General features: G+C 36.2%; 1 protein-coding gene and 2 long non-coding RNA genes across 3 annotated transcripts in view; all 3 read right to left on the reverse strand.

Moving 5' to 3' along the window:
• LOC129527252 (uncharacterized) overlaps positions 1-8,120 on the reverse strand; it is an 11,981-nt gene extending 3,861 nt beyond the window's left edge. The window contains exon 1 of the long non-coding RNA XR_008672220.2: positions 7,990-8,120. This is a non-coding gene — a long non-coding RNA (uncharacterized lncRNA). The remainder of the gene's footprint in view (positions 1-7,989) is intronic.
• Positions 8,121-46,242: 38,122 nt separating this feature from the next.
• LOC101141607 (uncharacterized) lies at positions 46,243-52,080 on the reverse strand. Its single transcript, XR_008672224.2, has 5 exons — positions 51,967-52,080; positions 50,614-50,759; positions 49,445-49,543; positions 46,840-46,948; positions 46,243-46,430 (listed from the first exon to the last, which is right to left on the reverse strand). It is a non-coding gene; the product is annotated as an uncharacterized lncRNA (long non-coding RNA).
• Positions 52,081-59,827: 7,747 nt separating this feature from the next.
• The window catches only part of LOC115930170 (neurofibromin-like), a 10,536-nt gene continuing 7,197 nt past the window's right edge, over positions 59,828-63,166 (reverse strand). The window contains exons 4-8 of the mRNA XM_063699098.1: positions 62,838-63,166; positions 62,341-62,480; positions 61,957-62,079; positions 61,410-61,493; positions 59,828-60,252 (exon numbers count right to left, since the gene is read on the reverse strand). The exon at positions 62,838-63,166 is cut by the window's right edge and continues 111 nt beyond it. Coding sequence (XP_063555168.1) covers positions 60,132-60,252; positions 61,410-61,493; positions 61,957-62,079; positions 62,341-62,480; positions 62,838-63,166 — 797 coding nt within the window. The 3' untranslated portion in view covers positions 59,828-60,131. The remainder of the gene's footprint in view (positions 60,253-61,409; positions 61,494-61,956; positions 62,080-62,340; positions 62,481-62,837) is intronic.

Raw genomic sequence — 63,166 nt, forward strand, 5'->3', positions numbered from 1 at the left:
TATAAGGTTACAAATAATTTAGTATTAATATAATAGAATTCTTTGACAAAATTACCAATGGTGCTTACATAAGCAATAGCCTACAAAATTCAAAGCAAACCTTAGTACATAATTTTCACTGAAAATTTTAAGAAAGATGGTGGAAATTAATCTAAATAAATAGCTGAGTTAATAAAGGAGGGGAACCAAAACAAACATTTGAGTTTAAAAAGTAAAGATTGAGTATTCATATTTAAAGGAGTATCAGTGAAAATAATATAGTACTTTAAAAATATTTTATTTGTAAAGGAATAAAACTAAAATAAGAGATCAATAGTTAATTTAAAACTTCAGCCAGCTCCTTCACTAAATATAATTTCACATAGCTTATCTTATACATTCTATTTTTATTCAGTAGTAATGATTTCAAGAACATGATCTGATAACATTCTACTCACACTTAAAACTCTAAAATAAAATACAGTCAGATCCTGTTAATAGATAAACGTACTATGTGACCAGACTGTAGCTCATAAAAATTATTCATCATGTCCTTATAAAGAACATTAACCTGTATTATAAAATCAGGCTGACCATTATAAACATATCCACTTCATGAATTCATAATATAGAAACAAGTTTGGAACTTGGACCATGATATTAAAAGGTATACTAAAAGCATCACAAGGCCTTCCACATTACTTAAAAAAAAATGGGGGGGCCTGCTGTTTCCACATACCAATTAATGCTGTGGGGTGGCAGATTTTCATTCTAAAATTATTCTTTAGAAAATATTTTACTGTGTCTTTTTATTGATCTCCTCAAAATCCTACTATTCTGGATTATAAATAGTGTATAAATGTACAAATGAATATTCTTTTCAACAGCTTGTTACCTTTACCTCTTAGAAGTACTTATTCCTCCTTCCTTGTATTATTGTTAGTAAAAAAAAAATCTCTTTCGTAATATAAGAAAGAATATTATCTTATTCATCTTTTATCTTCCTGATCCCTACCCTAATTTCTCAGGGAACAATTAACTGAATTAATGTCAAATTCAAAAATAAAGTAAGAATAGAATAGGTAGGAAAAAACACAGCCTGGGAAGAGAAGAAAGAAGACTCTAACTCTGCTTTTAAATGTATTTCGTTTGATTAACAGTTTCAAAATATTTTTATATTTTGGTATTTGTTTTCATTTTCTCAAGTAAAACTACTTTAAAAACAGATCTATACTTGGATAATTTATAGTTACAAATCTGTAACCTTTAGATGGAACAATTTAAATCTCATAGAAAATGTAAGCCCTGGAATTTGATCTATATATTAATTTTATGTGGTGACAGAATACATAATTTTTAAGAAGTACTATAATGTGACATGGCTAACCATATTTGGAAATAATACCTGAGAAGTTATAAAAATAGTTGCATTATAGCATCCACTCCAGAATTAACTAAACCAAATAGGAGCACTGGCGGTTACAAAGAGAAACTTCTGTTCAATAAAGAGAGATTGTTCCAACATTTAGATTAGCCTATAATGGAATAGGTTATCAGAAATGTTCATTTTTATTGTAGAAAGCATTATACATACACACACATATACCCATAACATGTATGATTATATATTCAATAAATTGTGTAAAACGATTTTAATTGTAGAGGTACACCATAGTCTATTATCCATTCTGCTCCTCCCAGGACTCCAAGGTTGTGCTCCAAATAGCCTAATCCAACCAGATTAATCATTTGTTGTTGTTTTGGTGGAGTGATGGGGAGGGTGGCAGGCAATGATTAGTTCAGAGACTCAGTATCAAAGTGTTGCATAGCAACAATTGATTCAAAAGAAGGCCAGCCAAGCTCTAAGCTAACCAATCAAATTGGAGAGAAGAATCTTGCGCAGTAATTGACAGAAAGGAGCTTGCTTTCTTCACCTGGATGTGAAGGTCTATAGCACTAATTCTCTCTGGCAGCCTTGTGACCTCAAACAGTATCAGCTTTAGCATAAAATCAACACTGTAGCTGGTACAGCAGAGATATAGATAAAACCTGGGTCTCTGATGACATTATTGAGACTCAGATAACCCAGCCCTGAAACACAATTTATGTTTGCTGCCTTTCCAACCTCCCTGTCCTGTTTTAATGCTTGGGACGCTCCCTTGCCTACTGGTTTCCAGTTGAGTTTGACTAATTGAAGACATTAGCAAGAAATTAAGGGACAGAAAGAAAATGAAGTTGGGTATACATTTTCCAGATTTTACCCCTTCAGTACACTTACACTATACTCCTTTCTCGAAGACCACAGTCCCATCAGGTACCCTTCTTCTACAGCTACAATAACTTTGTCTTTGGGTTATGCTAAACACTTATTCCCCTCATCTCTTCAAATCTTCCCAAGCTCCCTGCTTTCAACTTTTTAAATACCCTTGCATTAAACTCTTCTCAAAAACCTAGGTTGAGTACGCCCTCTGTTTCCTGCCAAGAATATAACTGATATGCCATCTAACACTAGACTTTGTTACATTAGTTAGTATATTTCCTTAATGTTTAAGATACTTTGAATCAAATTTTCTACTAACCACAATCAAAAATATCCTATTGAATATACTGGATAACCTCTAAGTTTTCCACAAGATCATATTTTGGCAGAACAAAACAAAAACACCTTAAAATTTTTTCATGGAACAGTAAAATTGTTATTAATAAAAGGCCTCGCATATACTATCTTCCTAAGATATCTTCTATGACAAGGAGATATAAAAGCTAAGTGGCAGTTAACCAGTAACCTGTTATTAAGTTAAGAAATTAAAAAATCAAACTTCTATTACCAATACTATTAATACTAACCTGGCCACTGATTATTCAAAAATAACACAATATGAGCATTCCTCTGAGAAAGGTAAAAAAGTTACTGTTTCTTAGGTAATCAGACAAGCATGCAAGGACTTTTCATATACTCAATTCAACAACTATTTACTGAGCCCAGCACTGTTCTAGGTGCTGAAGATACAACAATAAGGGGAGACAAAAAAGAATAAAAAAATATATAGATACATATATATACATACACATACATATATATATGTATATATTGCCCCTTCTTTCATGAAGCCTACATTCTAGCAGGAGGAGGCAGAAAATTGGTAAAAAATATAAAACACGCCAGAATGGTGCTGTAAAATTAGCAGAGTAGGTAAACACTGATGGTTATGGAAGGGATACTAATTTATTTAGAATGATCGGAGAATATTTCTGTGATAAGGCATCATACAAGCAAAATCCTGAATGAAGCATAGAATCAAATTCTGTGAGTATCTGAAGAAAAAGTGATGGAAACAATGGGGGAAGTAAATGCAAAAGTCCTTGGGTAAATTCTTATCATTTTAGTTCTTAAGGGAAAGGCAAAAAGACCTTTGCCTAAAACAGAGAAAGCAAGAGAGTGGGGAGAGATGATGTGAGGTATAAGGCTTATGACTTCATTATGAGAAGGATGAAGACTTGAATAAGATTTGGCACATTTTAGGACAACTAGTCTAACTGCAAGTGAAAAACGGACTGTAGGTAACCAATGGTGAAGGATGATCATGGTTTGAACTAAAACGGTATCAACGGACATAGTAAGGAGTTGAGAAATAAAGAGGAAGTAGTAATTGATTCTGGATATGTTTTGAGAGTAAAACAACATAATTTCCTGAGAGTCTGGATCTAGAGTGCAACAAAAGTAGAGTCAAAAACAATTAACTTTTTGGTTTCAACCACTTGTTGAATGGTAATGCCACTAAATAAGACAAACAACTCTGAAGGATGAAAAATTTGAGAGAAAAATCAGTTTGGATAATTTAGTCAAGAAGATTACTAGAAATCCAAGTGGAACTAAAAATAGAAACAATTGAGGGTTATTAGTATTTACAGGATCACGGGAGCTGTAGAAGTGGATAATCTCAATCAGAGTAAGGTACTGTGTAGATGGAAAAGTGAAACGCTTTCCAGGATTAATCACTGGGAAAGAACAGTCATCAGAATTTAGAAAGATGAAGCAGAACTAATGAGAGAGAATAAGTAAGAGAAAAAGCAAACCATGGCAAAACACAATGCAAGAAAGCATTTCAAGAAGGAAAGACTGTTCAACCGAAATATTCACAGGTCGAATAAGATAAGGACTGAGAAATAATCCCGGGACAGACTATGAAGGCCACTGGTGACAAAGACATGAGCCATCTTAAAGGACATGGAAGAACGAAAGACAGGTTGGAATAGGAGTAGATTTAGGAGTAAGCGAGTGCCCAGGAATATAAGGAACGTTTAAAATCTGAAAAATAATCAATGTAATTCACTAAGAAAAATGAGAAACATCATACTCATCTCAAATACTGCAGGAAAGATGTTTGATAAAATCCTGTTTATAATAAAGAAAACTCTTAGAAAAATAGAAATAGATAATTCCTTAATTTAACTAAAAAATCTACAAAAACTAATTATTAAAAATATCATACTTAGTGGCTAATTATTAACAGCATCCATGAGATCAGGAATAAGACAGGGATGGCCACTATCACAACTTTTATTCAACACTGTACTGGCAGTCTTTAGGTGGCATAACAAAGCAAGGAAAAAAATAAAAAAATAAATATTAGAAAGGAAAAAAAACTATCATTCTCTGATGTTATTATTGTCTACAAAATTTTTTTTGAAAAAATCTACAAATGACTAGATTTAATAGAGGAATAGAAAGATTGGTATATAAAAGTTCAACATAAATATCAATTATAATTCTATGTACCAGTAACAAATTAAAAATCAAAACTTTTAATTGCTTCTTGGCCTTTTGGGTAAAATCAAGTGCAAAGAATTAAAATTTTAAGGGCATCAAATAATATCAAATATCTGGAAATAAATCCATCAAAAAGACAGAAACTGTTCTATACAGAAAACTACAAGAGAAAATCTAAATTAATAAAAGAATATACCAAGTATATGACTTGAAAGATTCATTATGGGAAAGATGTCAATATAATACAATAAAAATCCTCATGTTTTTTGGTGGAAGTTGATAAGCTGACATATATGTAAATGCAAAGACCCAGAAATGGGCAAGGCAATCGTCAAGAACAACAGTAAAGCTAGATGACATACTCTTCAATATCAGGCCGCACTAAAAAGCTATACAAATTAAAATACTGTTGGAATATTACTTAGCAATAAAAAGGAATGAAAAAAATATGCTATAACATGGATGCACACTGAAAACATTCTGCTAAGCAAAATGGACCAAATACAAAAAGACAAATATTGTATGATCCCACTTACATGAAATATTTAGAATAAGCAATTCATAAAGCCAAAAAGTGAATTATGGATTGACTAGGGGTGGGAATCATGAAGAGATATAGGGAAAATTGGTAAAGGAAATGAATAACAAAGAAGCTAAAATATTCATTTTCCATAATTATATATGAAAATCTTATTCAAAATCTAGGAAAAGTGCAAATTAAAACCACAGTGAAATAATATTTTGCATCCAGTAAATTGACATTATAATATGAAATATTAACATACATTTTTATTTGAAGGCTTTTACAAATATTTCTAATTATAAGCTAAGTTTTAAGTAAAAGAATGTTTAATTTAGGATTTTCTGATACATTCTCAGTAAACAAATGAAAACACATTTAAAGGGGTAAGTCCTCACAGAAATCCTGTCACACACAGTAATCTTACAAAGGCATTTCATATGTTATCAAATTCATGTTAAATGTAGCTTATCGTACATCTTCTGAACAATTCTTAATACTCTAGATACAGAAAGAGTATTCCCTTATTTTAAAAAATAAACCAAAGAGCCTTAAGTTCTTAATAATCTTATGGAAAAAATCATCTCAATAAAGAAATGCTACCAATGATCAATCTTAACAATCTACCACTCTTCAATGCTTAATCCTTAAGGAAAGGTCAGCACTAGTTTCAAAGACATATTTTATATATATATATATATATATATATATATATATATATATATATATATATATATAAAACATATATATGTATAAAGACACGTAATATATAAAATATGGCATATTTTAGAACTTGACTCTTTTTGTGACTAAATAATATTCAATTGCATGTATATACTACATTTTGTTTGTCCATTAATCAACTGATAACATTTCAAATGTAAAACAATTGGAGGTAAAATTAAAACTGCTTCAAAGTATCTTCTCTTTTTCCAAAGGAAATATAAGTTTATCCCTTAGTTGAGATCTCACTTCTAATACTTTTCAAATAGTTTCATTTTCAGAGCAGCTGAATATTATAGAGTTAACTAACTGATAAGAGGGTTGAGAGTGCTAATAAAGGGCACAGATATTTGTTATTAAAAAAAAAAAACATGCTGGCTGGACGCAGTGGCTCACGCTTGTAATCCCAGCACTTTGGGAGGCTGAGGCGGGCGGATCACAAGGTCCGGAGATCGAGACCATCCTGGCTAACACGGTGAAATCCTGTGTCTACTAAAAACACAAAAAAATTAGCTGGGCGTGGTGGCAGGCGCCTGTAGTCCCAGCTACTTGGGAGGCTGAGGCAGGAGAATGGCGTGAACCCGGAAGGCGGAGGTTGCAGCGAGCCGAGATGGCGCCACTGCACTCCAGCCCAGGCGACAGCGAGAGTGTCTCAAAAAAATTAAAAAAAAAAAAAACAAACAAAAAAAACGCTTATTCATGAAATCTCACTAATTTTTAAAGGAAATCACATGATACAACTAAACTCTTGTGAGATCATAATCAGAAATTCAGCACTCATAAAAGCACAGATGTGACTGAAGCAAAAGAGGTCATAAAACAACATAAATGACACAAAATATTAAAATGTAAACCCATCTAATTTTTATTGTTTATACTATGTATAGATGAGAAAAACTAAATAGTCATATATATTAAGAGTAGGGAAAAAGAGCACAAAATAATGTTTCTATTACTACAAAATAAAAATTTTGACCGCATAATTAAAAAATAACAAAACCTAACAGGTAAATCCATGTATACTAAAGATTTTTATCTTAATAAAAAAGACTTTCAAGAAACAGTCTAAGGCCAGGCGCAGTGGTTCATGCTTGTAATCCCAGCATTTTGGGAGGCCGAGGTGGGCAGATCACTTGAGATCAGGAGTTCAAGACCAGCCTGGCCAACGTGGGGAAAAACCCTGTTTCTACTAAAAATACAAAACTTTAGCTAGGCATGGTGGTACGCACCTGTGATCCCAGATACTAGGGAGACTTAGGCAGGAGAATTGCTTGGTTGAACTCGGGAGGTGGGGGTTGCAGTGAGCCAAGATCGCACCACTGCACTCTAGTGTGGGAGACAGAGTGAGACACTGTCTCAAAAAAAAAATAAATAAAATAAAAAGTCTAAGTGAAAAGATACCAAAGAAACAACTACAGTACTCCTTATCCGGAGACGATACTTCCAAGACCCCTAGTGGATGATATATACGATTTTCAGTCTGAGAACTGAGATAGCTACTAAATGACTAATAGGAAGACAGTGTATACTGCATGAAAAAGCTGAGCAAAAGGAGGATGCATGTCCAGGACTTGATGAAGAGGGACAGTACGAGATTTCATCACTCTACTCAGAACAGCACACAATTTAAAAGTTATAAATTGTTTATTCCATTTAATATTTTTGAACTGCAGTTGTCCATGGGTAAGTGACACCTTAGAAAGAGAGAGTAGAAATAAGGGGTACTACTATAGAAAAACTTAAGAGAAATGATACTTATTGCTTGAATAGATATAGATGAAATTTTTTTCTTTAGTTTTTTAATTCAAAATTTAATTATGCTTCCAATACCCAGTTAATTCCATGTCTACACTTAAATCTGAGATGTTTGTGAATTAGCAAATAGTATAATCTCTACACAGTCAATGGAAAGTGAAATTATAGAAAAAATATAATTAGTGATTGTCAGCTGTCCAACTGTGAGGCTACACAATAAAACCATCAACACATCACTTACCTTTTCAAGTAATTAGCCAATAACTAAAAAGCCTTTTCCACCCAGCACCTGTTCTTGCATGGCTACTGAACTTTTAAGTAGTTCAACCAGGAATGTCGAAAGAGTAGCACTGCATGTAAAGTACAGATATCATTATGTAATCATCACATGTTTATTCTAAACACAGTGTTCCATTTCAGTATTTTATTATGCCAAAAGATAACCATATTCAAATCTAATCTCTATTTTACTGACAATGACTATTATGCCTTATATTATGAAAGAATATATTTCCTCATAAGCATGAAAAACCAGTGTTGTCCTTTACAAATTAAATATAATAAACCGAATCATAACTGTGTAGTTTTTTTACATTCCAAAGTAAAACATCAAAGTTTATCTCTACATATATTTATAGGTCTGGCTTCAAGTAAACCTAAGAAACATACACATATCATTTTGCATAATAAAGACTGTATCATACTATTCTTTTGAATAACAAGCTATTGTAGAGAATTTTAAATATAGATGCAATACTGCTTTGTAAGAACAAGCCCTATTTTTAAATAAACTTTTCATTTAGAACTATTCTTCAAAAACACTTTGTTAAAAAAAATCCAGAGGAATATGTAACATGTCACTTATGTCCAGGTATGCCCTAAGAAAAGCTCATGAGAGCAAAGAAATGATTTATGTAATATTGAAATGAAAAGTGACAATTACACAGTATATAAACAAATACATAAAGGCAGACAAAGAGGTGTCAAAGATTTAGCACTTGATATGTCTTTGGAATGAATGAATGAACAAAATAAAAAATGATTGCATTGAATTAAGCTTTGATACTGTATTGCTTCATAGACATATGATTTTAACCAGCAACACTGATATATGAATATAGTATTCTGAATGGAAATACATATTCCTTCATTGTATATGCTTAATGTAGCTCATAATAAATTGTTATATACCAGATTTTATCAACAATTAAAATAGTATCAATTTACAATGTTTTATAATATACCCTAAATTATCTATTTATATTCATAAGAAAGGGTAAAACCACAAATTTCTAAACATATTTTAAATGCAGAAGTACTCATTCTTACAAGTAATTCAGACAATTTGGTAATAAGGAAAACTTGAAAATTATTAAAGCCCAAAAGGAATCTGAAGTTATTCTAATTTTTGAATTATTCTAGCTCTTCCAGTTTCAATAGGGATAATATATTTTTCTCATAATGTGGCTACTTTTGTTCAAATCAGAAATGTTCTCATAACAAGAACCAACAGCAAAATTATCAGTCATTATTATAAAAATTGATAGTTTAATGAATTACATACCAGCTAGACAAAATATAGTATCTAGAAATAAAGTACTTCATTATAGGAAATTAAAATTCAATTATATTAACTGACCCTATATCCTTAAACCACAAAAAACGTAAACTATCACATATCAATGATTTTTTTCACTTTGTCCTTAAGCCAAAGAGAGACACTTACAAGAAAACTACAACTACCAATGAGTCTCTTGGGATTTTAAAAAACGTTGCTGTAAAGAAGCACAGCTATTAAGCAATCTAGTCCATTTTAAATGAATTGAATAGTCAAGGCCACTTCACGAATAATTGCTAAGTACTATATTACACATAACACATCTGCCTAGATGTGTAAAAAGAATAAAGAAAACCATGCATAGAGATTACACAATTTCCTAATCTGTTCATAGAATTCTTACATACACCAAAGTTAGTGATTGAGGGAAAATGGATTCCTAAACATGAGCACTGCCAAAAAGAAAGACTAGAAATGCCTCACAGTGGTCCTTATGATCCATGAAAAAAGGCAAAAAAGTATTTTACAGTAAATCACCCTACTATATAGAACCATATACAATTGCAAGGATGACACAGATTTTCTCATTCTTTTATGTCAGAATAACTACTCATTCTCAAATATCTAATGAGTTAACTCAGACCTCTAAACACAGTGGAGCTCTATTACAAAACCTGAAATATTATTATTCCAAAATCTTAACAAGACTCTGCTATCCATGAAGTATTAATTTCACTTCAACATTAACTAGGACACCAATTGAAATGTCAAATGCATTCACTAACAAAGGTAGTTTCAATTTATACCTAAAACCCAATGCAATAGCAATACCACATCTTTGCAAAAAAAAAAAATCTTTACAATAAGGTATAATTGACATGGTGGACGTAATAGTAAATAGATGGCCATCTTCGAAGAGGTACATTTTCAAACATAATTCAACAAACTTACCAGTAACTAAACTGCATCGGATTGTTGCAGGGCTCACAAAAAACTTGCAAAATTCTGTGTACTGCCATTCAAAATTTCTCTCCATTCTTGCCTATTTCCAACTTCCCTAGATACAAAGGCAAATATAAAAGATACTTCAGCCCATTCCTATATCTCCTACATACAACTTCCTGTCTAGAACGCATCAGTTCATCTGCAGAGGATCTAAATATGTACTTTAGGATAAACCAAAAAGCAAGTATCGGTGTCAGCCAAGACTAATACAACATAGAACACTCTCTTGAAAACTATATCAATACCTAGGAACAGATTTTCAGAGGAGTATTTTATAGACCAAAAGTATGCTGATTATTATGTCATGATATATAATTGCTCAACTTTTCAACAGACAGTACTATAACACATGTTCTATAAGTAGCAATTCTACTTCAGGAATGGATGAGAGTTTGTAATCCTGTATCTTTTTAAGGAAAATGATGCTAATAATCTAGTGGGTGTTTTTTCTTAAAAATAATTACCATCTTGTAATTCTTAATAAGCTTAATTTAAGTTAGAAAATAATGTTTATTTCAAGTATCAGATCGTAAAGGGTTAGACCATGGGAAAACAATGAAAGAAATAGTATAATAATACCTCTTATAAATTAGCATATTTATTATTTCTCCAGAGCTTTTTGGCCTTTATTGATAAAGAATGCCACAACAGTCTTGGCCCACAAATACCTGAGAATATTTATTAACTATGTATAAAAACATAACTAACCTGTTTATAATATACATATATTTATATGCCATTAAAATTTAAATATAGATTTTGACTTATTTTACTATAACTTTATCCATTTCAATTTGTATTTAATTTTTTTAAATAACTAATGTAGATAACTCATGTAATGTGATCCATGAAGTTTTATTATCTTTGAGGTACTTTTATTATTTAGAATTCAATATATCATAAAGATACACCTAATTCATAACTAAAATGATTAAGAGTGAATATATAAACCTAAGTTCTGTTCAAAGGTAGCTCTCTGAAGACATAAACTGGCTATTCAATTTGGTTTTTACTGAAAAAGCAAAGTACCACAGCTAGATTGGCTTTTTAAATAAAGATCTTTTTATTAAGAAGACTGGAAATAACTTACGTAAAAAGTAAAGATTCCCCCTAAAATCCAATACCTCCTCCACTTTTAAAAGAATGTTGCAAAGTAATCAAGTAGATTAAGTTTCAAATCGGATTTACGGTATCAGTAAGGGGGAAAAAATCTTTTGACATTTTCAAAAGGTTTCATCTCTTAAGCCTAATTTAGGACTGAATTACAGTGAAATATTTTAAAAGATGATTAAAATTACATAAAATATTTAATATCATAGTTTCTATAGTATTTCTCTCACTACAAAACTCTTCCTAAATAAGAGTGATCATAGCAGAAATTGACTTCACTGTACGTTAATCAATTCAATTCCACACCCAAAACAATTTTGCATCCAAGATAATTTTCAGTGACACAAAAAAACTCACAGTAAGTTCTAAGAGTTAATTTCCTTCACAGTTCAACATTAGAAAGGGCTAAACCATATATGCTACAATAGACCTCATGTGATATTTCCAACATGTGGGTTATCTTAGAGTTGGTCTATGATGATTTTCTCTTCCCTTGAGAATAAGTCACATTTTCCTGACCATTTTTAGAATAAGTACTTTTGGATTATATGCTAAATAGTGTGACTATTACTCTGTACAATACTGTAGGAGAAACTTTCTGGCCAGAAAGTTTCCTATAAAAGCAAAAAATGGCGATATCAGTCCATGCAGACTGACTGTTCCATATTTTGACTACCCTCCAAAGCTCGCCTGCTTTTACTCAATCTCCACAATCCTCAGATAGATGTTATCTATATTATGTGCAGAGTTTACAAATGGTTATTTTTGAGAAGATCAGTTTGTTAGGAGCTCACCCCTCTATACAAGTATCGGAAATCCTCTGAAGTGATTTTTAATTTTGGAGGTTGTGTTATACTTTTTCTCTTATCAGTTAGAACTTTTTTGAGATATAACAAATTATAAAAACTATTATACTATCATATTCATAAATGAAGGAGAGAACTCAAAGCTAAATTTTCAAATATCTGGCCATGAAGACTAACTGCTTGCCACACGGGATTAACAGAACAATGAGAAAATGTCTAGTAATAATTATAAAATATAAAAACTTTGTTAAAATCTGATTTGCAAGCTTATGTCAAAGGGCCACCTCATACACAATCTTGAAGACATTAAATAACCCCAAATAGAGAGCCACTGTAAACTTATCTGGCAGTAAATTTTACTATACTAGACAAATCTACAGTGAGATTTTCTGTTGTTTTAAATATTTTCTGTATTTCTGTATTTTCCAAAATGAATGGTTTATTAGTTAATAAGTGATACCCTAACTTATTTACTGTTTCCAGAAAATAACCAAGTACAGAATATATACTGATAAGCTGCAATGCAAAACCAAATATCAACAGAAAAAAATTTACCTAGCACTACAGTGACCAACAAGTCAAAATCATTTGTGACAGGCTCCATTGAATATATAGTTTGATGGCATTATTTGAAGGTAGAATTAACTTATTTTATTAATTTTGAAGCCTATATGTTGACATGCTATCTACACTAAGCTCAGAATCATAAATATTGTCTGACCATTACAATGAAAAGTTCCATATAACTGAAGGCAATAAATATAAATACTAAGTTATTATACAACACTAAGTAATTTAAACTCCATTTCTGATTTATCCAAATGTCCATTACTTATTATATTCTCTATACCTTAAAAGTTCCGCTGTAGCCCTCTACCCCCCTTCACTCAGAGAGTGACTTTAGCAAGATAATTTTGACTACGTGTGAACTACTCAGCTTTTCTTCTGTCAAAACACAATCTGATCATTTGCATTCCTCCTTCTCTATGTTCTCTGAATTTCTAAAAAAAAAAAGGTTTTTAATATAAAAAATTTTTGCTGATGCCTGTTATGGTGCAATTGTACTTATAGAATTTACAAATTGAGAAAATGCATGTACCTGTGGATTTATCATCAACCCCCACTAACAACAAGGGGTGCAGTAAGCTGAGAACTTTCAAAACTTAAAAAAATACTATCTGATGTAATGCCCAAATTTACAGGTATATCTCCTAAAAGTTCTGACTTTAGGTACTCTACACTGTGGTTAGGATATTAAGGATACACTACGTCACATGAGCTGCGCACATATAATGACCAGGTTACTGCTCATTATCACTGTTGTTAAAAAGAATGACGAGAAAGACGTGTGAAAAGAATACTACAAACTACAGAGATTGCAAAGCTGTTCAGGACAAAGTTTGCTTCTCTGTGAATAGAAGAATTACAAAATTGCTTATATTCAGCCCTTTTCCTTGATGTTGCCAGGAAGCTCCCATCAATTCTGAAATTTCACATTAGCAATCATATTGGATTTGTATTTTCTTGATACTCTACCTTTTTATATTTCATTTGTTTGCTTGTCACTCTGTTTAATGTCATTCTATTAGAGCTTAAAAAGACACTGCAAGCATTTTATGAAACAACTCAAAGAAGTAGAAAAGAAAAGCAGGCAGCATATTAATAAAAAATGTGAATTACAAAAATATTCCTATGCAAGATCAGCAATGGCAGAACCAGGATGCAAACTCAACAAAAAGACCCATGAAAGAAAAAGTAGCTGGACAAGCACAAATTCATTTCTAGAGCTACTAAGACAAAAACAAAAATGATATGGAAAATATATGATAGCAAATATTGTTACCTTGACATAAAAATAATAGCATTATTATCCTTCAATATTATCATGGTTATTAAAGTCACTGAGAAAAAAAGATCTTTTAATATAATCTTTTAAAAAATATAATCTTTTAAAACAATCTTTTAAAAAAGATCTTTTAATTCAAACTTTCCTCTCTCGCTCTATATATATACATCCGTGTGTGTGTGTATGTGTGTGTGTGTGTGTGTGTGCATATATGACAAAAATAAAAACAGAAATACCAATGCAAAAATACAAAGGCCAAAGAGGGAATTTTTTAAATGTTTTTCCTTTCCATTACACAATCTTCACATTAATTAAATTGAGTTCAATAAAAAAACCACACTTCCGTACAAGACAAGTACTCCTTCAGAATTATAAACACTTTGACTATAATGTGTAATTCTTTCAGCTCCAGGTAGTTTGAGACTTCACAATTCCCAGTGTGATTTAAACAGAACCCTTATATGTTCCCCTAGCCAGGTGTACCGCACATTTAAAACTAACTCATATATGTGCATGCTATATCTTACCTAGTCTTTGTTCTTAAAGTTTAAAAAACAGAAAGAATGATAAATTACATTACATAATTAGTTTTGCTAAATTAGTTTACTCACTACTGTACCTACTTCCTCACTGCAATTAAAGCAAAAATATAAACTAAAATTAAATAATTTCAGGCCCATGAAATATATTATCTTAGATTCCTTCTAAATCTTTAACTCTTCTTTCTGAGTTACCAGTAATATTAACAAGTTCTTTATTATGTTCATTATGTAATATATATTTCAAATTTTTGTATTTTAAATACTACATTAAGCAAAACAGTTTTACAAGATTATTTCAGAATTGTTAAAAGGCATGCTATCAATATTAGAAAATATTCTGAAGAATAAAAATGTTTATAGAGAAAAGAGTTGAGAAAAAAGCACCTTTGAACCGAAAAGAAACATATAATAAAAACTGACTACATTCCAAAAAATAGAAATGACTCTTAAACTGTATTAAAGAAAGATTTTCACTAAAAATTATATTACATCAGATTTTACATCTAAAACGCTCCCTAGAATTTATAAAATTACAGTTATTATTACCTTGTATCTAGGTCCTAACTGATGAATTGCAAATATCTGTGCTGGGCTGAGTGCTTCACTGAACGGCAACAGGTTGAGCACAGAATACGCTATTTGCATCAGCAGTTTCTGATGATCCACGAAAGCACTTGTCATAGCTCTATTTTTAAAAGTCATTAAAAATGCATTATTTTTAATGATGAAAAGGTTTGAATCCTTAAATCGGCCTTTATGAATATTTTAAAATATAACAATAATAATAGAAGAAAGCATCAATTAAGACTTTATTATTTAAATAATAAATGCCAGTCAAGTTTTTTGGGAAAAATTACCAATTACATGTTTTACATTTACGTTTAAGCAAACAAAACAATAGCCACCTACTCAATCTTCCTACTTTTCAAATATTATAAAGGCAAAAGAGCTTATAATTATTTATTTACAAACGTTAAAATAATTTAAAACTGTCATGATGTATAATGATCCATATATAGAGACATTGATCTGAATCAAGGGAATGACTATTCCAAAATGTAATCATGAAAACATAGGGTCTAATTTTTTTATTCAACTTTATTTTTGAAATTATGAATCTATTCCTCTATTCCTCCATATTTAGTAAAACACACAAAGAAAATAAATCCCTGCTCGTGTGTGAGTAGGAACTACACAGAATGAAACACACAATAAGACTATAATCTGCTGCTTGAAGCAGATGGTACAGTGCTCTCCACACTGAGGAATTCAGCACTGAAGAAGCCAAAAGCTTAAGATCTTTCCAGCCTCTACATCTTACACCCCACCCACCCAAACCAGGGAAAGCAGTCATGGCTCAGTTCCCTTCCCCTGTCCTCAAAGGCTATTTCACACCTTAGAATGAATAAGCAAGAATTACATATGTAAGAAGTACTTTTGGTCCTTCAATAAAGTAATAAAAAGAATTGTGAATGCATACAAAGGCAAAAAGAACTGTCGTCATTGAATACCGAATCTTTAATTAGAAGTATAGGAACTTAAACTTTAACTGCATAAAGTATGTGTCATTATCTAGAATTCTCCACTTCTTAGGGCACTATTACAAATAACCAAAAAACGAAGTCTTTTTTTTCCAAGATACTGTCTTATCATTGAATGAGTCAAGAAGACCACTGGGATTTCTTCCACTCTATAATAAAAAGACTCTGGAGAGAAGATAAAAAGCAGAATTTCATCTGTGTATTCTAATTCTGAAAACAACATTCTATTAAATATTTATTGGTTGTGGCACAACCATGAGTTTCTACGGCAGGGAAAAGCAACTTTTTCTATAAAGGGACAGACAGAAAATATTTTAAACTTTGCTTGCCACACCTGGTTTCTGTCCCATTCTTCTTTGATTTTGTTTGTGTCTCAAGAAACAAACAAACAAAAAACCTTTAAAAATTAAAAGCCAAGATTCTTAGGCCCCAGCTTACACAAAACCAGAAACAGGGGGAGGCTCAGATTTGGCTCATAGGGTGTAGTCTGCCAGGCCCCGATCTAGGGGACAAACTATGGACCATACACACAGTGCTAGTTAAAAGAATACAAGACACGATAAGCAAATCCCTGCCCTTTGGGAAATTAAAGCCTAGAGAGATGCAAACAAAACTGAGAAATGAATTGTGTTTAAGAGGTAAGTTCTTATAAAACCAGGTATGCTTGAAGGGTTGTATATTATTGAGCTTGGAAGTACTTTCAACATTAAAACAAACCTTTTACTTTGACTCTGACAGGCCAGAATGTAGACAATGGAAAGCCCCAAGTAGAGAAACCGTAAGGACCCTTGAGGTTTTAATTCAAGTTGTTCTCTACCTAGAATCCAACTGTGTCACTTCTTCCACTGCTAACATACTGGTAGAAACTCATATAATCTCTTTGTTTTATTGCAATAAGCCATTTAAGTCATCTTCCTGCTTCTGTAATTTCCCTTCAAAATATTCTCAATACTGCAGGCAGACTGATGTTTTTAAAATATAAGCACACATCACTTGTCTGCTGAAAACCTTCCAAGGATTTTTAAGCTGAGTAAGATGCGAAAGCCCAGGCCTTATGTTTGCTTATGAAGGCCAAAATGATTTCTGCCTAACCTCATCTCTTAAAATTATTCTGCCTCTACCTCCCTCTGCTCCAGACAAACTGCCTTTTCCTTGAACTTTCCTATTCCGCCTCAAAGCCTTTGCACTCACTGTTCCCACCGAATAGAAGAAGTTCCCCACATATCTCGCTTGCTCAACTCTTCCTACTAAAATCATCTCTGGACCATCCGGCTCCTCCCTTCCCTACAACTACACTTTCTGTATCCCCATTTTATTTTCTCCATAGCATTTATCACGATGTAATTAATAATAGTGACTATATGTTATACTTCTGTTTAGGGTCTTCTTTCTGTATCTAAATAAGGGGTAAACCACACTTTTTAGTGCTTGATGCTGGAATAAATAGAATACAGGATTCATGGTTTTTTTAATCTAAAAAACTTAAAACTTTGGCCAAATGTTCCTGTTTTTGTATCACCAATCAGGTCTTTTAACAATTTTCTTATACTAAATTTAACAATGAAAGATTCGTTTAATAAAAAAAACTTCCAAAGTTTTCAGTTTCCACCAAACTATTTTATTATTCAACTCATATTGTAATGATAGATCATACTCTCAAACAAATTAAAACACAGACAGAAAAATACTTACATCATTTGTTGTTAACATGCCAAGCCATACCACCATAAGATACCAGTTGTCCATTAACGTAACACTGAATTTCATTGTTCCTCCATCGATTGTAAATGTGGACAATGCTGATCATGTACCACTTAAATAAAAAAATTAAATGTCAATATGTAATGTTTGGTTATTACAGTCTAAAATGCAATTATAACATTCATAAAACCCTAGAAGAATATGCTGACAGAACCTATTAATGATCATCTAATACCACTTCCTCAAGCTCCCCCTCCCATCCCTCATTTCACAGATGGTACAAGCGGCACATAAAGAATATTCATGGAGAAGACAAGAACTACAGCCCCTTGACCTCCAGAGTGATATTCTTTCCACTATACCAAGATTCAGAATTGTGGAAATACAATTTATTTGTGTTCATTCGTTTAAAATTTACATTGTGCCAGGCACTGCAGATACCCAAGGCTGACTAGTTCTCCTAGAAATTATGAGCTATAAAAGAAATACATATGACACAATTAAACAAGTGTAGAATTATAAATCATGGTGATTACAGTGAGGAGAAAGAAAACAAAAACAGGAGAAGAAACAAGAATACAAACATGAAATAGAAGCAGTAGCAAAAGAAAATGAAGAGGAACAAGAAAATGAGAAGAAAATACACAGCAGAAGAAAGGAAAAAGAACAGGTATGGGAATTAGAAGGCCTATAATACCTTTTATCCCCTTCTTGATTCATAAAATTTGAGTAACTCAAAGAGTATCACAACAAACAAGCAAAAGGATACACAAATAGTCATCCCCTAAATTTTGTTAAGAATGAGACAATGCTGCCACTCACACCTAGCTCAGGCACCAGCAGGAGGGCACCCTCCAGAGATTGCAGGAGAAGAGGGAGGACTCTTCTTTGCCCTAGGTGTACCACCACCACTGCCACCGAAGCCTGTGTTACAGCACCCACAGCTTCCTCCCCACCCCAGAGTGGGATGGGCCCTGCAGTGCTCCTATTCCCCCTTCCCGGCCCCCAGACTTCCTACTGCTACCACCACTAGCGCCAATGCCAATACAACCACTGTCACCCTCAATGTACCAGTCCACCCTACCAGCTCCTACCACCTGGCCCCCGTGGGTGCCCTCCTCCCGCTCCGGTGGATCTGTGGTCTCCATCGTCACCACCAACCGCATGACGCAAGCTGCAGAACCACGTCATCTGCAGGCTCGACCCTACCACAGGCGACTCCTCGCCTTTTCCTCCTTCAGCCTGGCTTGGAGCAGCTGGGCAGGCAAAGCCAGAAAAGCCCAAAACAAGATTCAGACAATGGAACCGTTAGAGCCTCACCTTGTCACGCTGGTGACTGGGTGGCAGAGATGAGTTTCATTGAAGGCACTCACATCCACCTTCCAAAGTCCAGCCTCTCCTTCTGGCAAAAGCTGGCCAGGAACTGGGGTCTGGGGTGGGAGTGAATGCCTTCACTGAAACCAGCCCCTGGCCAACTCCAGCTGACCAGGAATTGCTGGGCCCACCAGGGCTGCCCTCCTCAGGGAGCCCGAGTAGGAGAAACTCAGCACCAGCCAGCCCTCCCCACCCAAGGGCTGGTTCCCATTCCTGACGCCTCCACCCGCAGTGCCCTGTCCCCTACTTCCCCCGTGGGTGCCTACTACTCCCTGCCTGGTAGTCCCAGGTGGTCTCCGCAACACAGAGCATGAAGGCGTGCCAGGAAACCACAGTGGGTGTGGGGGCCCTGCCGTGCAATGTAGCACGAGCAGGAGAAGATTGCTTTCTAGAGTCTGGAGTCCGGGAAGAGAAGAACGATCCCTTACCTGGAGGCCACCAGAAGGAAACAGGTGGCCACTACTGTCGCTGCCGCTGCCGCCACCTCAGCTCGCCAACACCGCTGGCAGTGTAGCCCCGGGATAGCACATCCAACACACCCTAGTTTCAGGCAATGTAATCCCAATACCTCCCCCAAAGCACTCCCCCACACACTGCAGGGAGTGTACCAGCCAACAGCGCCCAAAATCTGACCCAGCCACGGGAGTTGCTGCACTAAACAGCATCCCAAACCCACCTCCTCCCACCCCGCCACGGACAGTTCAGCTCTTGATGGCGCACCACCCCGAGTCAGCACCCAACAAACAACGCCCCAGGCAGTGCAGCACCCAACAACGTCCCTAAACCACCCCCCACTGCCAGCATTGTAGCCCTGGATAACTCCACCCAACCCACCCCCTGCCGCTGGCAGTGCAGCAGAAGATAGCACCCCTAATCCTTCCCCAGCCACCGGCAGTACACGCTGGTGTACACAATCTGCTTTCCCCGACCACCCCTGCCACCGCAGGCAGTATAGCCCCAGATAGCCAGCCAACCTGCCCCACCACCAGCAATGCCACCCCGGAGAGTGCCCCCAACGAGACCACTGCCACAGGCAGGGTAGTCTCTAGCAGTGAGCCCCAATAGAACACCCAACCCTTGCCCCCAGAGGAATGCAGGGCAGCCCCGGGAAACTTACCTACCCCATCACATTTCTACCACTGTGGCCGAGCTGCAGTCTCCAACGTCACCACCAACCACAGCGAGGCGAGCCAACCACAGCGAGGCGAGCCAACCACAGCGAGGCGAGCCAACCACAGCGAGGCCAGCCATGGTGGCACAGGCTCCAGCCTCCAGCATGTGGCAGTGCCTCTTCTTTCTCCTAGTCCTCCAGCCTAGCAGGAGAAGCTCCTGCTGCCGGCCGCTCTCCTACTGCTCTGTCGCCACCACCAACCACAGCGAAACAGTGTCCCACGCTCCAGGGCTCCAGGCTCCAGGCTGCAGGCTCCATCCATCCTCCAACCTCAAGCAGAAGGAAGGTTGCGGCCTCTGCCAGTTCTCTAAGCCGGTCACAAGGTAGCTCCTTCCCTCCACACAGAAGAGCTTGAAATGACGTGATGCGACCTCAGCATGCTTTATATACTGAGGTTATGCAAATGCGTTTCCTGGACTACATGTTCTGATTGGACGAGAGAAAAACCTCTAGGCCTACTCTGATTGGACTTTATTTTCATGCTGTGATTGGCTGTGTTAAGACTTGCTCTCAACCAATCAGAACATGATAATAAAGTCCAATCAGAGTAAGCCTGGAGGTTTTTTCTCATCCAATCAAAACATGCAGTCCAGGAACCTCCGTGGGCATAACCGCAGTATATAAACGATGCTGAAGACAGGTCAGGTTTATTCAGGTTCCGGTATTTTCCTGTCAAGTTGCTAGCTGCCGGTCGTAGAGGACTAAAAAAAATTAATGAAAATTGCTAAATCAGTGTCGTTTTCAGAAGTTCCCTGTTTTTGACATCAGAGTCATATTATAATGCTCTATTTTCTGTTTCCTCACCTAAATAGAATTTTGCTTGAGCTAATTTTTTATCTGAACTTCTGTTTGTAGAAACCAGGGACATTTATTGAATTGTTTCTGGCTGGCTATTTGATCGTAACAAAGCGTTTAAATGGTACTGATCCCCTGGCTTGAGCAACGGAGCATCCCAGACTTTCAGTCAGTTGCACACAGCACACATACAACTCATTTGAGTTACAGCTAAATGCAATTACAGGCCTCAGAGCTAATATATAGATCACTTCTTATTTAAGGCAATTCACCTTTGAATTGGTTAACCTTTAATTGTTTACAAAATACTAAGATGGGAAACAAAGTTGCTACCCAATATGTTAGTTTCCCCAAATAAACACTTATTTAAAGGTTCATTTGTTAATCAAGTATCTGGAAGTTGAAATACATTTTTATGAAAGGAAATAAATTTTAGGTGATGATTAGGTTTTTATCAAGAGCTGAAGTTTTTAATAATGGACAGGGAGAGATACTATGGCAAAACAGTAATTGAATAAAACATAAATTCCATAAAATGATATGAAAAATCAATGTTTGACATTTACTGTGCAGTGCTGGCTGGGTGCAGTGGTATGAGCTATACCACTGTGTACATACATCCTCATCTGTCTACCAAATATGGCCCCCAGGCAGTTTGCTCAAGGTCACATACTGGTGGAACAATGATTAGAAACATTTTATCATCCTCAATTTAATTCTCTTTATATTTCACTCAGGATAAATGTCAAACATTGATTTTTCATATCATTTTATTGAATTTATGTTTTATTCAATTACTGTTTTGCCATAGTATCTCTCCCTGTTCATTATTGGTGTGAGCCATACCACTGCACCCAGCCAGCACTGCACATTTTAAGTGTATGTTCTATGAGTTTTGAGAAAGGTATACATGCATGTAACCACCTTGCTAATCAGGATATAGACTATTTCCATCACCCTCAAGGAGTTCCCTTTTGCATTTTGCAGTCCATCAATCTTCCTCTACCCTTAGCTCAGACAACCACGAATCTACTTTTTGCCATTATAGATTAGATTTTCCTGTTATAAATTTTTATGCAAATAAAATAATATACAAAGTACTTATTTGTGTCTGGCTTCATTAACATAGGATAATGATTTTGAGATTATTGATGTCAATCAGTGTTATCATTCATTATTTATTTCATTGTTGGATGGTATCCCATTAAATTGATATACCACAATTTGCTCATCAATTTACTTTTCTGTTTTTGAGTTGTTTCCAGTTTTTAGCTATGATGAATAAAGCTACTGTGAACATTCATGTACAAGTCTTTGTGTAGACAATTGTTTTCTCTTCGTAAATACTTAGTGGTATTATTGGGTAGTATAGTAAATATATGTTTAGCTTTACAAAGTGCTGCACCATTTTAATCTCCCACTGGCAATGTATGAGTGTTCCAGCTGCTCCACATTTTTCCCAATATTTAATACTGACAACTTTAAAATATTAGACAATCCAGTGGATATATAGTGATATCTCATTTAGATTTTAATTTGCAATTCACTGATGATATACTATTGAGCATCACATCTTTCATAATGTACTTTATTTTGTGAAGACACATACCCAGCATATGGGAGACCCTCAATAAATATTTGTTGAACTTACACAAATTGAATACAGAAAATGCAGCTCATCAAAGGATTTGAGTTAATTTCCTGGCATTTATGAAATACCGAGCAAGTTATCAAATGATAGCACTTAAGCTAATGCTCAAGTATTTAAAAGAAAGTGTACATCCTCATCTGTCTACCAAATATGGCCCCCAGGCAGTTTGCTCAAGGTCAAATACTGGTGGAACAATGATTAGAAACATTTTATCATCCTCAATTTAATTCTCTTTATATTTGACTCAGGATAAATGTCATTGATTTTTCATATCGTTTTATGGAATTTATGTTTTATTCAATTACTGTTTTGCCATAGTATCTCTCCCTGTCCATTATTAAAAACTTCAGCTCTTGATAAAAACCTAATCATCACCTAAAATTTATTTCCTTTCATAAAAATGTATTTCAACTTCCAGATACTTGATTAACAAATGAACCTTTAAATAAGTGTTTATTTGGGGAAACTGACATATTGGGTAGCAACTTTGTTTCCCATCTTAGTATTTTGTAAACAATTAAAGGTTAACCAATTCAAAGGTGAATTGCCTTAAATAAGAAGTGATCTATATATTAGCTCTGAGGCCTGTAATTGCATTTAGCTGTAACTCAAATGAGTTGTATGTGTGCTGTGTGCAACTGACTGAAAGTCTGGGATGCTCCGTTGCTCAAGCCAGGGGATCAGTACCATTTAAACGCTTTGTTACGATCAAATAGCCAGCCAGAAACAATTCAATAAATGTCCCTGGTTTATACAAACAGAAGTTCAGATAAAAAATTAGCTCAAGCAAAATTCTATTTAGGTGAGGAAACAGAAAATAGAGCATTATAATATGACTCTGATGTCAAAAACAGGGAACTTCTGAAAGCGTCATTGACTTAGCAATTTTCATTAATTCTTTTAACCAAAAAAACTGCTCTTTTGTAGTACTTTTTAAAAGAGAAAAAAAGGGAAAAATGCCTTACTTAGCCCTTGGCACACATTTTATTATTCATTTCTAACATGGCATGTCACATTGACAACTCATTTTAAGTTTGAATTTTTCTTACTAAGTAATCATTTTGTATATGCTATTGTTTTCATTGAATTACAGTGTATGAGAAGCAGTCTCTCAAATCACCACATAGAATATGTGACAGTCAGTTTAGTTTGTAGTCAATGTTCATTATTCCTCTATGTTTCTTTATTTTGGTAGTTTAGTCATAGTTCTTAACAACTGCCTTGAAATTCAGAGATAAAAGTAATGTCTAATTTTAGTATCTTTAGTCACAAAAATAGCTGTGGAACAAACTATAGACTAGGAAGACAGAAGGGTGAGTCTTCAGATATCCTATTTCATATTAGTTGAAGAAGATTTCTTAAAACATTCCTGTTTCTCCCTCCATTTATTCAGGAATTGGTTGAGGGAAAAGGAGAGTAGAGAGAAATTCAACAGATACTTAATTTCTGGTTGGTGCTTTGCCTATATATTACCGTGCTGTTGCATTACTGACACTTATCACAGTGTGGGTTGCTAGTTATTAAATGTAATGGAATAACCTGATTTATTGTTTATAACATGCATAATTTAGAAATGTTGAAGATAAAGCTCTTCAGTTTAAATTGATAAATTATCCAAGGTTATATATTAATAATATGTGCTTGATTAAGTCGGTGAACTCAGATTTGGGCAATTCTGAGGTTCATGCTCTGTCCAATACCATAGTAAAAATTTACAAAATATTTCATGAAAGGAGACATGTGACAATTGGGAAAGCCACAAGAATTTATGAGTTAATATTTATGAAGACCTCTGAAAATCCATAAGTATAGTAGATTTTTATTTAGTATGTGTTTTTCAGAAGAAATAATTTTCAGGTATTTGCTTAGTTTTTGAATAGTTAAAATTAGGCTCTTAAAATTTATCTGGAACCTGGACAACATAGTGAGATTTTGTCCTTACTTAAAAAAAAAAATTATCTGGGTGTGGTGGTGTGTATCTGTGATCTCAGCTGCCTGGGAGGCTGAGATGGGAGGAGAGTTTGAGCCCAGGAGGTCAATGCTGCAGTGAGCTGTGTTTGCACTACTGCTTACCACCTCTGGTGACACAGACCTTGTCTCAATTTTTTTTTTAAATTTGGCTTAAGTCAGTCACCTTTTATATTTAATTATAATGCAAAGTCAGTGATGTTTTGATATTTTAGATTACATATCATGGAAGATTAAAATCATCACATTTTGAATTTTTTTCTACTAGTTGGTGAAAAAGATATTTTTTATGCATGCTCTAAATCTAAAATATGTATAATCAAGTCATAATCCTTAATTTACAGAAACTTGAGTATTTTATTTGGGGTATATACTATTATTTTAATATCTAGAATGGGAAACTCATTGTGGCAGAAACTCAAACACGAGCTTCCTCTAAATTTGATCTTCCTCTTTCTCTGAACGTGTTACTATGCTTTCTAAGCACTATGAGGTTCCAGAGAAGAGATTTTCACTTTAGTTTGTATCAAATTCATAAGTGAATAAATTCTACAGTGTGCTTAAAACACTCTGAGAAGTAGGATAGGGAAAAACTCTATAATCCTCTTATGGGTTTTTTTTAAACGTGTTAATAAAATTATAATATGCTATCTACTTAAAATCCTTTTTGCAACAAGGTGCAGGGATAAATAAATAATCCAAGTAACATGATATTTTCAATTTTAGGCAAAAGCTCCGACAAGACTTTGATCCTTCTTCAAGGCCTGGTAGGTCTGAAATAATCTTATCCGTGCATGAAAAACATTCAAAGCATTTAAAGGACCTGGCTATAATTGCACAGTTCATGGTGGCAACTCATAGAATAAAGTTCAACTAATTCATTCCTTAGTCACATGTCATCCATTAGTTTAGCAATCTTGGATTCCTTAAGATTAAAGTATAATGAATAGTCTCTCTTCATTTGACTAACAAAGGGGACTAATGCCTTCCGCAAAACAGAACTTTTTCTTTCCCTTTCATGATACTGTATTTATGTGTTCTCATAACAAATCTTTCCTCTTTCAGTCGCTCAGAACAGATAAAGATAAATGAAGAATAATCTATCGATATTAGCATAATTCTGTGAAGAACTATAGCAATGTCTTGTTTACAAAAGCCAGTTATACAAATGTTATGCATAATGCACTCAGGAATTCATTTAAACCAGGGGTTTTGAGTTACATGTTATAAGTACTAGACAACAGCTGTTTCCCTGGTGTATGATGGAGCCAACACCAGTCAGAGGTATATTATTACATCTGATTATCAGTCAGGATAAGGTAGGCAATTCTCTGGTAACAAACCATCCTCAAATCTCAGTGCTTATATAGGCACTATTTCTTGCTTCACTAGACGGCTCATACTTGCTCACACTACCCATCATGGGTCGTTAGGAGATCTCTGCTTATGGTCACTCAGGAATTCATCTGACAAAGCAGCCACCACCTTGAATATCATGGGTCAACTGTGCTGGAAGCAAAAGAGAGAAATGTGGTGGGTTTACCATCAACATTTAAGTACTCTGGCCCAGAAGTGGATTGTCACTTCTACTCATCACTTATGGGTGACAAGTGCTAGAACTGGTCACCTAACCCCACTGCAAGGGGACCAGCATGTACAATCTTACCATATGGATGTAAGGAGACAGAACAGGAAATATCTGTGAAACAGTGGTATTGTCAAAACCAATGTGTAAGACTAACTTCTGCTTAAACAAGTATATGTATGATTGCAGCAGTGCTGGTCAAAAATAACTGCTGGATGGAGTAGTAGGTTATAGAAATTATGTAGACTGGGTACAACTTGCTGCAAGTAAGAGATGAGCTGCATAGTGCTAAATAAAGATGGCATACTTTCTGGAACATATGAGAAATTTGTCCTTTTAAGTATAAAGGAATGAGGTCAAGACAATAATCATTTCCACTGAAGCAGTTAGTTACATGAAGCTGACCAGTTGTTATGGATACTTTTCAGACACTCTGGGACAGAATTTTACGGTGCAAGTATGCACTGTAATGATTCAGGACTTGATTGGCGATATTTTGGGTATCTTAACCTCCTCCTTAAATAGGCTACCAAAAATTTGAAACCAAAAGGGCTGAGAATCACTGCTTTAAAAAGTGAGTTATGATTGGAGGGAATAGGGTCCATCCTCTAATAAACAGTAAAGAAATCAGAAGTCCTGGCTGGATGCAGCGGCTCACACCTATAATCCCAGCACTTTGTAAGGCCCAGGTGGATGGATGGCTTGAGCCCAGGAGTTTGAGATTAGATTCGGCAACCTGGCAAAACCCTGTCTCTACACAAAATACAAAAATCAACCAGGTTGGGTGGTGCACCTGTGGTCCCAGCTACTTGGAGGCTGAAATGAGAGGATCACTTGAGCTCCAGAGGTCAAGGCTGCAGTGAGCCAAGATCACGCCAGTGCACTCCAGCATGGGCTGCAGAAACAGACGCTGTCTCAAAATAAATAAATAAATAAAATAAATAAGTCCTGTTGTTGTCAAGAAGTCAGTAGACAATTTTTCCTAATACAATGATCTTAAGGACTTTATTTTTCCCATTTTTATTTCATTTTATTTACACCAAATTTCTTACTGGGTTTTCAATGCAGCTTAATGCAATATGCAATGATTTTACGTTTTTATCCACTGAGATTTGTGGATGGTTTGTTACCAGAGTATTGCCTGCCCTATCTCAAAAAAATAAATAAATAGCTATATAAGAGTTTATATAAGCAATTTACTTATTGCTTATATAAGAACATTTATAAAAGCATTGAGGCTGGAGTGCAGTGGCATGACCGTGGCTCACTGCAGCCTCGACCTCTCAGGCTCAAGTGACCCTCCCACCTCAGCCTCCTGTGTAGCTGGGACTACAGCTTACCATGCCAAGCTAATTTTTAAATTTTCTGTAGCAACAGGTTTCACTATGTTATCAGGGCTGGTCTCAAATTCCTGGGGTCAAGTGATCCTCCTGTCTTGGCCTCCCAAAGTACTGAGATTACAGGCATGAACCACTGCACCTGGTTTGATCTTAAACACAACTTCTCTTGAAAAAAAGTTACCATGACAAGTGCTAATTTTTTTCTCCTACTATTTGTTTTGAAAAATTTTAAACTTACAGGTTAAAATAATAGTACAATAAATATCTACATATCTTTTTACTTAGAGTCACCATTTGTTTACATTTTTCCATATTTTCCTCTATTTTAATCTGTCTACAAACATGTATACATAAACATACTAAATGTATATGTATACATGTATGTGTGTATATACATTCATATACTCACACATACACATCAATATTACTTTTCTTTTGTGAGGCTATTAGAGAATACGTTTAGACACAGCATTTTTGTCCTAAATACTTCAGTATGTATCTTATAAGTACATGGATATTCTTCCACATAAGCGTGACATAATTATCACATTCAAAATTTAACAACAATAAAATTAAATATTTAATGTACAGCTCATTTAAAAATTGTCCCTGTGGTCCAAGTAATAACCTTCATAGCCACCTGCCCTTCCCCCATCCTTAATCCAACCACGATTGAAGCCTTCTGTTTAGTTACAGCAGAGACTCTGCTGTGGGAACCTAGATCTGCTTCTCTCATAGGGAATAACCTCAGGCAGCCAGGACTTGCTCTGCCTGTGGGGCTCACAGATTGCATGAAGTGCAAGGATGAGCTGAAAGTGTGGCTCTGAAGGATTAACTGATGGGACAACTCTGAGGTCATCTACTTACCCTCGAGGGACTGAGGCAGTTCTCTCTGTGAGATTGCTGATATGCAACTGGGCTTGGCCTCTTTATTCTTCTTGGACCGACTTGACTTCTCACTTTCCTGTTTCTCCTGGGAACACTCGTAAGGAATGGCTCAGTGAATTTCCTTCTCAAGGTCGGCTTTGGGGATATATATTTACATATGTGTATACATGTAACAAAACAAAGACCATTCCTTTTACAGATTGTTCTCAATTTGGATTTTTCTGATTGTTTCATCATGATTAGATTTAGACAAAATATTGTTGACAAGAATACTACATACCACATAAGTGATGTGTCTTCCTAATACAGGTTTTTGAAATTTTAAAATCTGATAACTGCTTTTCATCCAAGAAATTTCATTATCTTTTGGCCAGCACTCAAATGAAATACAGACATTCTTTTAAAATCGAATGTATTCTATTTTATTATGTTTTGCATTTCCCCTCTTGAGTTTCTCCTAGTTAACTCACCTCTCTACAGAGTAATAAAATTATATTTTTATTCATAAGAAAAAGAAAAAAAACCTCATGCAACTGAAATTGCCTTAAATTATTCATCTCTCACACTATTCTTACTTTGATGTTTAATATTATTATTTTATCTGCTGAATCCCATAACATATATTCTGACATAAATCTGCAAATTGTTGAAAACAATTTACTTAACATTTCAACTACTTAAAATTTTATGTTATTTCAGCCACCTAGAAAAATAGTTCTAAATTCTACAAAACCAAAAAAAAAAAAAAAAGGGATTTTTCTTGGACTCTGTTCAAAGTTTCAAGCCTACCATCAGATCTGTCCCAGACATAACTTCTCAGAAAGCTCTAATGGGATTTTGCCCTGTATAGTTTCACTGAAACAAAAAAGTGACAGCTGCTTCCCCTTCCTTCCCTTCCTCTTCCCTCTCCCCCACCCTCCTCCTCCTTCTCCTCTTCCTTCTTCTTCTTCCTTCTTGCACATGTCTGATCTCTTTTTTCTGGCCTCTAATTTAGCAGCCAGTGATTGGGTGACGAATGACTAATCTGAGGGTCAGAGCTTCTTTCCTGAAGCTTCCTGAAAAAAATCCCCCAGTAATTATAGGTTGCAAAAAACCTCTTCTACTTATTTAGCCATTTGCTCTTTTAGGTTCTCTTCATTTATTTCAAATTAAATGGTACTTTCTTTTCTCCCAAAATTCAAACTGGAGTTTCTTTGACTTCCTTCAGGTGCTGCTACATTAATTCAATGCATGTTGCATTTTTAATGAATAATTTTAGGTAGTGAATTTCAAGTTCTGTATCAATTTCATTAATTCTACTTAAGTTGGGTTCCCACCAAAATGAACTTTCAAACATGTGTATTATTGTTTGGCCAAAAGCACCAAATGGGTGTTCAGCTTACATTCTAATGACTTCCCTTCCTTCCTTCCTCGCTCCCTCTCTCCCTCTTTTCCTTCCTTCTTTCCTTCCTTCCTCCTTTCCAGCATCAGCTTTAGCAAGGAGCCCTAGCAGAAGACACCAGAAGGTTTCCAGCTGACTTGTCTCTTTTGTTCCTAAACCACTACTAACAGCAATATTAGTCATCACTTCCCCCACTGCCCACTGTGCTATTTAAATCTCCCTCTTTGGGTATATTTTTTCCTAAGTTTCCTTTTTCACTCCATAGTCAGGGATGTGGGGGAAACACTCCAGGCAACGCCTCCCACACACGGCCACATAAATATTTATTCGTTTTTTATTTGTATCAATCTGTTCTGTACAGCCTGTACAGCTTTTCACTGCTGACATCCTTTTTATTATTTCAAATAATAGTTTAGTATGAGAGTTAAAACAAACATATCTTTGTTCTTGTTCTGAATCATAGAAAATTTAAACCGTCACAGGCCAGTGAGAATGTATGATTCCCTTTTGAAACATTTAAGAGGCATAATTTTGACAGTCTTTGTTTAACAAAGACTTTGCTTTGTTTTGACAGTCTTTGCTCAGTAACTCTTATATGACTGGAAATTTTCTAAAGCTACCTTAGATCAGTTGATAGGCTATGTTTTCTCTTTCAATCTGTATGAATTCAATAAATGTTTTATTGAGAGTTTTCTAAGCACCAGATGCTGTATCAGGTACTAGGGATGACTATGAAATGACTCAGCTCCCAAGAACTTTATAATAGGGCTTAAGCAGTGTCATAACTAATACAATCCTAATAAAAGCATGCTGTGTGTTCAGACCTAAAAGTTTGCTGTGTGTGTGCATTTAGGTAAACAGTTTCATCTCTCTGGACCCTAGCTCCTCTCTGTAAAATGAAGCAGTTGAATTCAATGATGTATTCTATTATATAACACCATAAAAACACTTGACCATACGGTGTGCTGGTCCTGGACCTGTTTGCACTCAGATCCATCCTTCTGCTCTGCCTTGTTCTGGGGGGAAGAAGTTGATCCTCGGCAGGGTGACTTTTTCAGGCTCTAGAGAATTTCTGAAAGGATTGAGTCAATAGGCAGCAGGAATGTATCAACCATGGAAAATTAGAGAGCAGGGTGAGGAGTGGTTTTTGGGGGAGGGAGCTATCAAGACACTCCCTCCTGTTTTCAGCCTAAGGTGGCCTCTCCAGTGGCTTTATCTTCTCTGTGACTCCAGCCCCCATTGTATCGAGGCCACCAGAGATCCAGTCTCCCAGAGTGGTCCTCTTGGTGCCAGTAATTGCATGTTTTCCTTTTGTCTCTCCAGCCCGAGAATGATAAAGACTTCCTGCTATCGTCAATCTCCCAGGATTATTTTAGAGCCCGCTGTTTAATTCTCAGCCTCTCCACTCTTCATGGACCCACCTCTGCTTTCCATTCCTTCCGCTGTGAACATTTGAGATGATTTCTGCTTTCTTGGTTAATCTATGGCTAACCACAGTGTTCACCTCTAATTTATTTTATAATCGAGAAAGGAAAATATGAGCATAGATACATTAAAGGAGCAGACCCAAACTAGCTCCTTGTATCCAAACAAAATGAAAGAAGGTTGTATCTAAACCTTCTTTTGATGCTGGTATCTATTGTTTGGTGCTTAGATACCAGCATCAAAGGAAGGTTTGTTTTATGCTTATTCTCATGGCCCAATAACGAGATGCAGATGAACTGGATAGAAGGGAGTTTATTTCTACAACTAGGTACAGAGAGAAGGCTGGGAAATATTGCCAGACCAACTGAAAATTATAAAGTTTTCCAGAGCTTATACACCTTCTAAGCTATATGTCTACATGTAAGTATGTAAGTGTGCATTCATCTAAAGACATAAGTAATCAACTTCTTTTTTTTTTTTTTTCTTGAGACGGAGTTTTGCTCTTGTTGCCCAGGCTGGAGTGCAATGGCGCGATCTCGGCTCACTGCAACCTCTGCCTCCCGGGTTCAAGTGATTCTCTTGCCTCAGCCTTCCAAGTAGCTGGGATTACAGGTGTGCACCACCATGCCAGGCTAATTTTGTATTTTTAGTAGAGATGGGGTTTCTCCATGTTGGTCAGGCTGGTCTCAAACTCCCGACCTCAGGTGATCCGCCTGCCTCGGCCTTCCAGAGTGTTGGGATTATAGGCGTGAGCCACCCCGTCCGGCCAAGTAATCAACTTCTAACCTATAACTAAAATCTGAGTACTGAAGACCTTCCTCTGGAGCCTTAGTAAATTTTCTTAATCTAAATGGGTCCGGGTGCCAGGGTGATTACCCTTATCTTGTCTCCTGCTAAATCATGGAGGTTCCTTTAGTCCCTAATAAAGCTTGTTTGTGGAGGTCTAGGGAGTTCCTTTAGACCCCCAATAAAACGTGCTTAATCCTAAACGGGCCCTGTTAGGAATTCCTTCGTTATCTCGTCATGCTTCAAGGCCCAGGGAAGACCTAGGCAAAACTCTTGGTGGGCTTTGTTACATTCCAGCCTTTGTATGAGGACATTGGCCCCATCAGTCTTTAATATTTATCTTAACCACTCAGTCAGTGCTGAAACAGTTGTCATGGAGGCCTGCCTATTCAGCTGTTAGTGAGACCTGGCCTGCCACACTTTCAGTCAACTATTGAAGGACACACAAGATTCTTTTATTATTATTATTATTATTATTGTTAAAGCTGCCATGTTGAATCTCTTGAAAGTTAAGGCCCACGTAAATCGAGGTGGGGGAAACCTTTAGTGAACTACATCACTCTGTGTGCTTCCTGGTTCTTAGGACAGATGACTTTATTACAGCCTCTGAATCTATCAAATGTGTCCATTTTTCACCAGGAATGTTAATTAAAAATAAAATTATAGTGATAAATGTATTAGCAACCTAAAGTTTGGTAAGAGAAAGATATGTAAAAAACCTCTTTTTTAAAGACGAGGCTTAGGCATCCTGCTTCTTCTCCAACTCTTTTATCTCCATTTCCTTTAGGTTGGTAAGATACTTTCTTTATTTCTAGCAATTTCACCAGAGAGGTCAACAATCAAACTTACGGTGGTTTTACTTTAAAATGATAGGTAGGCAAACTTGTGGAGATACTCTTTTATTTAATTTATTCATTAAAAAAAAAGGTGAGATGAAAATCCACCCATTCCCACTACCCCTTACTTTGGGTATGGGTGTGAGAGGGGAGAAGTTCATGGTGATTGGGTGACAAGGAAAGTGATAGTACCATTGCTGATACAGGGAGAGTCCCAGAGAGAGAAACTAGCTGGAGGTTAGAGTATCACTTTCCTGTGGTAGGTGGCTTAAAACAGACATTTAGTGGATAAAACAACACACATTTATTTACTCACAGTTCCAGAGGCCAGAGTCTGGAATCAACATCACTGGCCTAAAATCAAGGTGACAGCAGGGCTGTCTCCCCTCTGGAGGTTCCGGGGGAGATTCTGTTCCTGACCTCTTCCGGTGTCTGGTGGCTGCCAGCATTCCTTGCCTTGTGACCACATCACTTCAATCTCTGCTTCTATGGTCACACTGATTTTTTCCTGTTCTTTGGTGAAGTTTCCTTCTCAATCCCTCTTATAAAGAGACTTGAAATTGCATTTAGGGCCCACCTGGATAATCCCCAGGAAAATCTCCCTGTCTCAAGATTCTTAGTCACATCTGCATAGTCCCTTTTGCTATGTAAAGTAACATTCACAGGTTCCAGGGCTTAGAATGGGGACATCTTTGGAGGCCTTTATTCAGCCTACTACAGTCAGATAAAGCACACAGAAAGGCTGGTGTGGGTTTTATTTGTATGTTGTCTCTGAGTGTTTTCAAGGTTAAGATCTTTCAAGGACTAAAGAATATTGGTTAATTCCTAACATCCTGGGCTATACAATTAGTGTAGAAAGAATACGCCCTTTTGGGGTGGATGAGTCAAAATACTCACACTTTATTAAAACCATTATAGTGAATTGTACTGTTTGTTCTGTGGATGTTACAGAAAAAGCCATATTCTCTGTATAGTGTAAAGCTTAGTCATGCCTATTAAAGATATTTTGTCATTCCGGAAATTCTGTTTTATCTCCTAGATGTATGTTACAGTTATGTTAAAGTTTTATGTAAAGTTTCCTTTCCTTCCTAACAGTTTTTATTTTATGTATTTCCTCAGTGTATGGATTGTTTGTGATGCTTATGTTTGCACTGCGCATTGTAACTTTTACAGGTGTATAATAATCATTTTATCCATTTCATATTTTTTGCCATGATACATGATGCTGTGTCTGATTCTAATATTTCTACCTGTCTATTCCTCTAACTTTTCTATGTTCCTTTTGACCAGGGAAACTTTTGAATCCCTTTATTTTCAACATTTCTTTGTCAATTTGTTTATACATGTGCTTCTTATAATCAGTAAATTTAAATTTTTACCTTTTGATATAATCTGATTTTATTTGCCTTTTATTGTTATCTTTTAAGCCATTTATATTCACTATGCTAAGTCAGGTATAGTCTTATTTTGCCATTTTATTTTATTCTTTGTGGTTTATACTTACTGTTTTCTTCTTCCCTATACATTATATGTCATTGTAGCTCTTCTTTCTTCCTATTAGTTATTTTTTCTACAAATTTTATTCTATATTCCCATTTGTAGAGTGCACATTTTTGTTCTACAGTTATATATACATATATTCACATATGCACATTATATGTATATAAAAATATACATATACACAGAGATTAGCATATATATGTAATTTTCAACCCATTGTAAGAATGGAAGACTATTACTGGTTCTCCTATATAAAAGACTTATCACACTTTTACTTTCCTCTTCTCTACTCCTCCTCAACATGTATTAATTAATTAGTTTTTTAGGTCAAATTCCTGGTATTAAAAATATTACTTTTTATTTTGTTCATTTTCTTTCCCAAGAAATATATTTGATACAAGAATTACATAACATATTGATGTTAAAAACTAGTAATTATTTATTAATGTGAATTTTAATGGGTGCAGTACACATAATCAATTTTTAATATCATATTACCTCTTGAGATGTAACACTTTTATTTATTCTTTTAGTCAGCTGTGGTATTTTCTCAAGTATCAAAGAATTATTTCCCCCATGAATGGTAAATGGATACTTGCATTTTCTCATTTCCTCTCACTTGAATAAAAGTTTGGTTGCCTGCAGAATTTTTTAATCTGAATTCACTGATGGATACCTGGGTTGCTTCTACTTTCTAATTATTCTGAATAATGCTGCTGTGACAGTCATTTAAAAATATAAAAAAAATTAAGCATTTTTTTGGGGACTGGGATATGCTTAAGATAAATTAACCATCATAGGAGAACATAAAACATAAATATCTAAGGGTGAACTAGAACCCAAAGGCCTAGTCTGGGTCATAGGATATTATGGAATGAAAGAATAACCCATACTGATGAAAATGTCACTTACCAAGATGATGACCTTACAGTGTAGGAACAACAATTGTTTAGCTAAAAAATGTGTGGTAATCATGACTTGCAGAAATAAGACTGGTAAAGTCTCCCAGAAACTTTCAGGATTCCTAAAACCAGTCCTTTGTCCAAAAGTCATCTTCATAGTAGTGGCCATATCCTGAATGAAGTTACTCAGTTCTTAAGAGCATACTGTCTAGGTCTGAAGAAGAATATGGAGAGTGAAGGCAGATTCATGGACCAAGGAAGGTATTCACAAATAGAACATACAATGGGGGATGAAATGAGTTTAAGGGGAAATGACAATGACAATGACAGTGGTATGTAGTATGTAGGGGGACCATTGCTTTCAATCTTGGAAGATGAGTTCAAATTTTGATTGCATTAAAATGGAGTCACACTGAAGTTCTCAGGTAGAATTAGCCATACATCCTTTGCTTCTGGGTTTCTGAGATATTGGTGACAAAACTGAAACTAAGAACAGATCTATTGTCAACTATGATTGTCTTGCCTCCTTTTTTTCTCTGATCTTGTTTACTGCCTGAGTTTCCCTTCACATTTTACCACCACAACTAAGCAGGGACCTTATTTATTAAGAGTACATTCTTGCATATTTCTGCTTTAACATAGCATTAGTTCAGTATCGTATGAGTGAATTTGGGGGAGAAGTAACCAGTGTCTGTATCTGCTACAGATAATGAGAAGATTGTCTTACTGCAATATTTTAGGCATCTGCCTTGACTTCGAATGAACGTTCCTGTCCATACCCTAAAGGAGAAAAGAGTTGCACTCATATTATTAAATATCCTCTAGATTTTAGCGAATATATGGACTACTTTTTTAAAGCAAATCTGTAAGGGCAGTTGTCATTGTGGAGAACTGTGGGTTTAGTTAGTCTCCCTTAATAATACAAATGGAGAAAATTTAGTTGAGAACATTGTTGAATTTTTAGTGGTCCAGCGATATCTCTTTGTGGATAGAGCATTTGCTTTATTAAATCTCCATTAGATAAACTCACATTTTTATAGGTATAGGAGTGTTAAGAGAAAATCTCTCCAAGTGTTTAAGCCTGGGAAAATGAGAGAGAGGAAATACAGAATGAGGTCATGTGAACCATCAATTGTGAATAAGAGGAAAAGTCAGAACCAAAGAAAAGCCCTTAGTGTGCAGAAGAGGTAGAGATTGAAAACGAGCCATCAGAAAGAAATGTGGGGGATAAGCTAGAATAAAACACCTAAAGAATAAATTTCAATGAAAAAGAGGAACATTAATAGGGCCAAATTTGATTAAACTTGACTGAGATAAAGGGAGAGAGAAAGGTGGTTTGATTTGGGGATTAGGTTATTAGTGACAATCTTCATAAGCAGGTTTCAAACGACTTGTAGTAGTAGAAACTGGGATGAAGGGAACTGTAGTAATTTAGGAAGGACAGGTAGAGTATCAGTATCTTTGAAAAGTTTGCAGGTGATGAGATCAATGAGGATAAATGATAACTTAATGGGGTGTCACAAAATCACCTTAAGTTGGCTGGTGAAGACTTGGGCAGTTTTTAGGAACAGATTATATTAATATTAAAAATAGGAAAGAAGAGCAAAGAAAAATATATTAGGACTTCTAGCTACATGGTAAACAATAAACTCTGGTTTCACTAAATATATTTGACACATATTATAGAATTTTCCTTGCAAATGTTATTAACAAATTATATGATATTTCCTCTTTTCCAATTTTCCTCTTACAAGGTAAATTCACCTAATCTTTATTATGATATATTTGTAAGGGGAATTGAATTATAAGCTTTCTCAGGTTAAAATAAGGACAAAACAAAAATTTTCTGATAAAATTTTCTTGCAGTATGCCACCATTTGCCAAAGGAAGTCAGCCATTGTAGCCTTTTCTGTAATCTTAAGTTTTTTGGACAGATATCTATTGTGCAAACTAAAATTTAGTTCTAATTCCATTCATATTAGATATATTTATTTAATACAGTATTCTGCTTAATACAGACTTTATAAATAGAATCACATTTTATTTTTAAATGTCATATCCTAGAGGAATGTTTGTACAAATCATTTAAAAATGAATAGTTTACAAATAACTTAGCTTTAGTCTTTAAGTATTTACATACATTTATTTATGATTTGTCATACATAAAAGGACATTCTTCTTCTTAATTATATCTTGCTGATACTTAATTTTAAGGTTTTTTTTTGTTTTAATTACACAACTGGTGGTGACAATATAACCCTAGATGGCTATGGTATATTTGTTCAGATGCCTTGAGAAATAGCAAAATTTTTGACAATTTTTTTTTCCTTTGGGTCAGATCTTTTTTATTACAATGAAAGATAAATTTCAGTAAACTAAGAGACAGAGACTCTACACAGAGTTTCAGTTTCCCCTTAGCTCCTATAAAATGGAATGTCATGCTACTGAGATATCTCATGCACTGCTCTTGCCTTCTGTCTGAAGATGGGATTCATGAATTACCTGAATCATCTGGATCCCTAGAATTGGATTAGTGGCTCAGACAACTCCATCTTTTGGGACAGATGATAGAAGGTATCTATTTCCTACAGCTAGGTTTTTGCAGTAAGATTACATAAGTCTTATTTGATCTTTCTCATTATTTTTTTCAGGACATAAATTGTGTTCCAATTCTGATATCCAATGATCTTACCTCATTTGGGGTAGGTTAAAGTAGATACTCATTAGGACTCTAAGGAGCATATTTTTCTACTTAGTGCAAACGTCAGAAAGTAAGTAATCATGTTTAAACTGACAAGAGCTTTAACCAGGAAGTTGCCTACATCACAAGATCGCCTTCCTGTGGTAATGTGCATGGAGTCTTCCACAAAGAGACAGACAGATGCCTGCAATAACCGGCTTAAGAAAAGATAACCATCAATACCACTGGTTGATTTCATCTGCTCCTATGAGAAGGACAGATTGTACATGGTGCTGTCGGATGATCTCAGAACATAAAGAGATTTCCTGAGAGATCGTTATAATATTGGGATAAAACTTTACTACAAAAATCTCAGAGTGAATGAACGATAGAGGTAAACAAAAGTTTATTCTATTAAAACTTACATTTTGCAGCTTATTACAACATATGTTATGATTTGAATGTGTCCCCTCCAAAGTTCAATCATTGCCAATATGATGGTATTAAGAAGTGATTAAGATAGGTATTAAGATGGTCTTTAAGAGGTGATTAGGCCTTACAGTCTCTTCCTGGCTAATGGAGTTAAAAAGCCCTTACAAAAGAGGTGTCCCGCAGTGCTTGGCTAGTTGCCCTTCCACCTTATGCCATGTGAGGATGCAGCAAGAAGGCCCTCACTAGATCAAATGCCTAGAGCCTTGACCTTGTATTTTCCAGCCACTGAAACTGTGAGAAAGTAAATTTTTTTCTTTATAAGATAGTCTGTGGTATTTTGTTATAGGAGCACAAATGGACTAAGACAACATGCATGTAATTAACAAACGGGTCTTGGGTATAGGCATGAAGGAGATAGCTTTCCAGTTTGCTAAGAGATGTCTAAACTGGACATCCTTAACAGCTGCCCCTCCACCCATAACCATTGCACCAGTTTCTATATAAAAGGTCAGAACTCTGCCTTTTACTTCGAGAACTTCTTTTCTGGGAAGGTCTAACAGCTTACTATCCAACCCATTATAACTAGTTATAATATTCTGTCAAATTCCTTCAAATTGATTTCTCTGTCTCAGACCACCATACCCATCACAATTCTGAAAGCTGAAATAGGATGAGCACCCTCTTCTCTACAGATAGCCCTATATGGAACCCTTGGCTTCTGCTGAGATAAGATTTGAGATAGGAGAAAGAGAAAAGCTAGTTTGCCAACCAGAGGGAGGATGATGTGTTCAGTTTGCAAATGGTAAGATTTAGATGTTCTGTAGACAACTAGAAGTATTGGAATCCAGGCTTGGATGAGAGGTTTGGTTTGGTACATCAATTGAGTAGTCATTAATACAAAAATTACAACTGGGCCGGGCGCGGTGGCTCATGCTTGTAATCCTAGCACTTTGGGAGGCCAAGGCAGGTGGATCACCTGAGGTCAGGAGTTCGAGACCAGCCTGGCCAACATGATGAAACCCCATCTCTACTAAAAATACAAAAAATTAGCTGGGCTTGGTGGTGGGTGCCTGTAATCCCAGCTAATCGGGGGAATGAGGCAGGAGAATTGCTTGAACCCGGGGGGTGGAGGTTGCAGTGAGCTGAGATCGCACCACTTCACTTCAGCCTGGGCAAAAGAGTGAAACACCATCTCAAAAAAAAAAAAAAGACAACTGGAGCTAGAAGGCAGGATTGGTAGGCAAAGGGGAAGTAAGTGGAGAAAGATTGGGACTGAGGACCCAGTCTTGCAGCAAGAAGAGGAAGAGAGTTACTGAAGGAGATGTGAAAGCCAGGTAGAGAGGTAAGAGAAACCTATTACAACGGCCCCATCACAGGGGGCCTTCACAGTCACACAGGCTTCACATTTGGATCTCTAAATGAGATCATGTCTCTATATTTTGTGACTATGTATTAAACTTTTAATTTAGAAGCAATAAATATTTAAAACATACTGAAATGTTGGGACACTGTAAAAGAAATGGGCTGTGTGTAGTGCTTACACCTGTAATCCCAGTGCTTTGGGAGACTGAGGTGGGAGGACTGATTGAGCCCAGGAGTTTGAGACCAGCCTAGGCAACATATTAAGACCCTGCCTTTACAAAAAAAAAAAAAAGTTGGGTATAGTGGCACATACCCATAGTCCCAGCTACTTGGGAGGCCGAGATGGGAGGATTGCTGGAGCCCAGGGATTTGGGGCTGCAGTGAGTCATGATCACACCACTGCACTGCAGCCTGAGCAACAGAGCAAGACTCTGCCTCAAAAAATAAATAAATGAATGAAAGAAATGAAAGTTGCTTGGATTCTTACTAACTTGTGATTAGTCTTGGGAGGAAAATTAGAAGACTGTTCCAGGAACAGGCAATTGAGGTTGTCAGAAAAGTGAGATGTTGGCAAGGTGTCAAAGAGAATAAGAACTGAGAGAAGACCATGACGTTCAGCAAGGGGGCCACTAGAGCTCCATAAGAGAGAGGCCTGGGTATTGTGGTCAGAGGAAGTCAAGGAATTAGTAAATGCTAAAGAAAGTGGGACAGGTCTCAAGCATCCTTTAGAGAAGTTTGGCAATTAGAAGTGTGTGTGTGTGTGTGTGTGTGTGTGTGTGTGTGTGTGTGTGTGTGCACGCGCGCACGCCAGTGTTCATTTTTACCTCTCATCTCCTATCTCGTCCAATACCTAATATTCTCTAGGGAAATGGAATCCTGGCTGAAAGGCAGGCTTGTCCTTCAGCTGTCACAGTGCCCAAGAAGTGCACAGCAGGGAGTCTTTTTTTTTTTTTTTTTTTTTTAATTTACGCTGTGGTGCTGGGAGCCAGAGACAGAGACAAAAAAAGTTGTCCTGGAGTCTGTTGCATTGTGACTGAATCAAGTTATCCATAAAAGGACTCAAAATAGGAGTCTGGGTTCACAGCTTAAAGGAATGAGGCTAAACAGCAGAAAGGCTCAAGCAACCACTGGTGGAGGGGAACAAGAAAGAACTTGTCTGGAGAAGTCTGGAGCCAAGTATAAATACCTACTGCTGACATTCACACATTCCCAGCTTGCTTGTCCAAGGAAGGGCAAGCAGGAGTCATTTACAGCCTGAACCTAATAGGCATCTAATATTGTTATGTGTTGTCATATCTCAACCACCACCATCACCACCACTCCCAGCTAGCACTCACAGGGCACCTGACCTGGGATCAGTGCCTGAATCAGAAACACAAACTTCTAGACTGATGTGGTTCAGTGGTGCTTACATAGGCTATTGTTTACTACATCTGCACCCACCTTTCAGGAAGCATTTGGCTTGTACATTTAGCTCTGTGGCCCACTGAAGAGAATTTCCTGTGGGCAGTGGGGTGAGGAACCCTGCCTTAATCTGTTTCTCAGGTATTCTTCTCCCCTGCTTTTATGTGTCAGAACCTGTATAATCCTTGTAGGGCCTATCCAGGAGTAGGCAGAGCCAGAGTGCCCATTCCTGATGTCCACAAAGTACAGCAATGCACCCAGGCTTGATTTGGAGCCACTCTTGCCTTCCTGTTTTCAAAGATATGTCGCAGGGCCTCTGAGCCAGTGCAACAAGCCTTGCAGGCATTGGTATTTGCACAAAATAGTATTTTTTTTTTTTTTTGCTTAAATAAGGGAAATACGGAATATTTATCACAGCTATACATTTATTCATCATTTAATTCCCATTTATTCATTCATTTATTCAAACACTTCTTAAGCATGCACCATGTATCATGCCCATCTTAGAGGCCACAAAGGTTCTAAAACTATTACTTGTGGACAGAAAAAGAGACCCATATACATGTAGCATTATGTCTTATTGGAATTCAGAGCAGGAAGAGAACACATCTGGCTGGGGGCAGGATGAGGAAGGACCTGATAAATTTTCTATTGAACAATTACTCTAAATAAGTGTGCTTTCTTTAGATGGTAAGGATTAGACCAGGATTCAAGATTACTGGATTTTGAGTCAAAGTTTGAGCTCCTTGGGGGAAAATCTGCATATATGCAGAGTCATGATGGTAATTACAGTATTAAGCCCCATTTTGGAACACTTTGATCTGATCTGATTCAAAATTTTATTTCCTGAAAGGTTTACTCATGTCATATTAAGGTACTCTCGTCTTTTTATTTGCAAACTCATTTAAAATCTAAATACTGCTGCTCTCTGCTTTGGACTTGGCTGCTTTTCAATAACAGGAAGGAACAATACTGTTTTCATCAGTTTTGTACATGGGCTACGAGAGGGCAGCATTTTAATTCTTTTAAGATTTAATGCTGGTCTACAAAATGCTGAGCTGTGTCTGGAGGGCTTTGTGGTGTGGAAAATCTTCAGAAATGTTCAGTGAAACCCAGCATCCTCTGATTCATCTTTAAAGAGGAGAAAAAATTATTCTATGTGACTCTATTACCAATCTTTGGGCAGAGAACCAAATAATTCGGCCAGGCTCTCAGTCTTCATGGTTGAAAAATTATCAGGAAATTTAAAATTTAAATTCATAGTTACAGAGCCACTAGTGAAAATTTGCTTTTTAATGAACTTTTTTTTTGGTCTACATTTTCACCCTCTGTGGTGGGGGCTCTTTTAAATGCCCCTGTTTAACCATATTGCATCCAGAAATGTATACATATCACAAACCTGTTGGTAATGACACCAAGGCAAGCTCCGTTTCCTTTCCCATCATCGGTGGACCACACCTACACCAGTGCTTCCTTCTGCGCATCCTATGGCACCCGTCTACTTTCTGCTTTGGGAATCCCCACAGAGGCTAGCACAGTGCTGAACTTGTAAAACGTACACAATAAATGTTCTACTTCTTGAACGACATTGGATGATAATGCAATCTCTCTCTTGTGAGAGAGAGGAGAAAGAGAGAGAGAGAGAGAAGTGAGAGGAGAGAGAGACAGAAGAGAGAGGTGAGGGGGGAGGGGAGAGAGACACAGAGACAGAGTCAGAGACAGAGAGAGACAGAGAGAGACCAAAAGGGAACAGCTGGCAGCAGCAGGGAGGCAGGCTTCAGGAGTTGGTGTCTGATTTACGTGGGGGCCACAGATTGGTTTGATCAGGTGTGAAGTTTACAGGGAGCTGGGAAGGCTGGTTGCCCCACCCTAATCTTATGCAAATGGGCTTTCCACTTGCTCAGCGCCATCTCGTCTACTCTTTACTGTACACGTGGCTGGCAAAGAGAAGGGAAGATAGAGCTCTCGTTTTGAACATGTAGTTCCAGGTAGTATTTTCCTATTGGCACAACTTCACGCATTTGCCTGTGCAGGCTTCCACCTCGCTTGCCTATGTCTGCAACTTCATTTTATAGTCTGCTCTTTGTTAGGAAAATAAATGATTTGAGGGCTGCTTTTAATTAAAAGGTAAACCTTACCAAGGACTCCTGTACCCTCACTATCTGCCTAACTAATTTCTTCTTAACTCCTATATCAACAAAACCCCACGATAATTTTTTTCCTATGAAAAAATGTTTTATTTGAAGAAATTAACGTAAGCTGTGTGTGGTGGCTCACACCTGTAATCCCAGTGCTTTGGGAGGCTAAGATGGGAGGACCCCTCGAGGCGAGAAGTTTGAGACCAGCCTGGGCAACATAGGAAGACCCTGTCTCTATAAAAAGTTAAAAAATTAGCCGGGCATGGTAGTCTGCACCTGTAGTCCCAACTCCTTGGGAAGCTGAGATGGGAGGATCATTTTTGGCCCCAGGAGTTTGAGGTTACAGTGAGCTGTGATTGTACCACTGCACTCCAGACTGGGTGACAAAACAAGACCCTGTCTCTAAAAAAAAAAATTAATATAAAATGTGGAACTTTTGGCTAGTGGAGATGAATGAATATACTGTGCAGATTTATGGAAGTATGACATCTAAAACGACCAGAATAATTCCTAAGTGAAAAGTGGAAGGATATGCCCTAGAAGAGGGCATAACTGAATGTCTGGGGAAGGTTTTCAAACTTTACTCCTTCTAATGCAAACCTCTGTGACCCCTTACAACCCCTTCCTCTGGATGGGTATCATTCCATATCATTACAGGCAGTACTGAGAGGGAGATTACAAATTGTAAACATTTTCAGAGGTGGGGGGAGAAAAGATGGAAACCACAAAGACACAGCTATATAAAAGGTTAATTGCATATATATTTGGTTATGGTAATTTCTGTATATATGCTTCATATCTTTTACAGTTAGTGTGTTAGTGGCAAATAAATACGTAGAACTTACTTCAAAATATTTTGTTGTTTCTTAAAGTGCCTAATTGTACCATAGTCCAACACGAAGCCCTTTTATAAGAGAGATGGAAGAGCATGCAGAATCTAATCATTAGATTCAATAAGTAAATATGTATTGAGTACTGATGAAGTACCAATTAAACATTATGATTCATTTTGATAAAACAAGCCAGTCACATTAGTAAGAAACAGCTCACTCTGGCTGGAGAGTTTGTTCCCTACTTTCACAAGGTTGACTTCTTAATCTGATCAAATGAAAATGTCATGTTCACCAGAAAGGCCATTTCTGACCATCTAATTTATAGACTGAACACCCTGTTAACTGTATGTCTGTTAACTGTATGTCTTCTATGTCTGAAAGTATTTTTTTTCAATTCCTATGCTAAGTGCTCTATTTACTTCCTTATCTCATGTGAACCTTACAAACCATATGAACGTATTTTTTAGAAATTTTCCTTGAAACTTTAATAAAGCAAATGGCAATGTGGTGTGTGCTTTCTTAAACTTCCTTAAAACTTTATTCAGTGTATCCTCTTCCCAGCCTCACTTTTTGTGACTCTTGGCAATGACTGCATCTTTCACACCATAGAAAATAACCTGCTCTGAAACATCAACGCTCACAAGCTGGTCTTACCAGAACCTCCATGAACCAAACGCTGCAAAGAAGCCTCAGAATCACAGATGCATAACATCTAGCTAGCCTGATAACATTACACAGCTGTTTATTTTTTATTTTTATGTCTATTACTTTTAGTGTAGCAGTTTTCTTATACTCAAATGTCTAAACATTGAAAACTCGGCCAATGCAAAGCTATACAACAAACCCTTTGACTGCCTTCACACATTTGAACACTATTTTTCTTAAATGAGCCAATTCTGAGACACAAATTTCATAATTCTTGAAAGATTTTCTTCCACAATAGAAATTTTGGTTAAAATGATTTATTTGACCTGAATCAAATTATGGAATTATGTTCTAAAACTAACTGTATTCCATTTATTACATCTATTGGCCCTTAAGCCAAAATTCTGCCAGCCATTTCTCGTCTTCGTGCTGTGCTCACAAGGACCAGCAGCATGTACTAATACGGACTGTCTGCCCAGTAACATGCTAGAGTACGAGGAAGGCACCTCAGGCACATGGAGGCAATAGCTGCAACTGGGTCAAGGCACATGCCCTATTTCTTCATCACTCACACACTCAGAAATCCACAATGGCGAATATGCATTTTGCATGGAAGAAGAAAAAAATGACTCAATCCCAGCTAGGGGGATTCCCACCTCACTCCCTCACAGCACTCTCTACCCAACCACCTTCCCTCGCCACACTCAGACATGCTCACACCTACACACAAGGATGATCTGGCCACTTCTCCCATCAATTCACCACTCCTAGAAAAACTGTATTTGGCTGAACTTTATCAAGCTGTCTGGCTGCCTGAAGATTTATAGATGTCAAAATAAAAAACTAATTACAACTCGGAATACTGCAGTAGCACCTGATTTAATGTCTAAGGCAGCAGGCCAGTGAACATACTGAGAAAGGAGAACCCTCACACACTCTCCATAAAGGAGCCGTGATGGGGATCAGCATGGAGGATCCTCAGAAAACTAAAACTAGAGTTACTATATGCCCACAATCCCACTGATGGGTATACATCCAAAAGAAACAAAAAACAATATATCAAAAAGATATCTGCACTCCCATGTTTATCTCAGCCCTATTCACAACAGCCAATATATGGAGTCAACCTAAGTGCCCATAACAGATGAATGCATAAAGGAATGTGGTATGTATACACAATGGAATACTATTCAGCCATAAAAAAGAATGGGATCCTGTCATTTGCAGCTACAAGGCATAACTGGGGATCATTGTGTTAAGTGAAATAATCCAGGCACAGAAAGAAAAATATTACATGTTGTTAGTCATATGTGAGAGCTGAAAAAGTGGATCTTATGAAGACAGAGAATAAACTGATGATTACCAGAAGCTGGGAAGGATTTGGCAGGGGAGGGCTCAGGAGGCTGAGGCAGGAGAATTGCTGGAACCCAGGAGGTGGAGGTTGCAGTGAGCCAAGATCGTGCCATTGCACTCCAGCCTGGGGGACAAGAGCGAGACTTCATCTCAAAAATAAAATCATAAAATAAAATAAAATTTAAAAAAGTTCCCGGTTATCATGTTGTTGAGTACTACTTAATCAGAATATACTTGAAAACAAAAGATTCTTTGTGGTTTTTTAACTCTTGGTAATTAATCCATTGTAGGCAGTCTTAAAAAAATGATGTAGGACAGGGAAACCAATATGAAATGGGTAGTCTGAAAAGCAGTTACTAGATATTGACCATCATTTTAGGAAAGGCAGGCTATTCACCCCACTATATGCTCCCAGGTAAACTTGTCTTCAATTCCTGTTAAGTCAAACGGGAAAAACCAAACTTGCCATCTCTCTATATTTACTATCATTTAAAAAATTCTGTTAAGAGACACCAAAACATAGCATTTCTTACCTCCTTGCAACATAAAAAATTGGCTTCCCAGCTCTGGAATTCCCAGCTTGGTAAAAAAATACTTAATGTTTTCAAAGCCTTGATCTCTTCTTTTTCACATACCTGATGCCTAAAAGAAAAAGAACAGGGTAACTCTGAGGCTTTATGTTGTCTACTGAGTAGGTGAAACAGTCCATAATTGGATAAACAATAAAATACTAAAATGAAAAATTATTTTAAAAGCAATAGGCATTCTAAAGGGTAATTTGACAACATGAACAAAAAATCTCAAGATATTACTCTTTGAACCACAAAAGCACTTTTAGGACTATTCTAAGAGAACTACTGGATGAGGATATTAACCATAGGATTGTTTTTACTCATGATTTCTTTGTGCCAGACAGAAGTTTATGATTTTTAAATGAATTCATTTTATTAATCTTTTCCTTTCTAGTTTATGGATTTTGAATGGATGAAAAAGGCCTTGCTTTGCCCATGTTTTTTTTTTCTTTTTGATTTATGGGAGTTTATCCTCATAAATGGTATGAAAATATTTTTTACGTCATTACTCAGTTTTATCAACACCATTTATTGAAAGGCCATCCTAATCTTGATTTCGAATACCACTTTTATCATATGTATTAAATTTTATCATATGTATTATCATATGTATTAAATTTTATCATATGTATCCCATATGTATTAAAGCCTGGTTTAATTTTTATACAGTCTGCTCAAGACTCAGTGTGCTTCTTTAACTTCAAGATTCATGTCATTCATCAACTCTAGAAAACATTCATCCTTTACCCTTTCAAATATTACTTCTTCCCATTCTCACTGAGCTCAATTTCTAGGGAACACCTACTAGACATATTTTGGAACTTCTCATTCTATCTTCTGCATCTCTTAATCTCTTTCATATTTTACATTTGTCTGTAATGACTGTATGCTAGGTGATTTGCTTAGAAACTACCTTCAGCTATAAACTTAATTAACTAATTAATTTATAGATGGAATTTTCCTCTTGTTGCCCAGGCTGGAGTGCAGTGGCACGATCTCAGCTCACTGCAACCTCTGCCTCCCAGGTTCAAATGATTCTCCTGCCTCAGCCTCCAAAGTAGCTGGGATTACAAGCACCCATCACCATGCCTGGCTAATTTTTATTTTTATTTTTTTTTTTAGTAGAGATGGGGTTTCGCCATGTTGGCCAGGCTTGTCTTGAACTCCAAACCTCATGTGATCCACCTGCCTCAGCCTCCCAAAGTGCTGGGATTACAGGCGTGAGCCACCGCACTCTTCCTAATTTTTTTTAAGTATACATATTTTCTTTTACACCTAGTGTATCTATGAGTATTGTGATTTCGGAAGGAGACTGTATTAACTCACCCCATCATGCTGCTGGTACCAGGTCAGCATTTTAAAAATATTAATGGAAACAACCTAGATATCATTTGATAGGAGAAAAACATACACAAGTGCATAGATAAATGACTGGGAGACTATACACCATACGTTAACTGAATTATTTCTGAGGAGGATAAACAATTTTTAATTTTTTTGCTTTCTTTACATTTCTATATTGAGTAATTCAATACTTTTTTTTTAATAACAGAATATTGGCTGGGCATGGTGGCTCATGCCTGTAATCCCAGCACTTTGAGAGGCTGAGGCGGGTGGATCACCTGAGGTCAGGAGATCGAGTCCATACTGGCTAAAACAGTGAAACTCTGTCTCTACAAAAAATTAGCCAGGCGTGGTGGCGGGTGCCTGTAGTACCAGCTACTCGGGAGGCTGAGGCAGGAGAATGGTGTGAACCCAGGAGGCAGAGCTTGCAGTGAGCCGAGATCATGCCACTGCACTCCAGCCTGGGCAACAGAGTGAGATTCCATCTCAAAGAAACAAACAAACAAACAAAAAACTGAGACTATTATAAAGCTACCTTCATTTTTTTAAAACAGAAAATGGGTCTCCAAAAGCATCAGTGGGAATTTAGAACAAAAATAAGATCTAACATTTATTAAATACTTTACAAGTACCAGATACTGTCCCAAGTATACTATATATATTAGACCACATAATCTTCAAAAGCAGAAAAGACTGCTTTGTAAGGAAAGGTAGGATCTTAGAAAAAAAGGAGTAATAAAAACATTTTCCTAGAAAAATAGAAAAATGGCCAGGATGCCCTCAGTGATGTTAAATTTAAAAATTGTTTGTTTCCATGTACTCATTTTTATATGTATTTCTATTTCTATTTATTTTTTTTACTTCTTTTAATTTATATTTTTACTTATTTCTTTATTTATAGACAAGTCTCATTCTGTGGCCTAGGCTGGAATGCAGTGGTGCATTCACAGTTCACTGCAGCCTTGAGCAAACCTCCCACCTCAGCCTCCCAGGTAGCTGGGACCACAGGTGCGCACACCACACCTGGTTAATATTTTATTATTTGTAGAGATGGAGTCTTGCTATGTTGCCCAGGCTGGTCTCAAACTCCTGGCTCAAGCAGTCCTCCTGCCTTGGCATCCCAAAATGCTGGGATTACAGACATGAGCCACAGTGCCCAACCTATTTATTTATTTATTTATTTATTTATTTATTTATTTATTTATTTAAGACAAGGTCTCACCATGTTGCCCAGGCTGGTCTTGAACTCCTGGTCTCAAGTGATTCTCCAACTCTGGCCTCTCAAAATGTTGGGATTACAGGTATGACCACCATGCCTGGCCTAAAAGTAGTATTATATTTTTGTATTATATAATTTTCAATCAGGTAATATGAATATTCTGTACAGAAAATATGCCCTTAATTACATAGGAATAAACGTTTGCTACACTGAGAAAAATCTAACAGAGCTAAAAATAAAAATTAATTTGGAAAGGACATTATATACCCATACATTCTTATGTTTATACATTCTTTCATATATTCATATATTCTTTTAACAGTATCAATGGTTTGGAGTTATGTGTACAAAACCATGACCTATATGTAATACAACTAACAACAGGCACTTACAATTCAAGGCATATGATATACAAAGCTTTAACTCCTCATCATCAGATTTTGTTTTTTTCTTTCTGTTTTGGCAGATACTATGAACATAACATTCAACTCACAGACACTATGGAGACCTTACTAAGCATAAAGTACTGTGAAATGTACTTTAAAAGATTCAGCAAACTACTCTCACTGTATCATCATAGAGTCAGTGTCTAACCATGAAGATCTTTTTGTTCACAAACTAAATCCCACGAAATGGGATTCAAAACAAATGTCCACAGAAATTTTATAGCAATACTGAAGTAGACTATATTTTCTGAGCCTTAATCTAAAAGAAGTTAAAACCATTCATCTTTATGAGGGTTCTGAAAAGTGTTATGGTGCAGTAGAAAAGTTTGCACTTAAAACCAAAAGACCTATGAATCAGGTGTGGGATCTTACACAAGCCAGTTATTCACACTGAGTTGCATTTTCCTTAACTATCATGTGAAAATAATGTTTTCTTCACTCCCTGGTAGGTATTAAATGTGAAAACTTTTGAAAGCGAGATGATAAAATATGATTTGTTACTACTATTATGGCAATCAACATATAAAACATACTCTTTCTATATATATATATATATAAATAAATAATATATAGAATAGGAGAAAAGTTGGATCCCCAAACATGGCAGTGTGATTATTAGATGCATCTTTCCTCATAGTCTTCTATCATATCTAACAAGTGGCCTAGTGGTAAACTCTGCTTCTCAACCAAAAAGAAAGCAATCTACATTTCAAGGTTGTACTTTACCTCATCATAAATTCCTCAAACTTTTAACTGGTAAGGTTAAGGCTGGACCGGTATGTATCTGCCACAGGTTTGTGCTCTGGAGGACCGAGGTATACAAGAAGTGTTGCCATTTATCAAAAGGTCATCTTCCAACAGCTTTATGATCCCTAGATATAGCAAACTACTTAGAAAAAAGTAGCAGTTCACATTTAGCAGTACACATTTCTTTAACTTGTAACTGTTGCTTTTCCTTTAACTGTCAGCTGGTGGTCCCTGTTGATTTGTAAACAGCACCCAAAAGACCTCAGGCCCATGTCTACTTCAATCCATTAATAATGCATAAAAGATTAAAATGCTCTGTGGTTTAAACTCCCATCTCCCAATTGCTTATCCTTAGCTTCATAGTCCACTACTTTTCCCGTGAATGTGCTAACCACTTTTATTGGCATTTAAAAATAATTTGGACTCACTTTTCCTTTGTAAGGAACTCCTCATACTTAGGAATTTTGTCCCTTTACAAGTTTATATAACTAGATGGGACAGCAAGTAATTTATGTTAACACAAGAGACTAATAAGAGCTAATGAAACAATGCCCAAATTAATAATTTCAATCTTTAAGTATTTTTTCTTTTTTTTTTTTTTCCCCCTGAGATGGAGTTTTGCTCTTATGGCCCAGGCTGGAGTGCAATGGCACAACCTCGGCTCACTGCAACCTCCACCTCCCAGGTTCAAGTAATTCTCCTGCCTCAGCCTCCCAAGTAGCCGGGATTACAGGCACCTGACACCAGGCACAGCTAATTTTTGAATTTTTAGTAGAGATGAGGTTTCACCATGTTGGCTAGGCTGATCTCGAACTCCTGACCTCAGGTGATCCACCCACCTCGGCCACCCAAAGTGCTGAGATTACAGGCATCAGCCACAGTGCCAGGCCAGTATTTTCTATATAAAGCTTTATTTGCATATACTTAGAGTATCACAAATGAGTTTATCATAGAATTGAAACACTGACAATATTTTAATTACTGAATTCCTATGAATTAGCTGTTCTTCAGATTCAAATGCCAACACTAATTTGAACTTCTTTGGGTCTATGACAGTTTGCAAGCCATACAAACCCAAAGAGCTAATCTGTGATTTCTTAACTTGAGAAAATAATGATAATAACCACCACTGGAACCTACATAGGTTTGTTGATTATTTAATATGACTTAACCTTTTGTTTGTATTTTTTTGAAAAAAAAAAAAGACTTTCTCTTTCTAAACCATAATTCTTAGTCCAAGAAGAAGTAAAAAGCACTATTCATGACCAATAATTTTATTGATCTAAATTAAAATGGAGAATGTTCACTATCCTCATGACTGGGAAATCTTACCTGTTGCTAGAAAGACACTGGCCAATTTTCTCCTGATTGTTCCGGAGTAGATGATGTAAAGCGAGCACACTGCCGTCACTGCTGAAGGAAAGGCTATGATTTACTGCATCACTTGTAGGACAATCAGATGCCATATCAAAAAAAAAAAACATTAGAAAATGCAAAGTCACTAGAATTTTCAACACCAGAGACACACCATACTTATGTTTGAATTCAATTTATACGAAGTAACTTTGTGAAGCAACTGAGATGACAATTACAAATATGGAGGGCTTGTTCCCACAACGTGATTTGTCATTAGACAAAGTAAAAAGGACAAGGAGAAAGTTGGCTTTCCATTTCTGATACCTGGCTTCAGCTTCTGTAGTTAAAGAACAACAAAATTGAGATGGATGAAACTTTGGAAAGAGGCTGGTATTTTACAGATAAGGAAATGAAGGTCCAGACAAAAGACCTCCCCAAAGATATACAGCCTGTTAGGTCAAAGCCAGTATTAAAACTTTGTTCCTTTTAACTTTCTTTGGGCCCTCAGTCTGCCAGAATATGAATCCTGTGCTGACATTCACTCTCTTTCCAACATGGCTTGTCATTCAGCAATATACCTTTTAAACTCCAATTTTCCTAACAGAATAAAAGTCAGTAACAATTACAATGATGATAAACTGGAAGAGAGAGTTGTACAAGGCTAGCTTAGATGATAAGGATCAATTAGATTCACACTGCATGAAAAGCAGAATTCCAGACATAAATTTACAAAGCACTTTCTTATGAATTATCTCATTTTTTCTCTCTAAAAACAACTCAGGCAAAGAGTTTATCCCCACTTTACAGATAAACCAATAACTCAGAGAAATAAAGTGAAATAACTGGTTATGGAAATCCAGCAGAAAAGTTTTCTAAAATCATAAAGTTCAGTTACTCATGAACAAAATCTTACGTGTTTGCATTACTTGGTTTAAAGAATAACATTTTAGTTTAGATACACTTCCAAATTTAAGTATCACAAATATTCTGATACCAATAAAAACCTTATTAAACATTCTTATGCATTATCAATACCAATTTGGTTTTAGTTTTAAATAAAAGGAATCCTATTTCTTCCTTATCCCCATATTGTACCATCCTCAAATCCTTTATTTAACTAGACATGTCCAAAATGCCTCTTGGTTTTCAAATATGAAAATCACTACCAAATTATAAAAAATATTAATTTATTTCAAGACTGTCTTTTATAGTAAAATAAAATAAGGCAAGCTATGTCTTGACCTAGAGCAGGAAGAGAAAAAAACCTACACGGAACTTCATGTAAAACAGGTACATGGATTTATGTGAAACTGAAAATATTTGATTCAAACAGAGCAAGTGAATAAGTAGCAAGTAGCTTACCTTCAAGCTGCATCAAAGCTGCTTTTCACAAAATCATTGAAAGGCCGCATATGCTCTTCTTTTGTGAAGAGAACATGATTGGCAGTACTCTGAAGTATTTACACAATAAAACAGGGTTATAAATAATCAGATTATTTATTGTATGAAGTTTATACATTAATATATTCTTTAAAAATATGAATTTTCTCGATATAATTTCTGCTAGTAGTTAAAATCAATCATTTCTCATTCTATAAATTATTTTAGGTAGTGTTTCTATTCTTCCTAATTATAATTATATTTACATGTATGAATACATATTAAAAATGTTTAATGTCTTTTAAAATAAAAAATCCTACAGACTTCATTCTAGTCTGTTTCAGAATGTCTAGAATGATTACGCAAAAAATGATCCTCATGACACAAGACATCTGCTATAATAAAATGTATTCTCATGAAAATAAGATCCATCAGGTACCTAACTAATGAATTCCTTTGTAATATAAACAAAATAAAAACACATAACTGAAAACCGTAGGGTATTTCCAATATAAATGTAAGAGGAAGTACTGTAAGAAAAGCTGAAAATTTAGTTGGAAGGGGAACTTAAGATAGCTAGATTATTAAAATAATTCACCTTTGACATTAACTTCAAGCCCTTTCTGATTCTAGGTGGTGGCTTTTTATCTAAAATCCCTGCTTCATACAGTGAGACAATGTCAGGATTCATAAATCTGAGGAACATGGCACTTCCTACTGCACTGATACTGTTCTGAGGGAAACGTTGGCTAACCACCTAAAAACAAGTTGAGAATTGAGTATAAGGTTTGAATTAAAACAGGGGCACGGGAACAAAGAGTTCAAAGGTCAAAATTTGCACAAAAACTCTGAGTCAATCAGTCCTCATGAATGACACAATTCTATTTTTTCTTCTCCCAAAACATGAGAAAATAAAGTTTCCTCTCAATTTTAGTCTTGTGTCATATTAAAGTACAATTTAGGTATCTCAGAGGAAAGAAAAACCTCATGGATGAGATGGGTAGAAGAAACCTGAAAACAGATCTTCACAGTATCATCACCTATACTGCAAGTTTGAGGAGTCATGAAAACAGACCAAATTTTCACACAAAGATGATCATAATTTATTAAGATTAACAGACATGAAAGTGTGGTCAACATTATAAGGTGAAACTAAATTTTCAACAGCACACCCCCAAAACATCCTATACCTGATAGTACATATTTATGTTTTGTTGTGTACCAGTTACAACTGAATTGAAGAAAAAAATGCTTGCTATAAAAAAACAAAATCTTAGATTCCTATTGAGGAAAAAAAAACTTACTTACAAGTAATGTTATTGCCTGTTGCCAGCTTCCTTTATAACAACCTACCTATTATTTAAACCATGGAGGGATGGGAATTCTTGGGGACCTAAAAGAAAAAAGGATCTCAGCAGAACAGCGAACCCCTATGTCTACCTCAATGTATAATTCTGTCAAATAAAAATCATTTAAGAATTCAAGAAATGGTTGTCCAGCCTGAAAAGTAATGTGAACCCAATATTTAAAGTGGATTGATTTTCTCTTTATAAAACATTCTACATTAAGATAAAGTAAAAGGTACCTTAGACTGGGAAGAGTGCCATAAAATGGGTTCAGCCCCCATCCCTTCCCAGTGTCCCCTGCTTTAAATCATGTTATAGATGAAAATTATATTATTTTGGAATTTACATTTTTATATATACCATATATATTCATTTTTAAAGAACACTTAATGTAACATTTTAATCTCTACAGCTATTCTTGCTTAGTGTGGCTAACTGCTGTTTAAAGTAGCAGTGATTACAAAACTGTAGCATTCCACTCAATATTTTGTGATTCCAAGGATAAACCTTCCTTTCAAAGGATATCGGTGTGGGGGACCCAGATTTACATGCAGAATATCACGTAACTATTTTTTGCACAATGCCTCCATAAATTAATATTTCCTGTCCTAAATTCACATGGCTGACTCCAGATTAACTCTGGAATCGGGATTATTTCACTTCATCCTGTTCAACGCAGTGCTTCATGAAGTCCACATTTTAAATGCATTCTTATCACTGCTTATAATCTCAAAATAGCTTTCCGTAATCTCTAATAGGAAGTTAGTAAAAATTAGATTTTTGAGAATAAAGTATTTGTAAGCAGTGAGGTGTAACAATATAGTCCCACCTTCAGTTACACTACACACAGTTCAGGAAGCTTTCTTTATGTTACAGTGTTTATTGCATGAAGAACAACCTTAACCCTTCAATAAGGGGAAACTGGTGAAGGTGGCTAAATATAGCTGCTTTATTAGAATGGCTTTAAAACCTAAATACCATTTATTTTTAGCTGAAATATATAAATTTAGAATTAGATATCGAAGTTTTAGCTAAAACTATAAAAAGATAAAGAATTAAGAAAAAATTTGAGCGCTTCGACTATTCCAGTATAGTGTTCAACCTTCTGGGGATGAGGAACCTCTTTGAAATCTGATAAAGGTTAGAAAAATGGATGTATGCTTTCACACAAATTTCTTCACATAATTTTAGAATATTCATAGACCATCACTACTACTGAGTGGTTCTCTTAAAACTCCCAAATTTTAATCTCAAAACAGACAATTCTCTGGTTGGGCATGGTGGCTCACGCCTGTAATCCCAGCATTCTGGGAGACTGAGGCTGGTGGATCAATTGAGGTTAGGAGTTCCAGACCAGCCTGGCAAACATGGTGAAACTCCATCTCTACTAAAAATAGAAAAATTAGCTGGACGTGGTGGTGCACGCCTGTAATCTCAGTTACTTGGGAGGCTGAGGCACGAGAATCGCTTGAACCCAGGAGGTGGAGGTTGCGGTGAGCCATCATACCACTGCACTCCAGCCTGGGTGACAGAGCATGCAAGTGACTGTGTAAAGTGATATGTAAAGTCATGGAAAAAGGAAAGAGCCTTAACTAGTAACGGTCTGTGGAGGCAGAAGCCAAAGACATCCTTCTCCTGTCTGTCCCTGGATCTAAGGCAGATAAAAAGAAGGATAACTTAAAAAAAATTACAGATATCATTAAAGAAAAGCATATTTGTATATAACTTTTATAATTAAAAACAAATTTTAATGATCAAGAGGAGAAGTTATGAGGGCCTTGCTTCATGCAGTGTTAGCAAAAAAAAAAAAAAAAGAGCACTTTTATGTGAAAAGATGATAAAACTGGTAGGATCCACTTCAAAGCTAACATGTTGCCCATCAGAGGATGTGATCACAATTCGTAATAAAGGATCCAGGAGTTTTTATAGATAAGTAGCACCATATACCTATAGAAATGCATGAGTAGGACTTTATTATGCCTGCTCCATACATTTTACCTTAAAAGAAGACAATCAGCTCTGCACATTCTGTACACAATCATTACTTGACATACCTCAGCACACACACACACAAAATGAATGATACAAACCTTGAAACAGTGTCATTATTTTACTGGCCAAACTGTTGCCTCAGAGGAGAGTCTGAATGGAGTCAGTCTGCCAATTCTACTTCTTTACAAAACATGTTACAGAGCAGTTGGTAGAGTAAATGCCGAGGACCAAATAGAGTAACCAGAACTCAAGCCAGTTCATCCTGAGAACAAAACAAAATCAGGTTAGTGCATTTTTGTTCTCAGGTAGATAGCTGAAGAGTGGCAAAAACGTAAACCCAAAGTTGACAACTACTTGCTAAATTAAGGCAAAGGTGACTGATAAATATTTCTCCTGAGATTTATCTGCGTATATTGTTTATGATAGATGACTATATACGGTGTCTATGATAGCTGTTAATTCCAAGGATTAACTGGTGAAAGCTATTAAGAGAGGCCTAGGCTTTACCAGGAGACAAAATCTCCAAGATTCAGTTCAAATTACATCACAAAACGAAAGAGAACAGAAACAGAAGATGACAGCGAATACTTTAGTTTGATTTGTACAAGCATTTGCACAGAGCAGAAATAAGACTGATGATCAGAAGAGTTCTACTCTTCTCATACAGTCAGGGGAACTCAGTGAATGCTGAACATAGACTAGGTAGAGACATGACAAAAAGAGAAAGACTATAGGATTTTGGAGAAATCAGGAAGAAAAGGAACTGGGCGTTCAGAACCCGGAGATCAGCCAGATTTACATACAAAGCAAGGGGGACAGGGATGAGGGCTGAAATTCCAATTACCTAAATGACATCCTTATAACTCCCTCTAGTAAAGCAGTTTGGGGTACACTCAAGAAAAATGATCTACTGGTAAATCACTGTTTAATCACAAGAAGAAATTTAGAGAGAATAGGGGTAGCCATAAAAAGATGCCTCAATCCTCAAGCAGTAACAACAAGGGCCAGGATCATGGCCCATAGCTCTCTAATTCTTGCCTGGTCCCAGGATTACAATAATGTGATAGGTGAGATCTGGCCTAATAGAAAATTCCTTCTCAAAGTAATTTAATATAAAACTCAACAACAATTAAAGCTACTTGAACTTAACTGATTCTTTATTTAAAAAATTACTGAGTATTTTCAGTGCTAATCATAGGTAGATCCTAATAAGATAATTCACAATAGTCATTTTCAAAACATTTGAACGTTTGTGAAGTAATTTTAGGCTTTAGGAAGATTTCAATGATTTGGGGCTGTTGCTAATCAATCAGTATAAAATTTCAGTTATACAAGGTAAGTTCTAGAGATCTGTGGTGCAGCATTGTGCCTACAGATAGCAATACTGTATTCTACACTCAAAAATATGTTAGAGGGTAGATCTCATGCTAGGCGTTCTCACCAAAATGAAATGCCAGAGGAGAAGCATTTCAGGTGGTGGCAGCAGCAAGGGTGCTTAAGGCAGAAACAAGTCTAACAAGGAGGGACAGAAAGGTAGCTGGTGTGGCTTTGGTGAACAAGAAGGAAAATGGCATAAGATGATGTTAGAGATTAGGCAGGGCCCAAATCAGGTGGAGCCTTGTAGGACAGGTTAAGGAGTTTGAATTTTACTTTAAGTACAGGTATAACAAATATCCTACAGCTTTAAGCAGAAACAAATCTACAATGACAGATTACCTTATTAGTTATACTTTACTGTAAGTGAAACCATTTTTGGTACACTAAAAAGGAAATAGCCTTTTAACACTGGAAAGGAACCACCACCCTTCTCAACGTTTTCACATGTATTAGGAACGATGTGATTTGAAGAAAATTTTTCATTAAATTAAGAGAGAGACCTAATAGCCATATGATGTTTTCAGTGTTTAAAACAAACAATATCATAATATCAAATGCAAATACAGTGCTTACATTTTTAAAAATTGTGTAAGATATTATGGGGAAAAGAACAGCAAACTGGAGGTAGTAAACAGGCACAAATCGTGGATTCCAATTCCAGCGTTGCAACAACTGACTGAAATTAGGTTTAACTTAATTACCTTCTCAAATATATGAAGACAGCGGAGTATATCAGTGATTTTTAATCAGTGTTTAAATGGAATTTTTCAGTGGGATGAAATGATACAGGACACTAGTCAGGTCTAGCAGTGCCAACCACTTCCCTACAGCTGAAAAGTCACCTAACTAAACATCTAAGATTTCTTCTGGCTCTAAAATTTTATCAATTCATTCAACAAACATTTATTGAACAAATATGTTCTGAAGGATTTGCTATGTGCCAGGCACTTTTCTTCCCCACTTACTCTATGCACTTACCCACTGAGAACAAGGAACCACACTGGCCAGAGCCATCGCTATAGGGAGCTCTCCTTGATCACCCATCACTGTGACCAGTTCCACCAATTGCTCAAACCCATCAGCCAATACCGTTTCTGAAGTGTGTCAAATTCTGTGCCTTGTTGAGGGATTTTCATCAGAACTTCCATAAATGTAGCTGTCTGGAGATCCTTGTAGTACCCTAAACCTGATGTGGACAAATGGATGCAAATTTGCTAACATGGCCTTGCTGAAGTAATTTTTGCTTATCTTACAAGCCAGTTCTCTAGGCTGTGTATTTCTATATGAAACTTCCATTTGATCTCACCTATGGAGTGCATGAGAGCACCGTCTATGCTGGCACTGAGTAAGTTTGACATTGCAAGGACTGCACAGTGCCTCCGTGATGCCAACCTCCGAGACATGCCACATTTCCTGCCACCTGTTTGTGCACTTTCATCTTCAGCTTCACTGCAGTCACTCAAAAGGTTCATAAATAGTGTGAAGTATCTGAGAAATAAAAAAACTGACCTTTACATAGCAAAGGCCGTATCAACTAGAAAGCTCACCAGACATTCCAAAACAATCACATGTGCACGGTGTGACTGGCCCTGGATTAACTGCTTCTCTCCTCTCTCAGGATAATCAGCCAGGGTGACTCATTATAAAGCATGCTGTGTTGGGCATGATTATACCTGATATAGCCTAGCATACCTTTCATAACATAAGCATCAAATAGATGCAATGTTTCCTGGTAAATGTGTCATTTTTAATGTTTAGTATATAAAATTAGTGGTCCAAACAGCTTACACAATGTCACTTTTGTAAATGACTTAGTGAGGCAATCTGGGTTTTATTATAAGCAAAATTTCAGGGATCATATTATTTTCTTTAAAAATCATAAAACACAGTTATTTTCCTAATCCTAGTCCTGCATGGGGAACATTTCTTTGTTTTCTTTGTTTTTTTTGTTTTTGTTTTGTTTTGTCTTTGTGTGTGTGTGTGTGTGTGTGGCGGCGGGGGGCTTTATTTGCTTTTGCTTTGTGTTTTTTGGTGACTGAAATTTACTTAAGAAATAACTGTGTCCCCTTTGGCTTCCATCAATTCCACACCATCTCCTTCCTCAGGCTGCACAGGGAGACCAGCTAGAAGTGAAACTACTGCTTCCATGCTTGCCTGGTCCAAATCTCTGAAAAAAAAAAAAAATTAGAGACCATAAATCTTTCAGGTTATTCCACTTCCTCTCAAATAAAGCTCTTATTAACAGATATAAACTTTAGGAACTACCTGTTTTATTAAACAAATTATTAGCACAACCCAAATAATTTGAATTAATATGCAGATCCCAGAATACAAAATCATCTCAAATGAGGAGAAGGCAATACTAACTTTCTGCAAAGTAATCTTGGCAAAATGACTATCTTCAATCAGAAGCATGTACAATTGGCCCTCTGTCTCAGCGAGTTCTGTATCCACGGATTCAACCAACCATGGATTGAAACTATTTGTGGGAAAAAAAAGTAGGGTTTCATCTGTACTCAACATGTACAGATTTTTCTTTGTCGCTATTCCCTAAACAATATGGTATAACAACTTGTATTTATATAACATTTATATTTATTAGATATTATAAGTAATCTAATGATAATTTAAAATATATGGGAGGATGTGCGTAGTTTATATGCAAATACTATGATATTTTGTATCAGGGACTTCAGTCTGTGGATTTTAGTGTTCATGGAAGTGAGATGTGGGCAGGAGTTTGGGGGGTGGTTCCTGGAACCAATTCCTGACAGATACTGAGAGACAACCATATTATAAAGGTAGGCTTGGTCAAAGAAACATATGTAAAGGCTTATTATACAGTCCATAGTGTTTAATCACTTTCTGATATGTGTCAATAAGTATTTATCATTAAAGCAGACTTAATTACACTTAATTACTTCCTTTTGTTTCTGTCTCTGGTGCCTGAATCAGGAAATCAATTATTTTTTAGAAAGACCAACACAATGAGTTCCTCAAATAATACCTTTTTCTATCTAATCATAACATAAATGCAATCTGAGGCTTTATGTACCTTATTTCCCAATAACGGTAGACTATTCTTCATAAACTGACAACACTAACTTCCCAAACATACCGCTCTCGCACATTTATTTTTACAGAAAGTCTTATCAGTCAAAAAAAAGTAGTAATAAAGATTAGTATCTTTACATATTTCAACCACAAAAGTTTGACATCTAAAAAATTTAAATACACATAAAATACAAGTATAAAGCTGTAATGAAGTAATTATAATTCTTACAGGAAAACCCACTAATACTTGAAGGTCATTCTCTTTTTTACCTTGTAAGACATTTTACATCATCATCTGCTGCTTGGTTTGATGTTCCCATAACCCAGACTGTCAGGTATTCTACAATCTTATTCCTATAGAATGGCGGAGAAAAGAGAAACAGCAAACAATTTTTTTGAAGCCACACACACACACACCTTTAACTGTGTAAGATTTCTTACAGTGCAAATAATTTGGCAGATAACCCAGGTGACATGACGATTTTATAAAAGAGATACTGATGTCACAGACGTAAAAGCCAGAAGGGAACAAGCAACGTGGATATTTAACCTCCAACATGGCCCTTATTTATGGTATCAAATTGGAAACAGAATCAAATTCTTAGCTCAAGTACAGCACAGTTTTAGAAAAAGGGAGGCTTGCCACAGGCACAAAGCTTACGGAAATTTGAGGAGAGACGTAGAGGAACACAAACATGTAAATTGCTCTCTTTTTATGTCTTCCTTCCTACCAATAATGAGATATCTACTCTATTTCTGTACTTCATTCAACAAATTAAGATTTACAAGACCCTACATTGCTCTTTTGAGAACTCACCTAAATTTCATCTCTTGGCAAAATAAGAGGTCATCTCTCCTTGCCATCGTTACTTCAACCAACTGATACAGTTTCATTTTTATTTGAATTGCATGGACCATATCCCCAAGCACACGAACATACCTATACAGACACAGAGACAATAAAAAAATTATCAGATATAGACAAAAGAGAAAGCATTCAAAATACTTTAGTCATCAAATAAAATGAACTAAATGTAAGTCTGAAAACGTACACACCTTCTGGTTACCTTATTGTCACACCCTAGTTTGTGTGCAGTAAAGAATGGCAAATTACTTTATCAATTACTACCAATATCAATGTGTAAGAGGTTTTTCTGATCTCTTAAAGTATGCTTCTGCTACATTTCAGTAGAACGCTTACCTGACCAGATGTAACATCATTGGTTCAATGCTAGCTTGCCCTAGATGTTCAGAGCTGCCTTCAGTATGATTATCTAGCAAGTTCTTCATTATAGCTATGGTTTGCTCTACAAATTGAGTGTTGGTATCCATCAATAAAACCTATAGAAAGAACAAATATATTAATCATTTGCCATCAATGCCCAGAAGACAGACCTCTAGAGACATGCAACCGACTGATCTAAAGACACAAACACAGAAGTGCACCCACAGGCACACAGCCAAACAAGCATACAGATACATGCAGACACTCATACCCATACACAAGGCAGGTATACCCTCAGGCACACATACACACCAGAGTTCCTAAGAAGCAAGCTGACCCCTACATTGAGATGACTCTTCTTTCTGCAATTTTTGACAATTTTTAAAAACTGTGAGCACCTCATTTAAATAATTGGAAAGAAAAAGCCTTCCTTATTTCAAACAAGGTGAAAAATAAAAAAGAGCACACTTTACCTGTCCTTGGGAGTCAAAAAACTTGCTGATGGCATTCTTCAGTTTGTTAAATAGCATCAGATAAAGAGCAGGACTCAATTCTAGACCCACCAGGTCCTTAACATTGGCCCGTATTTGAAGTCCCACTTTCTCATGGTTACACAGCATTAAGGACAACAGCTGATCCATACATTTGCTGACAGGTGTACCTGCGTTTCCCTCTGACGACATCACTGAAATCATGGAACCCTGACATTCACTGACTGGACCCATGGGTGGGCTATAGGTTGCCAGGCCAGAATTACTTCTCTGCTGGAGGCACACTCCCCCAAGGGCACAAAGGAAGCCAG

The sequence above is a fragment of the Gorilla gorilla genome, chromosome 16 (genome assembly GCF_029281585.2).
Source record: "Gorilla gorilla gorilla isolate KB3781 chromosome 16, NHGRI_mGorGor1-v2.1_pri, whole genome shotgun sequence".
In the NCBI taxonomy this organism is placed as follows: Eukaryota; Metazoa; Chordata; class Mammalia; order Primates; family Hominidae; genus Gorilla; species Gorilla gorilla.